Genomic DNA, 65,879 nt, shown 5'->3' on the forward strand with positions numbered 1-65,879 from the left:
GCTGCTTCGTCATCGGCATTTGTGACAAAAAGTAGTAGATAAACAATTGAAAGTAGCTTCACTAAAAGTAGTTAATGAATATCTTTTTTTTAAATAATTAGCTAAAAGTAATGGCTGAACAGTTGAAATGTTAAGCTAAAAGTAGGTTAATGGATAAATGATTGTCCAGCTAAACAACTAGTTCATCTGTTTGGTAAATCACTGGTGCGTATAGAAGACTGGTCGGTAGTGTGAAGCCGAGTTATATGAAAGTTTAGTGTAAAGATGAAGGTAACTTTGCACAAAATACATTGTAGAAATCCTGTAAAATTAAATTAAATACCTTCTCTTGCTCTCAGACAGGACAGTGCCCCCTCTGCTCCAGGTGATGGTGTATTGGGAGGAGATGGCCGCGAACTGACACCACAGGCACAGACTCTGAGGATCCCCGCTCACTGAAACCGCCTGGATAGGCTGCACCACCTTGGGGTCTGCCGACATTGAATGCTTTTATTATGAGGCGTTTACATATCCTGGAGAACAGCTAGAAAAATGTTTATAATCTGTCATAGATTACGAGTTTAATGCATATCCCTTACCTTCCTTTGGTGGGATTTTCTGTTTGACCACTTCACTGTAGGCCTTCTTGCGAGTTGCCCCGGTATCGACTTTGGGCTCCTCTCCCTTTGTCTGGATAGAAACGTCTGGCTTTGGCAGTTTAGACTCCAATACACTGACAATCTTCCCAAACTTATTCTCTGACAGCCGTCGTCTCTTAATAATATCATCGTTCAAAGGACTGGTGAAGTTTTTAGGTTGGTGGTCTTTATGATCTGCACGATGTGGGGGTTGTTCTCCCTGGGAAGCTTTAGCTTTAGCCTCTGGTTTCTGTGACTTTTTCTCATCTGACTGATCACTGTCCTTTTGAGCTTTCCCAGCTTTAGCGCCCAGCTTGGCCTCAAACATGTCAATCCTTCCTTTTGCAGTCTTTGCTTTTGCTCCGTTCTCCACTTCCACCAGTGGCTCCCCAACACTTTTCACTCCTGTTGCATTCGGAGTGTGTTTCTTTTTCTTCTTGCCATGTGTCTTGCTCGGAGCCTTCTCATTTGCCACATCAGTCTCAATCACCAATTTAGCCTCCTTGACCTCAAGCCCGACTTGAGTGTTCTCGCTGGTGTGATTTTCCCCGGCAGGAGGATGAGTTTCTTGCTGTTTGCAGACCTGCTGGGCTGAAACATGATGAGACAAAGTCTCCTGTTTTTTGCAAGCTTGTATACCATGTTGTTGACCAGCTGTTTTGTCCTTTTTAGAGCGTGCTTTGCTCTCTGAGGTGGATTTGTGTGTTTTGTGCGGCATCTTTTCAGCTGTTTTCTGATTCAGCTCAGATTGTATGCCTGTGGCGATGGGTTTTGCAGCCCTGGAGGCAAATGGGTCATTTAAATCTAAAACGATGACTGCAACGCGGTGGCTCTCCGAGACGATGAAATGATCTGCAGGGACATCGGCCAAGTTTGATAGTTCTCTGCTGAGGTCATGAATCTCCTCAATTGTTGTCTTTCTTGCAGTGATCCAGTCCAGTTGTCTCTCTGGTGAAGACTTCTCAGCAGACTTTATTGTATTTCCCTTTTTATGAATCAACTCATCACCTTCCAAAGATTTTATGTCAGTAATCCTCTCCGCGGTTGGCCATAGATCGCAGGTTTGTATGTGATCACAACTGGGGTCTCTGTTGTCATTGAGAGACCTTTTGGCACACGTTTGATCTCCTTCCAAACTTCTGCTTGTCCGACAGGCGAGGGAGCTCAGGGCTATAATACCGAGAGGGGCTAAGGGCATAATATACTTAGGACTTCCCCACTGTGGCTCCACCTGGCATGCTCCGTCAAGGTCTAGTAAAGTGTCAGACGACACTTGTGTTTGAACATTAATATGTAAGCCAGGTTGCGTGTGCACACCTGGCACGTGTGAGTTTGTCAGAGCGTGTGTGGTGTGAAAATGAAGATCCGTTGGAGGTTCAGTTCCTTCACGATTGAGCTCAGCTGGCCCACGGCTCCTTTTGACTTCCCGCTCAGTCAACCAGCGCAGCTGGGAGACACTGTGTTCTTTTGTCACTTCACACACTTCATCTCCAAAGGGCTGGAAATGAAAATGGACAAATAACAATGAAGATGTGAGATGGTTTTACATTGCTGAGAGATATTCATTCAAACCACATACGCTTAAATATAAGACTGCCAGATAGTGTAATAATAAGTAATATGACCACATGTAGTAATACTGTTAAAGTGCTGACATCAATAGACTTAAACAGGTAATTCTTTTAAAGGCAGATACTGCAGACAGTACGTTACAAAAACACAACATTCAGATTGGTTCAAAACATACCTTTCTATAGAGCCACAAAGCAGACGTTTATGAAACCCCATGCTTCTATATCCAATGCCACAGTCCATATGTCCTGAATACAACTGAAACCTACACAGTCGCTGTTATAGACAGGAGCTCCAGCTATGCCCTGCGCACCTTAGCCAATCAAAAGCAGTCTCCTAGACCCACGGACCTGTTGGTGTCCTGATCCTGGGTTTTTAAAGGAGATGTGGTGGTAATCGGTGTGTTAAAGGGTGTATACGTAAAGAGAGAGAGAGAGAGAGAAAGCGAGGGAGGGTCATGTTTCATTCCTCAGCTGTGCTCTCCTCTCACCTCTCCCCCCTGACATGCCAGGGATGCATGCTATTATCATTGAACTGCCCGCTATTATTAGATGCCATTTCTGTCCATCTGAAGTTTTCCTCTCATGCACTCCCGTTTCCTTCAGCACACACAGCTGTCGGTCTTTGAGATGGGAGCCAAAGGACTTATCCACTAATACAGAATCAAGACTGGGTCAGAGACCTTCATGGGTGCAAAATGAGTGGCTCCAATCCAAAGTAAGGCGACAATACTCGTGAGTCTTATACGTGGCTTTCTCTCTCAAGTACCTGCTGGCCGTCCATCAATACTGTAGGTATGGCAACACTGACAAGGGCAGGAGCGGGAATGTCTCTTAATGTTCTGGCCATGTTTCCAAAGCGCATGACTGATTTATCTGTTGGCCAGCTCAACTGATGTGAAGGTGATTGCTTGTTATTCTCTCTAGCATAAAGGGGGAATCTTTCCACAGCTCAATCTGTCCGTCTGCCACATACTTGAGAGTGTGTGGAGATGCTCATGTCTGTGTCTGAGCCGACACACAGGAAAACAAACCTACCGTCCCCAAGCACTCATATTTCATGCTTTTCACATAAAGCAGAGCGCAAGTTTTCCACCCGTCACTTATTTAATTGATTCCGATTATGACTATATATTTACACAGTATATAAGTAAGTCATCTTACCTTCTCAATCATCAGCTCTCCAGGTGTATTTTGTGCCTCCAAATCTGTATCCTCTATTATATTCAGTATGATTAGATCTTCTTCATTGTCTGACTCGACAAATCCGTCAAAGGGAGAAGGGTTCGGATCAGCAGAAGAAGTAGATCCAGGGAACACATCTCCACCGTGTTCTCCAGGAGAGGCCACCGTATCCCCGGATGATCCCATGGATGAGTGTTGGCGTGTGGAGCACTCAGCCTGGCTGCTCTGGATTTCTTCCGACTCTTTTTCTTCTTGTGCGGTGGCTGTTGAATCGCACAACGATTCGACGCTTTGGGATCCCTCTCTGTCTTGGAGCTCAGGTCCTTCGAGGCACAAAGAGGGACAGCTCTGCCCAGAGAAGACAAAGCTCTCTGAGAGGTTTTGCGCCTCTAAAGGCTGATCCTGGACACCCATGGGTGGCTTCGATTGTGCCCGCACTGCTGGCTCCTGACCCTTTCCCTCTTTGGGCGTCTCTGTTTCTAAATGAGTATTTACCTCTGCTAGTGCCTGTGTCAGAGCATCTATCCCTGCCCCTATCTCTGTGAAGGCAGCCGTAAAGTCCTGTGGTGGAGCCGCGATAATCCCAGTCCAGTCTGAGAGTGCACTTGCCCAGCTGTCCACAGATGACCACCTCTCAACCGGTGGCCCCCAACCTCTGGTGTCATCGCAGGACCAGCCAATCCCCTCGCAACCATCAAGGTTGTAACCTGACACTCGTGTCTCTCCTGGGGAAAAAGACAAGTCACTGGAGAGCCCTACTTGCATCACAGAATATCTTGTCTTGTCCAAAAGGTTCCAGTCTTCTGTATCCTCACCTGCCAGATACTGGCATGCATCCAGCCACAGCTCGATAGGGCTGTGGCTTTGCTGTGGTTGGGGGGTTAAATCAATGGTCTCTGCATTCTCTCGCCTCGCATCATTTACCAGCATCAAGCCTGCCTCACAGGCATCCACAGCAGGTGGTCTCGCATGTTTGCTCACATCTGACTCATAGTCCAGCATAGCTCGTTCCTCACTGGAGCCGCGATGACATTGTGTCACCACGTTGTCTGAATCACACATCAGGAAATGTGTATCGCAGTCAGGTTTTTTTTCCCCTGTTTCCCCCGGCTGGTATTCAGGACATTGAAACTCCTGGGGATCTACGTGGGGGCTTGGGATGAAGTCCTGTGTCTCACTTTCAGAGATGTAAAGGTCTGACACAGGGGCTGTAGCTGTATCACTCTCTAGACTATCCGACTGATGGGAAAACGACCTTAATAGATACGTGTCTCGACTGTGTTCAGAGCTGGAGAGAGGCTCAGTGACAAATGGCTCCATCGAACCCTCTGAAGTAGATGGCATGGCCCCAAAATGATGTGTACTATCTCCTTGTATGACAGAAAAGGAGAGCACTGGTTCTTGCTTAACGTGAAACTCTGAAAAAGATTCAGATAGAGTGGAAATAAGGCCATGAGAGAAGTGAGGTAAACGAGGTAATACAGGTGCTGATGAGCCAAAATGGCTACGAACCCTGAAACCATCATTCTTTGGTGCAGGCTCGGAGCAAAGTGACAAACACTCCGACATATTATAGCTGGATGATGATGATGATGATGAAGGCTTCAGACAGTCTGATTGGGTACTTCTCTCCTGAGCGAGGCATTTGGAAACGTTTGATAGAGGCCCAGTGGATTTGTCTTTGGGGTCTGAGACATCTGACTCTGCTCCTGTCTCGTATGCAGACAGCATGTTTTCTGTGGGACTTCGGGACTTCTAGTTGTGCTGCTGAAGGAGGTTGTCAGCAGAAAGACTCGGCCCAAGTTTTGGGAAGAATTGCATTAAGTTCTGCGCACAGATTGTTTGTGCCTGCTTTTCTGGTGTCATTTCCTCCCCTCGGTCCAACTATATCCTTAGATCCACAGATTCAGTACCTGCAAAGTAAAGACAGAGAGTTAGATAATCTCTGACCTGAGCCTCTTGTGTATATAAACCTCCCTGATTTGAAGTCTGTGAAGTAAAGTGCACTATCTCACTCTAATCTTAGTTGCGGGAGATGCCACTTTAAATGACTATTTTGGAAGCTTTTAAAGGACACTTGACATACCTTATCAACATGAAACCTTATTGTTGTTGTTACTTTATAGCTGATAAAACGTCTGGTGTGTGGTGGCTTGTGTTGTTACCAGCTGCATACTACACTCTCTAATTTCTATCGTCTTGCACAAGTAAAACATGCGCTGTCTTTACCATCAATATATAATTATATGCACTAGTATGTGGGTTGTGCAATAGACAGTGAGGGAATTATTGAAAAGTGATATTGATCTTTTACACAATCCTGTTCACTCACTATTTGCTATTTACAAGATTAAAAAACACAAGAATATTGAGTCACAAGCCCGTAGAGCTGCAAGTAGTTACATACTCAGGGAATTGTTAAGAATCGCTGGTATCACTCATTAGTTCAAAGGTCGTACATTTCGGTAAGAAATGTGGTCAAGAAGGTGTTTTAAAGTTGTCAAATTGGAAGAATTTCCATCTTAAAATGTTGACACACTTGATGAATAATGATTTTTAATTTGTTATTTTTCAGATTAAAGTTGCATTTATTTTTTAAACTTAAGGTGGCTGTAAAAGCATAGCTGTGTCTTTAAAGTCTTAAAATCACCCGTGTTGCCCACTACTGGCCACCTGACATAGAGGCCTGCTGTGAAGTGTTGAAGGGGGAATCTTCAAAACACGCTCCCTGATACACAAGATTGCAGGAGGGAGAACTAGTGGCACAGACGCTGGAAAAATACCAGCACATCTTCACCCATGACCTGCATTTGTGACATTCCTGAACCCAAGCCTGAGATGTTAACTATGCTATACACACCCTAACTTTAGATAGTCTATTGACAAACAACCTTCAATATAAAAATAATTCACACATTTCAGGCAGAAAAACACAAGAAAGCAGTAACAAAATCCTAATCTTAAAGATTGCTTTCCTTAAATTATTGCAATCAGTTTGATACACCACAAACACATTTAATGCACTGACTCCATATTTAAATTGAATTATGGCATGCATATTAATAGTCCCATGTATCTTAGTCGAATCAGAAATCAGTATTGTTGGTGTGGTTGACTAGTGGATTAGATAGGACTTGATCTGTACCGACATTAAAAAAACAATAAAGCTGTCGGCACCTGCGTGACTGAGAGCAGGAAAGTATAATCCACTTTCATCTTGACTGCTGGTGCCAAAATAGATTCATCCTCGGTCACACAACACCCCCAAGAGCCCGCTGCAGCTTTAAAGCTTCTGTATGTGAGCGACTTCCATGAAAGACCTCGAGCTCGAGTGAATTAGGAACGCAGTTTTGAAAATATTAATAACACGTGCCGCCTCAAAACATCACACCGACGGCTACAAAGGAGCAGAGGACTGACCAAATATTCAACACACTTGTAAATCACTTCATGGATTTAATTCTGATGCTTGACAAAGTGGATCGTGTGAATCGTGCAGCACAGCAGAGTGTGTCAGCCTGTCAGCAGTGTGAGACGAAGCAGTTGTAATTGACGTTGACTTTTCCCAAAGGAAACCACAAACTAATGTCGAACATGTTGTTACCTCGCAGCTGAGTCACACGTGATAAAAGTAAGATCATTCCTTGAGGCATTAAAACAGTTGTCTCAGCCTGTGAGGGGGGATTTTCAGCCATGCATGCAGTACGTACCCTTGTCATAGCCCTGTGCTTGAGGATATAGACCTGTGATGTAGGACTTGAGCATGAGCTAGAGCTGGAGGTCTCGGGGTATGAGTCTATTTTTAACTGTTGTCCCCCACAAGTACAAAGTCAGTTACCTGATATTGGGGACATGTGCCGATCTTAAACATTTACCCTCAATATCTATATTTACAGGCTGTTTCAGTGCTGGCTTACTTTAGTTTGTAGACGAAAAGTTGTGGGTGTTATTGAAATTTAATTACAGGACGTTTTTTGACTCATGGCAAGTGAGATAAATAATGGGAAACTTTAAGAAGCACATACTGGGGTAATAATGGTAAAGTAGACATCCTGTTTGTTTGTCCAACTCAAACCAGTATATGGAAGAGAAAAAATAAAATGGAAACGAACCGCTAATACAACATTAAACATAAGGTTGTTTGTTTTTTAATAAAAGGTTTCTTTTTTTTCAATGAAACATAAAAGAAAACACTCTCACAACTCGTTTTCTGACGGTTACTATCGCCTTGTAGAAACGTTTGACATCAAGGGTCACATTTCTGGTGACATCAATGCCTCTCTAACTGCTTTGGCAAAGCAACAATGTGCTGTTGTCAGTGGCCAAAACAACCTAATGAGGACAGACTTTTTTTGGCTCTTCAATTACCTCACAGTGGTGTGACGGTAATTAAATGTGACTTTGCCTCTCATTCAGCCAAATTACTCATCTCATAGTGGACAGAAACGAATCCCTAATGACACAAATGGCAGGTCAGTTTTTAATCATTTGAACAGTTAAATGATTCTAATTTATTGGAAAATTATAATCTGTTGTTTGTACTTAAAGGCAAGAAAACAATAATGCTGGTTTCCAAGTTTCCAGACTCCATAGATACTTTATTTAAAAAGGGTTTACTTTCAGTGGAGTCATGTGATGATGCTTTGATTCTGACGTTTAAAGGAATAGTTGGACATTTCGCTTTCTTGCCGAGAGTTAGATGAGAGAATTGACACCACCGTCATGTCTGTATGCTACTTTTGAAGCTACAGCCAAAAGACTGTTAGCTAGCTTAGCATATTATTATTAGCATATTTCACAAAATGTTCTCTTTTGAAAACTTCATGGCAGCTTTATTACTTAATAAATAAAATAAAGAATACAAAATAAATAAATAAAGGAGAGCAATGTGATCAAAACCATTAAAATGAAGCTTTGCTCATAATGTGTCACATCACCTGACAGACTATCACACCAGTAATCACCCAGCAGCACTTAGACAGGTCTTTTATAAGGTACAGACTTGATATAATGAAGCTATTATGAGATAAGTGCAAGTGTGTGCATGGATGTGCTTCTCAGAAGAAACACATTTACGCTCTCAAACAGCTGATAGGTTGAGATGGCGGATGGACTTTTGGGTAACAAATCATTGAACAAAATTAAAAAAGAACCACTTCCTGTATTCTGCGGCTGGGTGCAACAGTATGTTATATCTTTTAAAAACAGGTAAATATGAAATAACACAATGTAAAACATATCTGGCCATATATCATGTATATACAGCAGTATCTCAGCCATGCTGAGTATTTCTTGAACTATTAGCATACTCGTTTTTTCCTTCTTCAAAACAGTGTTGTTAATCATTTGAAACAGTCTCAGACATCTTGAGCATGTTGTTTTGGGGATTTGGATTGGACGTGGCCCCGTGGACTCTTGTAGTCATGGTGAGAGAAGTGTCATCTTACCAAAGCAAGGTATATTTTTACACCGTGTTGTTGCACAGTCTGCCTCAGCCTGGCGTCTGCCCTCCTTCCCTGAACTTCCTGCAAGGACCAGGTGGAGAACGGTGTGCATCACAACCACGTTTTGTTTGTCTGGCTGCGTGAGAGAGTCAGCTAAAGCGTGCTTTTCCAGTACCAATTAGGGCAGGAGTGCCAGAGCAGGCAAATTATAGATATGATACACATCTTCACAGCCAAAGCATTATGAGAGAAATAACAAACCATGTTTGGCTTTTATCTTTAGTCTCTTAGAACATAGTAGTCTTGACTTAACTAGTAAATTAAACATGATTGAAATAAGTACAAGCTGAAACTGAGGCTGTACACGACGCATTACTCAACTTAATGCAATGCACATCAGAGTACATGCCCTGCATAACTCAAGTGCTACGATGGAAACGTAGCGGCGCGTTAATGCGTCATAAGAAACTGAAAACCTTTGTTATGAGCTCATCGGCTGAGTCAGTGTCACTTGTAAATTCTGACTCACTGCCATGGAAAGTGCAGTGAAATATGTCCCATGTTATTGTGACGTCTTCTTCCAACAGATTGAGGGACAGGATGAAAGGGAATACGATGAACTTTGGGTCACAAGGAAGCCAGTCACACTAGTCTTATCCTGGCAAGAGGTAGTACTGAACCTTAGACCTCTATACTCTTTTAATAACTTTAAAGATTGCAATTAGCCCAATCGGAGAAACAATAAATCATAGGTATCATGCTATTTTAGTTTTTTCCCCTCTCTAACTCCTGATTACTGATTTGTTGATGTGAATGGTTCTGGAGAGGAAAACTCAAATACATTTTAAATAATTTTCAAGGATATGTAAACTGTAAACAATACTGCCTACACCGTCAAATTATAAACACTCAGCAATCACCATAAAAACCTTCTGACATTTTTTTTTTTCTTGGCTTCTTTTTTTTTGAGAAACAAACCAGTTTATTATCTACAAAAGCGGAATGGAGCAGGAGCACTGGCATAGCTTACAAGGCACAAGCAAACAGAATATAAGATAATGGGTGATAGCTGGATAAGGACTTTGTCTTGTTATGTGCTGCTCCATTTTAGGAGGAGGTATGGCTTCTCAACCAGCACGGTAAACACATAGCCGACCACCAGCGTGAGCAGCAGGTGGCCGAGGAACAGGTACATCTATAGAAGACAGGAGACATACAAGACGTTAGAAGCACAAGCAAGTAATGGCCAAAACTGAAAGAATCTCAACATCAAGCTTGATGAAACTGAATGCAATGTGCTGACTCACAAAGTTGATGTCTGTGTAGTGAATTGGGGTCTCTTGCAAGCCGATGTAGAGGATGATGAAGACGGGATGTGTTAAATAGCAGGCAAAACTAATGTTGGAAAGAGGGACCCAGAAACCCAAAGACAAGAGGCGCTTGATAAAACCTGGAAACACATAAGAAAATGTAGCTCAGATGTTTAAATATATATTTCTGCTTTCATGTAGAAAGGTCGAACTTTTACTCTAGCATTTACAGACATGCTAATACTGTATTTTATCCATATTTGTTTAATCAAATCATTGCACTCATAGCCCATCTATTTCAATCTGCTTTAAATAATGTATTATTATTATGTCTTTAATGAGGACTATTATTATGATTGCTGTGCATATTATTATTAATAATAATAATAATAACGATCAAACAAAAGGCAATCATTTAGGTCTTGAATAATGTAAAGTGGCAGGTGAGGGTTAAACATTTATTGTTTTAAGTATTGCTTATGGCAAAGGGTACAAATTGCCCAAATTGTACAGTATATTTTTCTCATACTACATGGTTATATGGTTATTCAATGTCTTTATGCAGCAGGTCTGTGCAATGAAATGCAGTTTGTTGTCCCATTTTGCTACAGAAGAAAAAATGCTATGAAGTAAGAAATCATTAAACAGTTACTGTCCAAGTGTAATCAATCATTAATCCACATGATCAAAAGTTACAGAATGTAGAATAAACAAATACTTGAATATTTGTTAAGATGCATATAAATGGTATTTCATGGAATTTGGACTCTTGTTCTTGGTTCACCTCCGTAGCCCTCCTCACAGGCCAGAATGATCCAGGTCACAGCCAGAGCCCACAGCGGCCGGTGCAGTCCCTGGTAGAGGGCATGTGGCACAGATGGATGGGTCGGAGTCTCCCCGAGGATGTAGGCCAATCCAACCACCGAAGCCATGAGTGACAGACAGCAGAACCAACCAAGTGCGGCTTGCCACTGGATTAACAGCAAGACAGGGTAAAGCACACGAGTGTGATGGCAGCTTAGCCGCTTGTACTGAATCTGTTCGACTTGATGATGCACATTTTTTTACAAAAGGAATAAGATGTGTGTAGCGATTCTGGCAGCGATGTTCTCACCTTTTGCTTGAGCAGCTGATCTTTCTTTGTTGTTAAATATATTCCAGTCAAGATTCCTATTAAAAATGGCCCATATCTTGTGTGCGGTCTCACGTAGTAAGACAAAACATAATTCTCAGATGTTCTGCAAAATAAAGGAAAAAACAAACAGTCAGAGTGGCTGGTCAGCCCTTCCTCTCCTTTACACTGGATTTCGCTGTATTAAAGTAAAACATTGATATCTCATGTCCCATGCATTCGGTTCCTCGGCTGTTTGCATTAATACTATCACATAAATCTTACAGTGTAGATGGCTGAAAGACTGGAAGGTGCAGGAGTGCAGTTATAACAGCACTGGCCACAGTGGTCATCAGCAGAAGGCCTCCAGCAACAACCACAAACACACCTCTGTTTCTAAAAGACAGAATAACCATAGTTGTTATAGTGAGCTGTGGCCACGATTCATCAATTAAGTTCGTCCAAGGTAGAAATAAAGAACATACAGTCTGTAGAAATAGACCAACAGAGGAGTGGTAGCATAACATTGGAAGTCCAGAGACAGGTACCATGTCCAGGGAATACACTGAGGAAAGATTATGAAATAAAATGTTCAGAAATAAGTCAAAAATAGAATTGGAGCCACTGAATTATTCTTTAGACTTACGATCTCATGGACTGGGAGGAGATTGCTTATCAACAGTAAGTTAGCCCACCAGTACGTCTTACAGTCCATCATAGTATCTATAAATGGGAACCAGTAGGGTCCCCACTGGACCAGCGAGATGAGGCCAATGGTTAGACACATAATGAACAGATGCAGTGGTTGAATCCTGCAGCAATGGGAAGACAAAGACAATTCTTACTTATGTTTTTTTATTACCAAGAGAAATAAAAAAAAAACGATTTAAAATGACACGGATAGATTATCAGACAGCACCTTTTAATCCTCCTGAAGAGGTAGCTGGCCACCAAACTGGGGCTCAGTTTGTCTTCAGCCCTGTCGATGGAGCCCAGCAGAGACCTTGCACTAAGCAGACCCCTACAACGCAGAGAAGCTGCTATAACTGACAACTTAATACTCGCTTTTTCTTTCTTTTACAGACACGTATGCTTTTAAACTTTGTGTTGTTTCAGTCTCACCCGAGCAGTAAAAATGTGTCCACAGCCAGAAAAACAGGCCCGCTGATGGTGAGCACGTGCAGAGGGTTGCTTTCAACTGTTTTCTTCCAGTCTTTGTAGTTATCTGCAAGAGAGATAACACAGTATATGTAAAAGTATTACGTAAATGTGTCACTTGCAGACTGGATTAGCAAGTGGCAGTGAGTCTTGTCGTACCCAGGTTGTTTATTACGGGGAACTGTGCCGAGTGTCCGCATATGATCCACAACAGGCTGAGGACACGGATGCCATTGAGGGAGGAGTAGCCTCCTCCTGGGATGGATGAGGAGGTGCTAAAGACGCCCTGGCTGGTGGTCTGGAGAGAGAACGCCTGAAGGCACCGGTGCACACAGCTTCGAGGAAAACAGAGGGGAGTGGGCCTGCTGCTGTCTACGAAAGACGATGCTCAATCAACTTTTCGGTGTTCAATTTGTATTCATCGTCTATCTTATAGTTCAAATACAGAACAGCATTATGCTTGTGATGCATCATCTGGTACACATTTGTAGGCAAATCTTGTGGAACATGGTACTCACACACAAACAGATAATACACAACTTACTATTGCTATTGTCCTCTGAGGTGCCACTATTAATATCGCTACTGGAGGAGCCATTTGTCTTCAGAGTCCCATAAAGGTTGAGGCCCGTGTTTAGACAGGCAGAGTCCGCTGTGGGCCTGACCTCTCTGTTCCTTTGCCATCTTAATATAGCTGTAAACAGCGTAGCCGCAAGAGGAATCGCTACCATTACACAACACACAAACCTGCAGGAGAAAAGGTTTCTGTTGTAGGGGAAGACTCACCAATGTTAAAGACAAAAAAATGCACTTCTCCTGTGTAGTTTAAATGTACGCATGCATATAAGACAGTAAAAAAAAAAAAAGGCACATCCAATCATATACTGACAGACAGGTGACATCTGATGCATCAGGGGTACTGCTGTTGGACAAACAGTGGGTCATGATCATCTCCTGAGTGGAATTATTGACCAGGATGGGAGGTAAAGGAGGAATGAGGGAATTCTGGCCAAACTGAAGTCTCCCTGTTAAAAAGGGGAAACAAGTCACAAGTAACACAAAACAAGTATTGGATTGAATGATAATGTCCAGAGAAAACTGCTTTTAAAATCACTGACCGCACAGCACCAGCATTTGTACATCGTCTTCTCCACAGGAGTCGGGAACGCAAATACCCACAAAGTACTGCACTGTTTCCTGCGATGGTAAAAACACTTTGTTCAAAATCTAAGCTAACTGTCAGGATGACGTTTGATCCATAATATAATTATGTTGTTTGTTTTACCTGCCTGAGGAACACCTGGCAGTACTGTCCAGAGAAGGCAGGGCCGCGTGCAGAGCGACACTGCTGCAGCAGACCAGGCTGGTTGGCATTACCTCCTTTGACATTGCTACCCATCTTTCCAAATGCATCATACACTGACAATGCACACACACGCACCACCACAAACAACACACACACACACACACACACACACACACACACAAAAGCAACTTAGTGAAAAGAACAAAACAGTGATCCTCCACAGTCCTTTTGGATAAAAAGAGAGACTGAATTCATAAAATAAAACATGTCAAATGTCATATTGATGATTGATTATGATTGCACAAATCATCTGCTTCCTTGAATATCCAAAAACCTCATTTAAAGCTCTAACAGATTTTAACAGACTAAATAATTGACCATATAATTGTGTGACTATAATCAATATAATGAAGTGCAAGAAGATGTGATTCAACACAAATTTAGTTTTCAGTGCCAGTTGCACAACTTTGCAATACAATGTAAAAGAAAATAGTTTAAATGAAAATAAATCTAAAAAAGGGAAATAAGTTTGTCGTGTTTTTACTGAGTACAAATTTTAAATAATACAAGTAATTGTACAAATAAATATTATTTTCCCTGTAGTTTCACTGAGTTTTTTTCCTGAGGAAAAGGGCAAGCAAGGACTTCTTTTATGGCTCAATCTCGTCATTTAAATAAAAAGATATGGCACGTTTTTTCGTTGTCTTTTCCCATTTTTTCATCTGGTTGCTTTAAAGGAGTGAAACAGCGCCCCTCTGTGTGGTGACGGTCAGAACTGGCGTTGCACCCTCACATGTGGTGAGGAGGACAAGACGCGTGAAGTTTGTTAACTTTGATTACAAAGTATCAAACAATCAGACGCGGTCACTATGTTGCAACTATAACACTGTGAATGGACAAGTGTTTGGAAAAGAAAATCAAACGTAACATTTAAAGCCAGTCATACTCAAAACAAACAGTTAATATAGCGTTAAATGAAGCAAGAGTTTCGGGGTTGCAAGCTAATCTAGCTGTGCTGTTGTGAGACTAGCAGCTCGTTTTGTTTGCAAAAAAACAAACAAACAAACGGAGCAACAAGGACATTACGTGACTTCATCCCCTTGAATGAAAGAAGGCTTCAACGGTGAGTCAAATCTGTCTTGTGTGTATTCAACTAACGTTACCTGACTGCGTAATTTAGTTATTATGGAGATCATACTATGCCTGTTTGCCTGCATGGACACTGAAGCTGTTGTGTTGTTATAGTGCGCAGGGATATAGCTTTGTAATTTCTCCAATTATCCATCCACAGGTTGTTCATTCACCTGTCGGTTGTTTGACCTTTCATATACAAATTGCAAAGTGCTTTATAAATATTAAACAATTTAATAGGAGACCATTTAAGAACAATTACATGTTTTAAAAGGATGAAGAATGTAAAATAAACAATCAAAACAATGAAATTATCAAAACCATTAGCAATTTCACCATAATAATAATAACTGTAGTTCTTTGAATATCTAGATGAGACTGTAAGTCATGTATTCGATACATGCGTTGATGCTTTTTGATGTGAACATTAACTCTTATATCTTGATTTAAGATTTATAGTACAGTATATATTTCTGGTTCACGTGCTTTCCTAGAAATGAACACTTAAGTTTTAAAGCTAATGTAACTGTCCCCGCTCAAAGAACAGCTGGCATGTTTTAAATGGACCTGACCCTCCACTGACACATTGCAAATGCACAAGTGACTCTACAATTTAAAATACAGAAAGAAAAAGCCTTTTAAAAGTCAGCAACACTTACTGAGAACAGCATATTCCTTCGGCCTGTCCTGGTTAATTTCCCAGAGGAAAGTGTTGGTATCCTCCGAACATTTTTGAGACACAGTAAAGGCCTGCTTATTGTCCAGCGCTACACTACACCCTGCAAACAGAAGCAACACCACCCAACCCGGGGCCATTTTTAGGACTGAGTGCACCTTTTTTTTCGTAGAGAATGTGTTTAAATAACATAGGAGGGGACACATCATCACGAAGAAGGTAGCGTGAAATTCATCTTCCATGGAGGTGATTGAAAAACCGCTGTGGCAACTGCAGAGCATCCTCACCTGGTTTTCTGCATCAGGTGTGAACAGGATTTGGTTACGTGAGGATGAAAGGTGAAGAAAAAAAAGGAGACAGGATGTGATTATGGTCACCACACAGGATCAACATAATTACAGTTCAAGTACAATAATGATGGCAGTGTAGGGTAGTCCCATCATTACTACTGGAACAACAGATGTTTTACAAAAGTATCTGCTTTTATTTCCTCTAAACGTTGTTGTTTCCCAGTCTGAGTTTGTTTTTACTGGAACCATTTGTCTCAAGCTCAAATGTTGGAGAAGCAGCACCACACAGTCTAGTTCTTGAAATATATCAACAATGGCCACTAGAGGGTGGCCTTGTTCTAAAGACCGATGCCATGACTCTACCAGACAACAGTGAGGGAAACCACCTCTACACATTCACTATATTGAAAATAATAAGAAATAATAATTTAGTTATGCAGCACCTCTTAACCGCAATCACTTTGGTGACTTTTGGACCTGAACACAAGTTATTAGACCTTCGTGAATCATTTTACAACACAGCATGAACTCAATTTTGTGTCTCTTGTCAGCTTTTTTTTTTTTTTTGCATTCCAGGAAGTGTTATACCTTAACATTCAACACCTTAAACCTTCATATATTGATTTTTGGGCCTTGTGGGAAACAAGCTGTAATCTCAACCTTATCCTTCATTTGGTGACTCGACGAATGTGTGTTGAACTGTCTTCATCCACACAAAGGGTTTTCAAAGTTCCCTGACTTCAGGCAAAATCAAGACATTTTTTACATTTTGCAAATTGGCACTGTTAAAAGTATGCCGAATCAGCCATTAGCACCTCCTGTTTGCAATGTACCCATTGGTGTACAGACAGCTACCACTGGATTACTCTGATACTGAAGAAAGCCTAAAAATGTGATGATTCTCAAGCAAGTTGTGGAGTTATAATGCTCATCTTTAGGTTCAGTGATATATTTCCATCGAGAAGAGCTGATGTATCATGTGCAGTCGACATCAGATTTGACTTCTGGCAGGTTTCATCATTTATTGACATAGAGAACAGCTTTGTACACAAGCATCAGAAAAGTCTAAAAACAGCAGCAGCAGCAGCAGCAGCAAGATACATTCTAATCAACAAACAATTCACAGACTGCTTCTCACATGCAGTTCTACAGCGCCAGACAGTTTAAGTTTCATTGTCAGAGTAGAAAAACTTGATGGGAAACAATGTTGTGGTTCTCACAACATTCAGTTATTGTTAATTTGATTTAACTGGTTGTCTTGCCTACATAACTCAGTTTCACAGCCATGTTTTATCTTTAAGATGTTCTTCTCAGTGTTATTCCTGTCAATGAACACACGGTATGATTTAACATCAAAACGAAAGAAGCAAGAACTGAATAACAAGACAGGAATGTCATAGTTATGACAAGCAAGTGCTTTTTTAAAAGTCAGTTTTTTAGATATTCAGGTAAATACACCTTTTTTTTTCTGAGACCTATAATCATAAATAGCTGCCATAATTATATTAAGTCAGAAATGAAACAAGTAAGACAATCTTTTACAAAATATACTTTTAAAAGCGTATTGAAATTTGGCCCATATTTTAAATCTTCCTGTATCTGATGTTGATATGTAAATTATCATAATTTCACACGGTGTGATCTCTGTCTATCTTCTGATGTTTTGTGTGATTTCAATTGAATGTCGAGATTTTTTTTTTTAGGATCAAAAGTTTCAGAGCCAGAGTTTATTGTAGAAGTTGAGGAGTGCTCAGAGAGAGAGAAATATTAGTTTTCCTTGAAACACAAAGAATGTTTGAAGCTGATCTTCTTCTCAAATCTAAGTGGAAGTGAAGACTTCAGCTGAACTGGGGAACCTGAAGCTGCCAAAGGTTTTATATACCGGTATGTATGTTTTGTTTTTTAGACATCTGTTTGAAGCGAGCAGCCTAGAACATTCAGAACACTGCCGACTGCATGAGGATTAAACCCATTACAACAATTATCCATACGTTATCTAGCCCTATGAGAACAATGGAAACTCTTTTTAAAATAAAAAGGTCTATTCAAAGCCTATAGAAAACATCTATCTATTCAGTTTACTTAAAGACGCATGAAGTGACTTCATGTATGTATATTGTATACATATTGTAGTACCCTACATGTACATAATATATACAGCATAATGTACTGAAGGTTGTCTCCAACGCTTTAACAATCTGCATACGTTTAAAACAACAGTGCTTTAGATGCAATGGTTTAAAAGTGTCACTTGTCAGCCGTGCTCAGTCTCTTGGACTTTATGAACGCCATCCCGTGTGTCCTCATGTGAGTATTCAGGTTTCCCTCTGTTTCAAACATCCTCCCGCACACTTTGCATTTGGTGTTCGGCGTCCCGTCCCCAACGTCCAGCTGGTTCTCTCGCTGACTCTCATCGTCGTCCTTGCCCCTTCCGTTGCATCGGGCGAGACCCTGCGGCTCCTTCAGCCGATGGACGATGAAGAGGTGTCGGGCCAGCGAGCGGTGGGAGGTGTAGCACAGGCCGCACTCCTGACACTGGTGTGATGAGCCGTCGGACTTGTGCTGGGGAATGTGCTCATGGAACGCTGCGATGTCCTCGGTGGTAATGCCGCAGACGGCACACTTGTGAACTTTAAGGATGTTCACCTTGAGCCTCTTCAACGGCTGTGAGTCGGTGCCCCTGGAGTTCAGGCCTGGTGACCCCTCATCCTCTTCTTGCTTCCTTTTGGGGCTGAGAGTCTGTAGAGGAGGTTAAAGTCATCGGTTAGGAATGAAACATCCATGAAAAAAAGGATTAACCTCCTCCTAATAAATGCGTGTCTGCAAATGTGTGCCACAGTACCGTCTCCTTGTCAGGTAGAGCCTCCTTGTAATCAGAGTTTACAGTTTTCCCATCTGGGTCTTTGACTCCATGCATCAAATGGATGTGCTGATCCAGCAGCACTCTTTTAGTGAACGGCTGACTGAGAGCTGGACAGTGCCTATCAAAAGCACGAGAAAATAACAATTATAACCCCTTTGCAAGCAGATTTTTGCCTTTTTATTATTGGTATTTTCTCCGCCAGGAGAATCATGTGATCGTTGTTTGTATGCGTGTGTCCGTGAGTGAGTGACTGAGTTAGTGTGCACCGCTGTGTCTGTCCACGGCTAATCTTGTGTTCTGCTGCAGTAAACTGAATAATATTTAGTCTGTTCAATAGACCGTGTGTGTATGGGGTAATCAGTTTGCTCACTTTTATTGTTTTGGACGGTGTGTTCAGCTAACAGCTGACAGAACTATTCACAACTGACTGTGCTGCCACCGCTCAGCGCAAACTCATACTTGACCAAGTCGTTTTTATGCCTAAACCTAAACAAACCTTAACGATAGTGCCGTCAGATAAGGAAACTTGTATATGTGTCGTTCTGGAGGGCATGAACCAACATGTATTTGTGTCGTTGAATTTGGAGGACTCTGGAGGAAAGCCACAGTGGATGTGTGTACTCACGGGCTGGTGTAGACCTTCCGCTGTCCCTTGTGTTTGAGACGGTTGTGTCTGCAAAGACTGTGGGAGGAGCTGAAGGACTTATCGCACTGCCGACATGGGTGTTTCTTCAGTATCTGCAATGGAAGGAGAATGCATAATACCTTTTAAAATATAGACAGTTATGGATTTTACTCTAGTGTGACTTGTGGAGGAACGCAACTATGGACATTTACTCAAGTTCTATTCTTTTACTTTTGATCCTTTAAGTACATTTTCCTAATACTTATGCTTTTACTTCAGTAACATCATTAATGGAGGACTTTAACTTGTAATAGAGTATTTTTACAGCGTGGTGTTAGTCATTTAAAATAATTATAGAATAGATGTTTGTTCTATTTCTTAACTCTACGCAGAATCTCAAAAAGGACCATGTCATGATCATAAACTTCCCAATGAGAATGGTTGTTGACATTCACCTTGCCATGTTCGTGCCTCATGTGAGCCACAAAGACCTCCCTGGAACTGAAGAGACTACTGCAGTCTCCACACGTGTATCCTGCGCTGGGCGGGTTCTTGAGGTCCACTGAGCAGTTACTGTTTGTTTTCTTTAGAGGTGAAGGTGAAGGCTTCTTTACTCCCTTGGCTCGGCCTTTGTCATTTCCTCCGTCTTTGTTGGTATTGTTACTGGGGCTGTTGGTACTGTTGGAGTTAGTGGGCTTGGTGCTGAGCGGAAGGTTGATGCCCAAGTTTGGTGGACCCTCGATGGTCTTCAGGGTCCCATGGATGGCCTGGAAAGGATCCACAGATGCAGATTGAATTATATAAAAAAAATCTATATACCACTGGTATGTGAAACATTTCTTAACTAAACGTTTTAGTAGTACTCGTATGGTGCCACACGTTTTTAAGTCACAGCGTGAGGTTTGATTATAGAGTGGATTAAAAGTTAAAAACAGACTCATGCATTCATAAAAAGGAAATGTTATTGTCAAGCATCACCAGAATAACTGCTTTTCATGCCCACCTTGATGTGGTCCAACATGAGCTGTTTCTGTGCGTAGTGCATGGAGCAGTCGGGGCATTTGAACACTGAAACTTTATGATTGACGATATGCTGCTCAAAATGCGAGTGGAGCAGGGACTGCAAAGTGAACACGGTATCACACATGGAACACTTATAGATCAACCTGAAAGACATTAAAAAAAACGTCCTTATTAAAGATGCACTGCAAAATGCACAAATTTATAATCAAAGACATTTTTTTTTACAAACGTTGTCTTATTTTCACATATATTTCACATGAAGCTGTTAAACATTCAGTTGCGGTTGTATTCTTGTACCTAATGTATCTCCAAACAAACCTTCTAGATAGTTTTATATAGTGATGAGATAAAATAATGAAACATTCTGAAATAGGTGGTTTAGTACTTTGAATATTGTTCCACGTCAGATATGTTTTCTTTAGCTTTAAGCTTGGGGCAAAATTAGGGCCAATCCCAAACAATGATGCAAGAACACCTGCTACTGAGCACCTGTATCACCAGTAGGGCTGATGATGGACTGTATGTGAGTCAGTGAAAGGTTTCCATGTGGAAAAAACAAATCCAAGTTAAGCCACCATGTCTAAAACCCACAAATCCTGCTACTGATGAAGCAGCAAGGATGATTTATCTTTGAAAAATTAATTGGACGTGGGTATTAGGTTATATTGGTGTGTGCCTGTGTGAAAGGAAGAGTGCGTATGTGTGTTGACAGTTCTTTGATAAAAAGGCTGGTGTATTATGTGTGTACTGAGTACTATTTTTATTTAATATAAGATTACATTTTTTAAATTTAATTAAAAGGTGTGTTCTTCAAAATGAACACTAACTGTACAACAACAGGAAAACACTTTTGCCTAATTCTGTCTTTAACGGAATGTAAAACTGAAATACATTTGGTTTGTATTGGCATTCATAAATAATAAGTGCCCACAGTGTTTTTGACCTACTTGGGCTCTCCTGCCTTCATTCCTGGATGTTGTGTTTTCACATGAGAGTGCGTTCCAGGTGCAGACTTGAAGGCCATGGGGCAGAGAGGACATTTATAGAAGATCTCACAGTGAGAACTCTGGATGTGGGATTTTACAGTTGCACCATCAGCAAAGATCACACTACAGTGGATACAGCTGAAGAGGGAAGGAATAAGAGGTTGCAAAAGTCAGATTTATATACGCATTTAACATACAGAAAGTCAGTTTAACTCATTCCTCGGACCGAAGCACTTTTAAAAAGTCTTTGCACAGAGAGCAAGTTGAGATTCAGGCTAGCTGTTATGCTATGCTAAGCTAACAATCTGCTGAGTGTGGTATCAATCCTGTCATCTAACTCTCTGCAAGAAACCAAATAACCAAATGGTTTTGAAAGTATCATCCCCAAACTGCAAAACAAATATAACATTGGAGATTTAAAATTTGAGACAAGAAGTATATTTGTAATATTTTGAAAGACCAAAGTCATTGAACTATAACTGGTCAGATACTGAGTTTTCATTTTTAATGTTTTATATCTTGGATTACTCAACATAGAAATGTTCCAATTTCCCCCACAAGGTCCATTGTGAATTCTATTACTTTCAGCTGAATGGGATTGTCAAGCTGAGGCAAACCTAATGCAGTAGTAATAACTGTAATTAGATATGACATTGTAAGTGGCACTTTAAAAGAAAAGAGCAAGAGACATCAAGTCTGAGTATAGCCACTTTCAAAGGAAGAACATTGCTCAATGGTAAATACCATGAATTTGTTTTCAGATTTGACTACCCCCCCAAAAAAACTAAAATGCAAATGAATAATGTTATGATTGTAGTTAAGGTAAACTGACCGGTAGCCGACTTTACGGGTGTAATGCAGGCAGTTCTTTGTGACATGTGATTGGAAATGGACAGAACGGCAGCTGGTGCCACACTCGGGGCAGATATAAGGAGACTTGTGCTGGTGGATCCGCTGGTGTGACAGAAAGCTGCACTGATTTGGTAGAAGCATTTGGCAGATGGTGCATGTTTTCTGAAAAGAGGAGAGAAAGAAAATCATCAATTGCATTTAATCATGGCACTGGAAACGATTTGCGTTTATTAATTACATGTTTTTGTGGATCCAAGCTGTCGAAGTGCTCCAACTGTGAGTCACGAAACATTGTCAATGTGAAAAATAAATGGGAACCAGAGGCACCCCGATATAGTGGCTACCATCACTAAACCGCTGAAAGGCCGCTGAATACAATTTAACTATATTATCTAGCAGTTAACACATAACATACACACACCTGCCCACTGGACTCTTGTGCCTGTTGGTAGTGCATAGCTAGCGAGCTGTCATCCTGGAACATTTTGTTACACTCCAAGCACTTGAGGCTGTGCCTGCAGAGCTTCGATGCATCATCCTCCAAGGGCATGGCTGCAACAAGAGGAGCACTGCATGGAGCTGAAATCACTGTACTTTGGGATCCTGAACCAGCAACTCTCCCTGGGATTTGGGTGGTCGCTTGTGCGTGGGAGGTGGAGGTGGTGCCTGTGATGTTGGGTGGGCCTGATGAGGGTGATGTTGTTATCATCTGATCTGCAGGGATGGGTTTTAGGATTAGATGTGAGCACTGCATGACAACCCCTTTGTCCTTGTGGCCCCTGGCATGAGACAAGAGGCTGCATTTGTTGTAGAACAGTAGACTTTCAGCACAGTGGTTGCAGGTGACCTCGATCCGCACACTGCGACGCTCGAAGTGATGTGCCAGACTCTTCTCAAGAGCAAATGAATCTCCACACTCCAGGCACTTGTAGCCACGTGAGGGTAGAGAAATACAAGCTGAGGTTGGCGGAGAGAGGTTTGGTACGTACACGGGGACAGGATTTATGCTACTCAGGACTTTGTTGAAGGCGTCCACTACAGAGCTTTGAGAGCTGTTGAACACTTGAATCCTTGAGACTTTCTTTGAGGCCCGGCCAGCGATAATTGTATGCTGTTTGATTTGCTGTGGTTGTTTAGAGGAGGACAGGGCCTTTTTGAGATCACAGACAGCGGAGGATACAGTCTGAGGCAGAAGATTGAGGTTACGTAGATGAACTGTCTTTGGCACAAGTTTGGCATTAGCCAGACTGGAGGCAGGTACCATGACAGTCTGTTGCTTGATGGCATTAGCAGCTTTTAGGATGGCACTGCTGGCACTTTGCACTGATGCAGCAGGGATGACTGTTGCTTTAACTGTGGTATTGTTGGATAGCTTCAGGTTGATGACTTGGGAACCAGCTGTCTTGACTGCTGAGACAGGCAGGAAAGCTGTTGCCACAGGTTTGATAGTAATTTGCTTGGTTATTTCAATTGAAGGGCCTCCAGTGGTAGCTAATACTGTGGTTGGCAGAGGGGGCCTTGTAGAAGATGAGAACTTTGCACTGGTGGTTGCCATGACAGAAACGCTATTCTTTCTTCTTTTCAGACGTTTAGGATCAAACTCTAATACAACTCTGCTGACCATACGCTTGATCTGGCCGGATGACGTCTTGATTGTTTTGATCCTGACTTTTGGGATGACCGGAGTGGTGTCTGTGCTTGAGGCAGGGGAATCTTTGCTGCTACCCTCACTGATGACACTGGAGGGACTGTCTGGCTGTCTTGTTAGCAGCCTCTTTGCAAACTCTAGGGCTGACTCCTGCTCGTGTGGTTTCTCTAGAGCTCTGGGATTTTTATTGGCAGGGGTGGATTCTTTCTGTGTTGTAGGAGAATCCAAAACACCCAAATCTGTAGCGCTAGCCTTTTTGGCACTGAGGGCGGCTATGGCTGCTATACAAGATGAAAGTTTTGCAGAGGACTTGGCTTTGACTTGAGACATACTGGACACATTAACGAGCCCCGTTGGCTCTCCAGTCTCCCTGCACTCCTGATCTTGAGTCCCGAGGACAGTTTTCTTTAGTTCCCCCTCGGGTAAACTTGATCGAGGGAGCTCGTTAGACTTGGAACTGATGTTCTTGTTTTGATCAAGTTTTTGGTCCCTGTTTGTTGTGGGCTTAGAAGCATTGTCTAATGATACTGGAGATTTAGGGTTCTGGTCCTCTGTCTTACTAGTGGATATAAAGGATGACTGGCCTCCCTGCTTGTCCATTGGGTCATCAACCTCAATTTTATCATCGTCATCAAACTCTTCAGCACTGGAGATGGGGCTGAATTGATTGAAGGTTGGTGAATGGTTGTTAACTGACTGTCCTTCCTCCCTGGGAGCTTTCCATCCATTTTTGGTGCAATGAGTACCTTGTTGTATTGCGGCCAAGAAGCTATTATGAAGACCATTGCCAATGTCAACAGAAGGAGGTTGGGGATAGAAATGCCCATCCTTATCTGATATGTTTTCACCATGCTCCCTTGTGTCTGCGTTTCGGATGTTCTTGACAATGACACTAACGCCAACGTCAAGTCCTGTTAAGGGGTTGTGGGACTCGTCTTCACCACTAATCACCCCACTATTGGGATGCTTGAGCTGTCCGTCATGGTCATCATGGGGGCCAGATTCAATAGCGGCTTTAGGATCCACCATGTCAGGGATATCGAAGGCCGCCAGCAGGTCATCAAAGTCTGGCGTCTTCATATCTCCCATGGTCCTGCTCGTGTTCTGAGGAGATTACCTGGGGAACACAGAGGAAATGGTAGAATAATCAGTAAGTTGATCTGTTGTGATCTGGTGTTGAATGTTCCGTGTCTATTTCATCTGCAATCTGCTCATTAGGTTATGAGATGTCTTGTGTGTGAAGCTGATATTTTGGTTTTAGGTAAAATAACAGCCAATAATATCCATGGATCATAGTTTCCATAATGACAATGTTCATATTCTTGTAGACATGACTTTTCTCGATAAACGTCATGAACGACTATCATGACTAACATCATCCTAAATCCATCTTGGGTCCCAAATGAGGCCTTTTCTCATGATGATGGCAGGTTCATATTGATAGTAGAATTTGTTTAGTAATGAGACATTTATATTTTACAGGGCAATTATTGTAATTCTCTCCAAATTTGGAAGACTAAGGCCACTGTAATATGATCATGTTCATATTTAGTTGGGACATGAAGGCAGCAATGTAAAGCTGTGGAGAAAATCCTGACTTGTAGATGAAAAAAGTTTGAATAATCTTGTATTACCCAGTAAAGAAAATGAAACAGACGTACAAAGTTCTTCAAAAGTAAATGTTTATTCAAATTTCTGGGGTTATATGGTGAAAAGGGGTGGATGTACATTCGAGTGAGTAATACGAACAGTGTAGATTGTTAACTGTAATGGAAACAGCTGCTTAAAACATTTCTTAAGGCGAGACACCCCAGGCAAAACATTTTTTTTCTATTTGCATAACATAACATTTTAGAAAACTTTTTATAAAATGATTAATTGTCTTAGTGTAAGTAATCAACTAGGAAGGTTTCATGGTAATATATATTAGTTAAAATGTTCTCAAATTCATATTTGATTAATAGTGTTATACAATACAGATTTCCAGCTTTGGAAGATGCTTCTTATGTTTGACTAAAATGAGGTGGTAAGCAGAGGATTCGTTCATTTTCAGCCCTCCTGGAAAGCCTCTTTTTAAAGGATGATGACAGATCAAAAAAAAAAGTATAGCTGTTTTTGTTATTTAGGAAGAAGCCACGACATTCACTATATTAAATAGTCAAAAAATGTTCCTATATTCTAAATTACAGTATGTCTTGTGGATTTGGGTCTAAGCACATACACATTATTCAGCTTTTGGTTTGGGGTTTCATTTGTTGCCACATGGTCACCGGTGTCCACAGCCCATGAACAACACAACTTGGTCGCTGCTTTCTTGTGTTTGATGTTTAATGTATAGCAGACTGAGTTCAGGACTCTCTCCTGCTACATCTTTAAATCAATCTGTGCATCACACTTATGCAAAGCTCCTCTGACAAAAATAGTCCAGCTGACGTACAATTAGTTCTATTTATGCCTCGTTCGTCTTTACATTGGGCAACTTCGTTGAACTGTTTCTGAGCGAAACACCGGGGAACCACTTGGGGGGCCACAAGTGATGTGATGTGACATTTTCATGACATTAATTGTGGGTACATTTTCCTCTCCAATCACTACATCGTCAGCATTGCTATAATCAAACTAATTAAATGTGAAGAAAACCAATATATTCCAGTGTGCTAATGTAATCTATTTGACTTTTCTTGAAAAGCTGCTGACGAGCAAGACAGGCATCAGAGAGTTCCTCTTTTTTATATTTATTTACGGATATATAATCAGGATGATGATTGATTTGGTCCAAATCATAAATACATTATCTAACATTAGCATACTTTTAGTTATTGTCTTATCAGTGGACTTGCAGTCAGCTGGTTTTGTGGTTGAATAAAACATAAACAAATACTGAAATATGAAGTGTAGATATGAACATGACAGGTGAAGACTTTTGATAAGGTAAAATGGAAGGATGTTCCCTCGAACAAACACAACAAATGTATTAATAAAAAACAACCAATGTTCATAGATCATGTTTTTGTTAGGTTGTAACTCTTCAAAAACAAACCAGTCTTTATTTTTTTTTTATATTGAGCACTGCAAAAGAGACATGATGGGACTGAAATGTACTGTCTCTCTTTGTGTTGTGGGTGTTGGGGACAAAAGGCACAGCCATGGAGCTGCTCTGCTTGTACATGCAGTTAAACCAGTGCTGCTCTTTGATCCAAATTCCTTATTCAAACACATCTGCACACACACACACAGACCCGTATCTTGTCGCCTCGTCTTTGGTTTCTAAAAGCAACAATTCTCAGTTCAATCCAGGTGACGGGATAGTTGTAATAATTGAGGCTAACATAAACAAAATGACAGAGAGAAATGTTATGGAGGGAAAGAGCAGGCAAGAATTGCAGTGAGGGGGAAAAAAAAAAATGGCTGCTGAGCTGTGCGAGGCTGCAGCAGAGAGAAAGGCCCGGTGGAAAGAACAGCTAGTCACAGCCATGACAGCCTGACGTAGAAAGTAAATGAAGATTAAATACAGACAAATGTGAAAAATATACAACTCAGAACCTCTCTCAACAACAGCAGTTTAATACATGTTCCATTACCACCTGAAATCCTGTGTAAAACTGCAATCTCAGTAAATTGAATGTAAAACAACAATGGTGGAAACATGCAAGTGAATCAGCCACTCCTCACCCTCTTGCCTCCGTCCCTCTCCAGCCACTAGCCAAACCTTCTTTCCTTCCTTCCTTCCATCCTGCAACAAACACACTCACAACACTACTAACCCACAAAAAGAGCCACCCACCCCACCCTGCCGGGAGGGGGGGAAAAAAAGCCTGCTTCTTCGCAGCCATGCAAAGGCCTAGAATACAGGGTCAGGTTACATCCAGTGATCTGGTGAGTGGTGGTGTGTAAGGATCCTCCTTAGTCATTCTCTGCAGCACACAGACATGCGAACAGACGGATAGATCATGCTCTTGCATGAGTGTGTGTATGTGAAGCTCCTGGCTGCAGATTCACAAACTCCCAGCCGGCCACGTCCCCGTCCCCCCCTTCCCTCATCCCTTCCCAAATCTCCCTGCCCCCCCTCGCTATGAGCCGCGCTGCGTAGCACGCCGACATCCAGCGAGCAGCAGCAGTAGCAGGGTCTCTGCCTGTACCATGGTCGCCAGTGGCAGAGCTGTGAAGGGCTGCAGTGGAGTAGTCTGGGCTATCTCTATCCCTCATTCGAGCACAGAGACGGCATTGTTCCCGACAGCCCTCGGTCTCCCTCAAACCGGTTTCATCTGGTTCCGGTCACCCAACAAAAAGCAATACGGCCTCAGAAACACACAGGTGGAAACACTGCAACATCTTTCACCAAACTACATGTATCTTATAGATTTAGTGATACAAGAACACAGTATTTTATAGACATGTGGCGACATATTTGAATGAGATTCACTATACTCTGGTTGCTTGCACTGCTGTAAAATTAGACCAGAAAAATACAACAATGCACAAAAAGGTGCTGTTTGGGTGAGCACAGTTAAACATACAGCACAACAGGAAAGAAGATGAGAAAAATCACACACATAACACGTTGAAAGGAAGAAGCAAAATGAGGTAACCATGATGGTAGTAGAAGTCTGTTTCTCCCCCAGTGCTTTCACCCCAGACACACTGGTTGTTTTCAAACTTTCATGCAGCCCGCAGCAGCATTACACCCAGGACAGACAATCTGCAATGGGGAAACACAGGTCATTCATGCACCCCTCTGCAGATTTCCATCAAACACATGCCACCCCGGCCCACATATGTCACCACAGAGACACACATAAACATGCACGTTCATGCATATAGAGAGGTAAATGTGGCATACCCTTGTCAGATTTTTTCCACTCTGTAAGATATTCAGGAAAAAATAAAAATCTTCCTGTAGAGGCCTCAGCACCTGCCTTTACTCAGCCCATCCTCCTCCTCCCCTCCCCCTCTTCCCACTTTCCTTCACTTGGTCACTCCTAGATTTTAGTCCCAGTCCAGGCCTTGCTTTTTTCCTGAAGCCACCACCACCACCACGGCCGTGCATGAAGGGACGGATAGAGAAAGGGGGCAGTGTTCAGCAGGCGAATCAGGCCTTTTGTCTCTGTCTGTGCAGGGGGGCGAGGGGACTCTCCACTCTAGCTCTGGAGCAGCAGCTGGTGCAGAGAAAGAAGAGAGAGAGAGAGAGAGGGAAGTGAAGACAGAAGGAGGTGGGGGAGATGGAAAGGAAGAAAAGGAAATGAGCAGGAGAAGAGTATAATAAGGGCTTGAATATGTACACTATGTTCATATTTCAGGCCTCTGCCATAGCTTAGCCATATGAGCTAGTGAGGTGGGATTGTGGGGATGAACTTGAATAAATCCTGCATATTTTTCTTAAGGGATTGATAACATTATGCATTTATAACATAATGTATAAATAGCCAAATCCTGTTTAATCCTAACTTCTCATTTGCATTTTTTTGTATGCCAAGGTCAACCAGTCGTGTGTCTATTTTATTTGATGAAAGTGTTGTAAACTTATTCAGCAAGACAAAACATGTCCATATAAAGCACGAATCAATATGAGAGAAGATATTTTTAACCTAAAGGATTATGATGGAACACACAATCATGACAACATTTTATCCTACACATGAGGAATTATAACTCATAACCATAGTATTTCACAAACGCAAACATGAACATGATTCGCTTATTCGTGTCGCCCACACAGCTATGTACACAGAAAAAACAATAACAATAACAAGTCGATTCAAAACGTTAAATATGTCATCACATTAAAGTACGTGTGATAAAAGAAATTGGTCATCAATAACCTACCTGGGAGACTGCAGAGGGAGGCTTTCAGCTGAATAAGGCTGTCTCTCTTTGGCCTGCTACCAGTCCTTCATACACCTGGCAGACGTGTCAAAGACAGCCATGCATGCTGCAGCATAACTATCCTTCATCATGCAAAGGATCCTGCCAGATTTATTCATCAGACAACACTAATGCATTTTATACACTGCAAGGCAGCTGGATTTGTGCATCTGTATATATCATAAAAGGCCCTCATGGCGCCTCCTGCCTCTCTACAGTGTGACTGATTCAGTGCAGGAGAGGAGGCTGAGGTTGCTGTGCTCCTCCACCCCTAACAGAGGCACAGTCACATGACGCCATGTTGTCTCCGTTCACGTCGACTAGAAGCAGCAAAGAGGAGCTGCTTGAAGACTTGCAAGGGAAGCAAAGATGTATAATGATATAGATAGTCCTGTTCTGCCATACAGGGTATTTTTACATATGATATACGTATATATGATTATAGAATATCAGGGTATATGTAGCTTATATCGATAGTATAATTTGTCCAGATCTAAAATGTTAAGCTAGATAAAAAGTTCATGATCCTAATATTGAATCCATAATATCCCGTATAACAGAGGTAACAAATAGAAGATAGCTTTGATAGGAATCTTCCTAATTGCCTTTAGGCTCCTTTTAACCTAGCGTTTCACAAGCTTTTTGACGTTTTGAATATATTTATATACACTTATGGGTGTGTGATACTGTCAGACATTGTGGAATAAGATTCTAACCTTAATGGGAATATAAAAATGTAAGTGGAAAAACCTGTTTGAATGTATAAAGCAGGGTAATTTGTTTCTTGACTAGCTGTACATTCTGTATAAAACCACAGGAAGTAAGAATAATAATGATAATTTTAAACTTAAACAGCTATTTTTAAAACAATAAGAGTTATATGTTTGAAATGGGAATAAAAACATTTCAGAACGGCAATGAAATCAAACCACACCAATACAAATTAATATATATAAATAAATAAAAAGCAATAACATCAAAAAGATAAGAAATGTTGGAGATGAAATGATGTCCTCGGATAAATAAAAATCATAGTTGTAAGCTGGGAGTCATATTCTCTCTTTGTCTGTTGTGTAACAAAATCAAAGCGAAGCAATATGTTTCCTAAAAGCCCAGCGCGACCTTCAAGCTCTCTGATTGGACAGACGGGGGATTTAGTTGAAAATGTGACGAACAGCAAAGACCTCATAATGGTAAACTGTCTTTTTTTTAATGACACTTGATAAAAGGCCTTCCTTAAATGGCTCACTTCTACTTGACAGCACCATCAGAACACTTAATGTGTCATATGACATTTAAAAGAATGAATAGTCTGAATAGAAACTAGAAAGGGCATTATTATTTTCACAGCTCAATATATTGATTTTAAGAGCGAGATCACTTATTTCAAATATATCAAATTAGACTGAACAATCATGTAACATTACAATAATTGTATTATTGTTTAGTAAAACTTATAATAAGGCAGAATAGATTGTAATGATAGATTTAATATTTAAAACCAGTAGTTTCATGCTTTAAACAACATGTAATGATACATACAAAACTTCAGTTATTGGCACATGACATGCAGGATTTCTCCTAAATTCACCCCCACAGTGCCATCTGCTGTTTAAATTAGGTTACGGGTAAACCAGGGTTTTAGTTGCCATGCAAGGGCAAACAAATGTATGGAGAACTATAGCTTTTCAAATTGAATCAATCACAGCTTATAATTACCAGCTTACACAGCATGACGCAGTCAGTAACGGTTATTCAAACGTTCTAACTAATCATTTTATCTGATTGGGTGGTCAAGGACACGCAGTCAGACATGAGCGATTGTTAGTGAACTCATGAATCAGAGGTTGGATAATTAAAAACTCCTCGGCCTCTCAGTATGCGGTATTCTACCCTTTTAATGTGCAGTATTTGACATGTTTGATGTCTTAAGCATTAGGTTTTGTAAAATAAACCGTGCACGATGGAAAGTCACTTTCATAATATTCCCCAATATCATTGTTTCAGGTGTTTAATAAAGTTTTTAATTTAGCATAAAATAAGTCTTTATCATTATGGTAATTAGTGATTTAAAACAAAAACTCAAAACGCTATTTTAGTGGTACATTTAATATTCCTGTGATTTTGTGATTTTGCGGTACACGATCATATTCAGGATGTTAGTGTCTCACATAGGATATAAACCAACAAATATTTCAGATGGCACTACATGGCACTGCCCTTTTGCCATAAGTGACTCATCCTGTTTTGTTAAGGTCAACCTTGGACGAAGATACGACACATAACGAGCCAGAGGTAACTCTCTAACATCTAATATGGGATGTGTGTTGGGCTTTTTGACCTAACAATACCCAGAGGAAGCCTACAACCTTTTCAACGCAAAATGTTACTTACCTGTGTGGACTCCTTATCTGTCCTCATCTGTTCTCTACCTCCTACAATCTGTCTGTCAATACAATCATGAAAGCGTTCAGTCAAGTATGAGAATTTCACACAACTGTGTTTGACGATTGTTTCATTCACGCTGTTGACCTTTCCAGGGGGATAAATACACTAATAAACTGTACCGATAAATGATGCGAACTACACACGACAAGCCAGCATATGCTGCATTGTCAGATTGTTGTAAGTGAACACAGGACAGGTGTTGTCCGCAGCATAAATATGCATCATCGTCGCCCATGCCCTGGTGTTCCTTCGCGATCGCTGTTGATTTTCTAAACTAGTGCGTCATTTCCTCCCCTCTGAAAACAAGGCAAAGTTTATGAAACTGTGAATCTTGTTTGTGAACACAATAAACACATTCAAATGTCGGTAACATGTCAATACATCAGTATTATAATCCCATAACAATATATACAGTATAATGTTATAACATTCGGAGAGGGGGACATTCTGCATGATGGGTACTTTTTGATACTTTAGTTGCTGTACTTATGTGAAATGGACTGAAAAGGCTTTCACTGGCAGAGTATTTATATCTACACTGTGGCATTGACAATGGTGGAAAGCAAGTAAATACTCTACTGAAAGGGGTAAATTCAAAGCGACCTGATGAAATCAAAGCACAAGGCCCGAGATCCAACATTACCCATAGTGCTGTTTATCATCAGGGTGGATTCTCAGACTTGACAAAACTAAACCAGGACACCAAAGATATTAAGACATCTTAATATGTATATGTATGTATGTACGCAGTGTGTGTATGTGCCGAATATATATATATATATATATATATATATATATATATATATATATATATATATATATATATATATATATAAACATGGGCATCATTTTAAATGATTGTTACGTTCTTCTTTTAACTTGGTTTGTATGAACAATAGCAACATGTTTTATTTTATTTACTGCTAAACCCTGCCTGTGAGCTTTGAAGCTGTGTGTATTGAATGGGTAAAGCTGCAAAATAATTATTCTTGTGATTGATATAGTTGCCTGAATCTGAATTAGCCTCTTCTAGCATAACACACCAGAATCTCAGACAGAACCGTCGAAGGTTGAGTGCATTGTGGGTAATGTAGGCGCCTCATGTTTTAAGAATCAAGAAGAATGAGTGGATTAAAAAGGACAATATCTCTGCTTCTGCTGCATCATTATTATTTTTAAGCTAATTTACTGATGGACTCTTATGTGCAATGTATAGGTACTTGTTCTTCCATTCATACCTGGTACTTTTCCTCCACAACATTACATAATGAAATATTGAACTATTATCTAACAGCTATACTACTTCCAACTACTTTTTACATTAAGATTTAGCATTCAAAAACATATAACTTTATGAACTATGATGTATTGCTGCCCAACAGTTATAGCTATATAAAGTAGCAGGAATTTGCTCCACCTCAACCTTCAACATTGAAATGGCTCTTGTGCTATTTAAGTAATTATGATTCAATTATAATCCCCAGTCTGAAAGAGGCCACTCTGCGTGATTAGTACTTTTATGTAGGCTACATTTAAGTGGTTTACTTGTACTGTATACGCACTGTGATATCAATACTTTTTCTCACTTAATTAAAGAATCTGAATGCTTCCTATTTCTCCCCCACATTCTGAAACGGAAGCAGTTACGCAGGAGTCCGGTCCATCATCGTGAAATGACGTTGACACCTCCCGCTATCACTCTGAACAAACAATGGCGAGCAATAATAATAATAATTGCAGGCTATAGATGATAATTTGTCATCACGACTTCCCCGTGGTACTTTTCAAAAACAGCCACTGACGTGCGGGCTCGTGTCAGGAGGGGCATTTAAGTTTCCCCATTACGCATTTCTATCCAAGGCATCGGTGTGTAACTTCATCAAGACCTGCAACCGGAGCACTTTTCACCCCGCTGCGGTATCGGATAACTTATTCTAGACTATGGTGGATATTTTCCAAAGTTAGATCGAGCTGAATAACTGCAACTAGGGATTGAAACGCCGCTGTTTCGATCTGACATTGTGTCTGGTAACATGGGCGGAGTGTGCGAATGCTGTTCATGGTCTTGCAGACCGCTGTGGCCACTTTTGGTTATTCTGGCTGCGATACCGTGCATGTTGCACTGCTCAGAGAGTCCTGCAGCAGTTGTTGGCAAAATGTATCCACGCGGCAACCACTGGGCAGTAGGTAAGAGAAACTTCATATACAATGGGTTTTTTTTTGTAAAGAATATTTGTTTTCATGTGTAGCCTAATATTGTCTTTGCTTGATTGATTTGGTTAATTTGCACCATTTGGCGAAAATATTCAGAGTAAATCATATAATACCTCGTAGGATCAGCAAATATTTTTACATATTTAGAGCGTATTACCTTATTTGTCCTGCTTTATCATCGTTTGAACAAATATTTCTTCACTAATAACAATCATGTTAGTTTATTGATTTACTCATGATATTGCAGGGACTTGAATGTCTAAACTCTGTGTCAGTTACCTTTTCATGTAATAGATTTTTTTCTTCTTCTGCTGGACAGGTTCACAAAAGGAATACATTACAGTGAATTGAACTAAAGTAACCTATTTAAATACCTCTTTTAGTTAATAAAGCTGTTTCATGCGACTGTTTGACATACAGTGTGTTTGATCCAGGCTTGCAACGTTGTGAACGTGAGGATTTTCATTTCCAGCTTAATGACAGATCATGGTGTTGTTTAAACCAAATTGGACCAACAGATTTATTCCAGAACAGTTAATGCATCCGGTTACGTCCAACTCCCCAGGTCACTTGATGGGAAAGAAGAGCATCGAGAGCCTGCCTGTACTGCAGGAGACAAACCATGACAGTGACTACCTCCCACCCTCAGAAACATCCGGGGTCACAGAGCGACTGATGGAGGCTGCGATGCAGCAGAAGAACCAGAAACAGACGATGCCCCAGACTGCAGACAGGCTGCTTCGGCTGCACAGCGGCTGGAGAGGAGAGGACAGAGACAAATATCTCAGAGAGGTCAGTTTGTGGATTATCAGTTTATCAGTGGTTCTTCAAATGTTGAGAGTTTGGAAATAAGATGTTATCGTTGCATGTTTTTCTCCATTGTAGATGTCAGACCTGCTTCTTCTGGCTTTGAAACTGCGAGACAATGACTCCACCTGAATGCAAGCCGAATTTAAAGAAGGGTCTTCATCACCGACTGAACATGTGCCCTGTAATCACACATTCACATTGTATATTTTTTCTGCTGTAAGAGTACGCTGGAGACCCAATAAAAATGTATTTTATCAGTAATTTAAAATGTCTAATATGCACGTCATGCAGTTTGATTACAGACAGACGTGATAAAGTTATGTTTCCTAAACTGAGAAGTTTGAATAAATTTAACGTTGTGATAACTGCATTGTGGATGTCTAATCATGCTTTGCACACCACAAGTAACCTTTTGTTTATTTTCATTTTTCTACCACACAGTCAGTGTTTTTGTTCTAAAACATGTAATGCTCTTAAAGCTTACTCCACCTGTACAGTAACCAGTCTGTACCACCAGATGGTGCTCAACATCCATTCTGGGAGCACCTGTAGTTAACATTAAACACACCCCAGTGTGTATTTAGGACAGTAGTATAGATGACACAAACTATTATTAGCCCTCACCGGGTTGCAGACGATTGGAAATGCTAATTGTAACAATTTGATTGCGCACATCTTTTTACTTAAAGCCAAAAGGAAAGTGTTGTCTTCTGTCCTCTTCTCTCATTTGTCGCGGATGATTAGCGAACAATAGAGGTACAAGCCACTTTCACCCCGTCGTTATGAGCCTAATCCCAGGAGCCAATGGGATAAAGTTTTAAAGTTAATGAGGAGCAAATAAGTGGATTAACAAACCTGTGAAACAGAAGGAGGAAGTCTCGGAGTTTAAGCTGCTCCGTTCTTGTCGTTTAAGTGAAATGATTAAATGTTAAGTTGGCGTGAAGTGATACCATGAAAAGGTTCAATGTATATTTTTTTATCTAGTTGATATGATTATGATCTTTGGCCCTATTTGAGTGTTTCAGATAAATTCACTTCATTATGAATAACATCATTAAATAGCTGAAAATGTCATTCATCTTACCTGCATTTAGTGTTAAATGGACCTTATCAACAGGTCACAGCTATTCTGCTATATATTTACTTTTGCATCACAGTCATTCCTGATCTACACACATTTATTTTTGATCCTGTCAGACATTTCTGACAAATCTCAATGTCTCAAATGTGAAACAATTGTTTGGGAAAAACACAATTAGCCACAATGTTGTTTATGAATTTTACATATAAAGTTTATTGTGAGAAATATTCACATGTGTTAAATGTTTCATGGAGAAGATCAAAAAGCAGCAGGGAAGGATGAATCAAAAATGAGGAGTGCTCCATTTACAAAAGTAGAATAAATATGGGTACTAATGGACTCGTTGTATTGGCAACAGAACACTGGATAAGAATGATACCAGGTTGAACAAATGTAAAACTTAACAGTAAGCACAACTTTCAGCAAAGATAAAGGAAAAGAAAAACACCAGATCATCAGTGTTCATTCATTTCATATTTTCACAGGAATTTGACAGTCAGTGTCACAGATTTAGATCGATGCTTATAAGGGTGACACTTTACTTTAAGTCCCTTTGTTTTGCATTTATAAGCACTACAAACTTTTAACAAATGGTTTCTAACACTTTATAATGAAGCCGTGAGCATCTTAGGATATTTTTGAAGTGTTAATTAATGTACAGTCTTTGTCAATTAGAACTTCTCCTATGAAGACATATTACAACAACGCACTATCATGTTATTTATTATCTATTAATACCTCCGCCTCTTACAAACACTTATATCTACTTAATTATAGTGTGTAATAAACCATTTATTCAATGTTCACATACTGCTTTATGTTCTACTTAATGGGAGAGGAAAAGGGTTACCCTTATAAGTGACGACGATGTCTCTTTATCCTGGATGTCGACTGTAGATTTCACTCTTTCAAAATAACAATCCCGTCTGCATGACGATGAAGTCTGTTTCTCAAAAGATCCAGGACGATGCATTCTGGGTTTCAATTGTCCATTTTTAACCTCCACTCGGCATCACCACGTCTTCCCAATAGACTGAATATGTTCCTTGGCCTTCATCCTCAGTGAGGCAATACTAGAGTTCCTTGGGTCAGCTGAGCAGTGGTACGCGGGGGGCGGAGGGCACATGGACCCCATGTGGGGCAGGTGAGGGCTGTGTCCCAGGGCAGGGGAGTTGAGGAAGGAGGCCGACATGGAAGGGGGAGGAGAAGGGGTGTAAGTGCATGGGAGGCCCTGCGAGCCCGTGATGAAGCCCGGGAGGGACTGCAGGGAGGTGGAGGTGGTGATCGGGGTGGAGAGCCAGGGGTCCAGCTGCAGACTGGAGCACAGGGAGCTGGTGGGAGAGCGGCTGAAGGAGAGCAAGGAGGAAGAGGTGTCCTGGAGCTTGATGGAGCTCACCTCCAGCTTCTCCTGCCGACGCCACTTTGCCCGCCGGTTTTGAAACCAAACCTGGAAAGAAAGAGGATGATGTCAATTTTCAATTCATTTTAACTCGATACACCTTCATTAACCCCTGACAGGCAACTGAACAGATACACACAATAGAGAAGAGAGAGAAAACACCTTTAAAGCTAAAAACAATCAAAGCCTTAAAAAAAACTATAGCTATTATCTAAAATATAATATTATGTGAAAGTATTAAAATATTTAAAAATATGGAGCATCACAATATGAGATTTATGAGTGATAATAACATAGCACTTTGCATTCAATTGTAAAGCTATAATTAATAATTAGTGATTGTTACAAAATAAATGAATTGAACTGACGGTTTTTCAGTTTCTTTTCATTTTGAATCGATGATAAAAAGCCATAACTAAAGTTTCACATTTTGTAAATAAACTTGAATTAAAAATCTCTTCCAAAATAAATAAAATAGCTTCTGCAGTTAGACACTAAAACATGGACTGTCTTAACTGATCCAAACAATGTGAGTTCTATCAGTTTTATTTTCGCGATTCCTTAGCAAGTTAAATAAACCTGCAAATCAAATTAATTTGATCAAATTAAATGAAAATGTTACAAGTTGTTTCACTAAATGTCTAATGTATCTCTTAAATTGAATGTAATAATGGTAGATCTACCCAAAAATAAACTTTTTATGTTAACATTACAACTATATGGATGACATTTTTGGAAATATTATTTGTTTTTCTTCTTTAAACTATTACTGATATGCATATGTGCATATATATATATTTACGCAGCCACCATGCAGGCCGAGAATATGCGCGTAAAGTGAGAAGAACAGGCGATGGAAGTGGTTGTTTTTGGGTACATACCTGCACTCGGACCTCTGGCAGGTTGACCTTCAGCGCCAGCTCCTCTCTGCTGTACACGTCCGGGTAGTGGGACTTTTCGAAAGCTCTCTCCAGTTCGTGAAGCTGGAAGGTGGTGAACGTTGTCCGGTTCCGACGGTGTTTCTTCTTGGGGTTTTCATCGTCGGACAGTTTGCCGTCCCCGTCCGGGGAGTCCGGGCAGACCGAAGCTTCGACGGCGCCGTTTGCGCAACAAACACCTGCGGAGAAACGAGAGTGTGAGGACCGAGACAAAAACGCTTGGACATGTCAAGTTTGAGCCCAGTTTAAATAGGCTATGTGTCCTAAAATCTAATTCTGAAAACTACAAGTACAACTCTATTTTCCTCAAGTATCGTATTAATGTTTTTATTTATTAAGTCATATTTTTAGCACTTTTATTGCAAGTCAACCTACTGAAAGACAAGACTGTTTGCGCACTATCAAGACAATGATTGAGAAAAAAATAATTAAATGTTCTTTAGAAACTTGTAGACTCAAAACAAGATACCACATGGCATATTAAGTGTGTATTTGCACTTAAATTGACTTTTTGAATTTTGCACTTAAATTGACATTTTAAATTTAGAATAAAACGAAACATAGGCTACTTACTGTCAAAACTTTCCGAGGAGTGGCCTTTTTTTAGAGGGGTCATCATTACATTCCGTTCAGCATCTTTGCCCAGGGCTTTCTCTGTCATGCTGTAGCAGGCCGATTTGTGGAAGATGGTGTCCTCTTTAAATCCCAGGATCGCCTCTATGCTGTGGACTGTGGACGGATTGTCCCCCGGGCTCTGGACGCAGCGTGCGGAGGGAGACAGGCGCTCATCCATCATCATCATCACTTGGGGAGTTGATCCAAGAAGCCACATTGGTCGGTGAGGTCCAAAAAATGGTCACAATTACACAACTTCTTTACAAATGTATCGCTGCTCTTTGTGTTTTGGCAAAGTTGTAAATTGCAAACCAGAGCGGAGTGGAACACTTGAGCAGAAGACGCACACCAGGAAGCCTGTCTTGCTCAGTGGATATGGAGCATCTTCAGAGGTGGCTTTTAAAGTGGTGGCTGCGGTAAGACTGCTCACGAGGCACCCCCGCTGCACGTCAGAAAGGGGACGTCCTGTTGGATTTGGTCCTGGATTTAGGGGTAACTTTGCGCACATGCAGGCACCAGCGCGCACACCCTCCCTTAATAAACTCCTCCCCATCTCAAGTGCATCCGTCAGTGCTGGCTCTAAACCTACTTACATAAATCTTAAAACCATCTTTCCACTCCTCCAGATGTCATGTTCATGTCAGTCTGTGGAGAAAAAAAAGAGTAAGATTAGGCCCACAGATTAAGGTTCAACAAAATCATAATTACACGATTTCTGGTCAGGACACAGATTGCAAGATGACAGCTTAATATTTAATCAAGGCGTCAAGATATTGTTGCCAAACCGAATAGACATTTTATGTCGTTGAAGTGAATTATTTTTTTATTGACCTTATAAATCATACACTTCTTGACACATGTTGAATGAAAAAAATACGTTTATAAGCTCATTAAAAATCAATTAACTATTCATAAATAAGAATGAAACTATGAGGACTTTCTTTAACCAGTTCCGTATAGGTGTTGAGTCAAAGAGGGTAAAAAGCCCAAACAATAACAACTGTGGGCAATAACCACTTAACAGCAAACAAAGATTGACAGCAGTGTGGTAATCCTTCTTAAGGGGATTACATCATTTTACTCAAAAGAGTTAAAACCCCTGAAACTATTTAGCCTTTCCTAATTACAGTAGGTGACCTTATCCTTTGTTTGCCCGAGGGGGGTCAGAGGCTAACTGAGCACTGATTTAATGAACAGCAAAAAGTTGTGACTTGAGCACATGCAAAAGTTCATTTATACAGCAAAACTTTTTTTCAAAGATGCTCTCTTGTTTTGTGAGGAGCTCACGGCACACATACAAAGCATGAATCATGGTAATAGGTTCTTAAACTGTATGTTGTCTGAAAAGTTTTACTGTTCAAATTTGGAAAAAGCTGAATATTAAGTTTCTATGTCATGAGCTCTATGCTCAGCTGCTGGTTAGCCTTGACGGCTGCATGCACACAGGCTGGATGGATCTTCTGCATCAGTGTAATAACCTTCAGTGTTCACAATATCAGCAATGAAGAGAGGACAGAAAACGTCATTGTTCATCAATCCAAACAACTTTACCAAATAGACATATCATGGCAATGACCAACTAACTACTAAATATACCACTGAAGTTTTAAAAGAATAGGCTAGTTCAACATTTTGGGAACTTCGCTGTTTTGTTTCCATGCTAAGAGTCGGATGAGAAGATTATTGCCACTCTCTGCATGGCAGCTGGTTAGTTTAGCTTGGCACAAAGACTGGAAATAGAGAGAAACGGCTAGCCTTGCTATATCCAAAGATTAAAAAATAAATATATAAATGTTTTCACCCCTCAAGCTCATTAATTAACACAACATACGTTATTAGTTTAATCCACACAAAAAGCAAAGTGTAAAAACAGCAATTTGTTGCTTTTCTTGGTGGACTATTTCTTGGCCGGGAGCAGTAACTCAGGTTTTGTAAAAGTAAAACAAACAAGATATAAAGTGTTAATTAATGAGCTTTAGAAGTGCTGGTAGGCACATTTTTGTAGCCTTCAGACCGAGCCAGGCAGGTTCCCTGTATTTCCAGTCTTATGCTGAGAGAGAGAGAGAGAGAGAGAGAGAGAGAGAGAGAGAGAGAGAGAGAGAGAGAGAGAGAGAGAGAGAGATGCATTAGAGTCAACCAAATGATAACACATCAGAAACAACAAAATCACAAAGCACAATTGTTGGGTGCGTCGTGGTGACTGTGCTTCCCATGCTTGTACCACCTTGTACAGTACAATGTGCTTATGCGATATTGTGTAACATTATGGTCATTCCAATAAAATATAATTGAATAGAGAGAGAGAGAGAGAGAGAGAGAGAGAGAGCAGGCTGACAGCCTTGGCTCTGCTGATCCTATTAGATGGTAATCTCTAGACTTCACAAATCCTCAGCCGTTTAAACGTGGGTTCATGTGAAACTCTAAATGTTGAGGATTCCTTCCTACCCCCCCCCCCCCCCCATTCTGTCTAATCATCCGTAACAAGTATTTGGATAATGCCCAATTAAATTAAGACCTATTTCTTTATTCACTGCTTCAGCTCTGATTCAGGTAGATAGGATTAATTGAAGTTGAGTTTTAATGTGTGATGGTTGTACGACAGGATTTCTGCGTGAATCACTGAGTATTTGAATGACAAGCTTAAAGCCCCATACAGCAACATTACAGTTACTACGCATAAAAAGCTGTAGCTTACAAAATTCAGGATCCTTGAAAGTTTAAAAAAATAATAAGATATGAGGTTTGAACATTTGTATTCGTGAAAAAGCTGAATATGACTGTTGATATGATGTTTCTTTGACATACTTTTATTAAACTATGACTTTTTTCGACATACTACACCATTACTTTTTTGCCATTGTATACGATGAATTCTTTTGACATACTATGACTTTTGTAACACTTTTTGACATGCTGTATAATGACGTTAACTTTTTTTTTTATTATACTGTGGCTTTTTAATGACTTTTTTGATATGCTAAATGATGTCTTCATTATAACTTTTTTTAACACTTCATTGTAACTTTTTTCGACATGCACTACTATGACTTTTTTATGACTTTTGTTGACATACAACACTTTTTATGTTAAACAGGTGTTTCAAAGAGATTTCGAACCCCGGATTCTGAGCCAGTATCTGATTATGAGGCATATGTTCTACTAGGTGAGCTAATCACCTGAGTGAATTGGAGGATGAATAACTTTAGTCTCACTATCATAGTATGACTATATTTGACACAGAATATTATGATTTCAGGCTCAACAGCTTTTATTACACTTAAAATGTGTATATGAGGAAAATCAAAGTAAATTGACATGTCTGCTTTGTAACAACAACCAAAAGAAAAAAAAATCTAAATGTCATAGCTAATTCAAAGATCACATACCAACCACATAACCAACAGAACAAAAGGAACGTTTGAACACTCACACAGGATGGAATGTTTAACTTACATACGTTTTTTGGGGATCGTGTATAACTGAGTCTTGGTACATTGTTATTCATTTCACTGAAAATCACGCTTTTAGAGACTTAGCTGATTCAATTAACAACAAACAAAGTGAATGAACATAATATCACAGATAATCCTTGTTTTTTAAATGTATTGTGGCTTGTGACTGGGAACAATCCCTTGACTACACTGATCTTAAGGAAACGGTCATGAGGGCAGATGGGGTATCATGGTTGTAATTTAAAGTATCTTCAGCTTATTGCAAAGATAAGTTTTAAATTACTATCAATTTAGTAACAAGCTAGCAGGGAAACGTGTACAGTACATCCTTCAGTAGATGCAGAGTGGTAGCCGAAGTGAAATAACACGCCTTTTTATATTACACAGAGATGCTTTGCCTTTCTAGTGAATACTTCGTAGGCGGTTGTAACTGAATCCCAGACTTATTAACACAGCTCAGTCTGCAAATTCCCAGAAAGTGTTGAAATTTATTTTCTTGTGTTCTTCTCTTCCTCTTCTTCATCATTTAAACACAGAAGATCCGCTCCGACTGTTCACATGACGGAGCACTTCTCCTCTGCTTTGGTCTTCAGCTCGGTGACGGTGGCCGAGGCCTTTTCCTTCAGCTGGTCCATGTCCATGTTCTGCAAGTTTTGAAACTGGCCCATGATGGAGTCCTTGCCCTCCTCCTCCGTGGCGTCCTCGTCCACCATCTTGAGCAGCTCCTCAGGCACGTCCACGTCGTCCCCGGCTATCTCGATCATGTTCTCATCCTGCTCACTCTGCAGACGACAACATCGGGGAGAAAACACGGTCAGGACCCGGAAACGCAGACATTTCACCGATTTTACTCTCGGGGTGATTTTTGATATTGAGGATAAGAAAGTCTGTTTTGTCACCAATAAAGTACCACAGTGGTCCTCATTGGGAATGCAATTGAAAGCTCTCTCTCTCTATCCTCCAAATATAGTTGTTCATTCCAAAATATTGAAATGAAACAAGTCAATTATATTGTCCTCCTGTGAATTGACTTTAGTTCGAATGTAACACATTTTAAAATACAATACATTGGTCTGTATTTGAATACAAATGCAGACCAAGAATATCAGCGAGCAATCAGGCCAGACAAACTGTAGGCTCTGTTTTAATCCACATTCAAGTACCTGCACTCGAGGATATTCTGCTGTCTGTGTTTTCTACATCCTGTGATGAAGATTCAAGTCTCCTTTGACTTCACTTACAAGTGGCTTTTGCGTCATAGAAATGCTATATTTAAAGCCTTTCCAACAAACTCAATCTAATCACTTAATATCTGGAAGAGTCATGCAATAGGCAGGGTACTGGGACTACTCTAAACATCAATCTGTGGGATTATCTCAGTCCTGCTTTAGCCTTTCCTCCCGAATCCCAACGATAGTCTAAAGATATCTTCGATAGTGTTGCACGTTAAATGAAAAGAATCAACCGAACAGGATCCCTTTAGGTGCCTTATTGTTGATGAAAATCCATTTAGAATGCATATTCCAGTTCCATTAAAGACCCTTTGTCATTTGTTCTTTCAAACTGGCATGTAATGTAAACATTATTGAGAAATAATTAGATGTATGTGTGTGACCTCCGGCAATTGTCCCCATAAGAAATGTGTGGTTTCAATTTAAAAGACAAAGAATAAAAAGAAATGCACTCATTGTTTAAACCAGAAAGCTGAACAATAGCGTCTGGTGCGTTGCACTATAAGAGACGTGCCTCCAGCAGCCAAGGTCATCACTGCATTCAGATGAATAAAAATCATCAGTATTAGAAAAGCTGTATTGGAAATTGATTTTGCTCTTTTGCCAAAAAGACGTACAGTTCTTCACAATCAAGTTTTCACCTCTCGATTAGTTTACAAGATTAGAAGACACTCTACCGGTATTTACCTTTTTAGATGGCTTAAAAAATCCCCACATACCTTATTTGCTCCTTCCATCACCGCTTATTTTTCTTTAATAGTCCTTTAAAATTGCGCAGTTGTGCAGTTTACATCCACTAAAGTAGGTGTTATTCTTTCTTAAAGCCAGTTCCCACTGCCCAGCGCTCCCTAATGAGCCTGGGACACCTGCTCAGCAGCATTTAGCTTTGTAAGACTCAAGGTGCAACATGGGACACATAGGCTAACGTCTTCCAGGACGTGAGTTGAACGTCTTTCCCACTAATCTACTGGCATGGCTTCCACCTCCTGTCATCCAAGCTGCAGCTGCCAAGGGGCTGCTGTTAGATAAAGATAACCTCAACCACAAAGCATCTATTTCTTGCTCTACCTGCGCAGGCAGGACACCTAGCTCAGTCACCAAATCATGCTTTTTCACACGACCGCTGGACAGTAGGAATAAAAAGTATTTACCTTCGGCAGCCTGTATTTTTCTCTGAGGCACACCCTCAATGTTGCCCTTTCTGCCTTCTTGTGTAAGAAATCTGCATCTCTCTCCATCCTGACATGAAAAAATACAAATATTATTAACACAGTAACCTTTATTGTTGGCCTCGAGAACATCCCAGGTTGGTTTAATGTACGAATATTATTTATTTCATTTACAATATTTAATTTTTTTTTCCTGGAAAACACAAAGGAGGGAAGCTGCAAGAAAGTACCAGCCAGGTGGAATTGTATGACCTTGTGCCGTCATCAGCGTGCCAATGGATCAAGAGCAGCACAATAAGCATTTTGATTTTCATGAAAAATATTTTCCTTCAGTCTGTTTTTGTTCATGCACACACATCGGCTCAATCACATAAATAACAGAGACAATTCAGCTCAACACAAAGGCCATGTTTTGTTTGGCAACACGGTTATTTGCAGTTTTGGAAAGAGAATAACAAAATATGACATCGGTAATGTGTGCACGTTAATTTTTCCTTAGTAATTGAATTAGTTGCTCTAAGTTAACTTCCTTTAGATTCGTAGAACAAAAGATCAACTCTGTTATGTTACCCGTTGAATTAAATGTTGTTGTGACATCAGTGTTAGCAACGTTTATAGAAAATATCAGTGATTCTATTTTTAATCTTTGAATCAATTTATCAAAGCAAATATCTTCTATCTTAAGTCTTGAACCTATTTCTGTATTTTCAAGGCGAGACTTGCGTACTTTCCCTCAGCTAATTAAAGATGAGGATTATTAGGCCAGACTGACACAAGCAGATTTGAAATCAAGCCAAGACGCCACAACTTGAACTGTAGTGAAACAAAAACACAGCGGACAGGGGTTTCTAACCAACTATACGTTTGATGAAACGCTTGTTCTCTTCGACACATTGTACAGATATTTATACAATATTTTAGAAGAGCTTTCATGTTCTGCCATTTTCATTCCTATCAAACATTTGTATGGTTCAAAATGTGGTCGTTTTCCAAACATAAGAGCGGTGAGGCTGGATTAATCTGGTTATGTAACACAGGATCTGCTTGATGCTGCAAAATTGACTCCGTCTCACAAAAGTCCAAATTTTAAAAGAAAATATTACTAACCCTATTTCTTCAAAATTTAATTAAGTACGGATTAATCATAATGTTGCTGAGCGTATATTCGTACACACAGGAGAGCAACGTGGTGGTGAACAAAACCAAACTACCGGCTCAAATTTACTCTTAAAAGTCTGTCAAAATAAATTTGAAAGATAATCTAAAAGGAATAACATAAGAGTGATGGGAAAATGCTTTTAAAAACAGCTTTTGATGTGAACAACCTGGACCACCTCCAATGAAGATCCAAATAAAATAGATAAATAAATATAATTTTGCAGGACTGTGATTGCTTTCCCTTGCTGCACCACCACAGAATCTCCTCAATTAAAGGATTTTTAGTTTTATATATTATACCAATTTTCTTTTGCCCATAACTTCATGTTTACGAGCTGCAAAACTGACATTTTACAATTGCTTACTTTTTTAAAACTAGAAAGAACCTCAAACCCCCCCGCCCCCCAACTGTTTCATGATGCAGAAACAGATGACAGATTATGGGAGATTATTGATCCAGGCACGACCATTGGCCTCAGTGGGTTATTATGTAGAACAAAAAAAATCCACTATGCTGGTACCTCTGCTGTGACCTTCAGCAACAGATGCATCGCTCAAAAATACAGCTTGCTCATTGTAAACATAGATGAGTGTTTACATTTAGTTAGGGTTTGGCTAAAAAAATATGGAAGTGCAAACGAGCGGAAAGTGGAGGGGAGTAGGAAACAGCTCGTCAAGGTCAGATTGTACATTCTGCAGCCATGCTGCTTTCTTTGGCATCAATTCAAAATGGAGCACTGTCCAAGTTACTACTTACTTCTCCTCCACCACTTGTTTTTGGTACTCTTCATACTCCTCGCGTGTCATCCCTGCTGCCTTGGCTGGATCTGTGGGGGCGGCCTCCTCTTCCTTGTCACCTCCACCACCGAGACCGATCCCCGACAGGGGGTTCCCAATCATGCTCTTGATCAAGAAAGCCATCTTGAGTTGTTGTTGTCGTCGTGTGACTGTTCACTCTGCGAGGGTGTGCGAATATTTTTAAAAGGTGAAAGTGATGCTGCTCCCCTTATGGCGCCCACCGGTTCGGCTTCCTATAGCTGTCAAAATCCAGTGGTAGCTCTCGAGCTAACCTGCTGCTTGTCTATGGAACCAAGGACACACTGACGACAAGCAACAGACACACACACACACACACAACGGCCATAATCTGGATTTAATCCTCCCTGCTCCACTATGCTAAGAGGCAGATGGCCTGTTTTCTCTCTATTTTTAAATCAAGCGGACCTTTGTAGATCTTTCTTTTTATTAATTCTGACATTTTGTACATTCTTTTGAAGGTGCAGCGCTCATCATGAAAATGATTTTTGGCGATGGCCGTCCTCAGTTTGGTACCACACATATTCTGCTTCCGCCCACTAGTGCTTAATCATATTAGTAAAGTACTGACTGGCCCGTGTGCAGATTATGCTGCTGAGACCAAGCAGGGTATAGAGAGAGAGAGAGAGAGAGAGCAGCAGGATTACAGCCTTGTTTATCCCCCCACTGGGGCCATCGTTAATGCCGTGCTATTGTTCAGTGGGAGAATGATTGACAGGAGGATGAGAGATGGGAGGAGACATTTCACCTTATCGTCGCATCGCTATCTGCGAGCTCTGGTGAAGAACTTGTAGGTTAACCTGATATTTTTGAGCACTCAAACATTTCAGAAATGCTCATCTGCAGCCAAATATGTCATGTAATATCTTTAGCCCCAGACATTCTTTTTGCCACTTGTCGGCCTCTTTGACAGTGAAATGCATGATTTCATTAAACATATACTCCATTGACTATACTGACTCAAACACTATTAGATTGGATTTTCAAAACATATCGTAGGCTACAAACATTTCCTTTACCCTCGGGATACATCATAAGTTTGGTGATCAATATTTGAATGTGTCCAATTTTTGGGGTTTATCAACAAATACCTGCAAAACTAACGACTCATCAGCCTCAGCTGTACTTTGTGTTTACTGCTAATTAGTACATGTTCGCATGCCAACACTCTACATTAAGATGGTGATCATGGTTAACATTATATCCCCGAAACATTGGCAAGTTAACAGTCAGTGCCGGAATGCACAATGTACATTGTACTTAGGTACTTTACGTATTTTCTTTTCATGCCGCATTCTACTTCTACCCCACAACATTTCAGAGGGAACTTTTTAACATTTCTTACTTCATTACAACTATTGGACAGCTTTAGTTAGTAAGAAAATTGCATACAAAATGAGCAAAATTAAGAACTTCTAAATTACGATGTTTTGTTATAAATTATACTACGAAACAGTCTTACAAATGAGTTGAGTGACAGACAACCATTTTAATAATAGTTTGTCATTTTTCATGGAAAAAATCTTTCTGCAATCCAGTATCTTTATTTTGAATACTTTAAAGTACATTTACCGAATTATACTTACTTTTCTTCAGTAACATTTTCAATGCAGGACTTTTACTGATAACAGAGTATTCTTACAGTGTAGTATTAGTAGTGAATACTTCCTCCACCACCGTTAGCAGTTAGCACCACTATGTGCCTTTGCTCAGCTTCAGAGCTGTAAGTATGGCTGTAGACTCTTGGACTTTTGTGTATAGATACAGCGGACGTGGAAGTGGCACAGAGAGAGCTGTGTGTCGATAGACGGTAGCTTTAGTGTCAATGTGACAGCAACACTCTAAAAACTGTTTATAAATGCTTCATAATCATAAGTGGTTTATAATACACCATAAAACAGTAAAATGTAGTTGTAAGCAGATATAAGGGAATTTAAGTGCATGTATTTATCAACAATCTTTAACTGTTGTATAAACTGTTAATGAATGTGATATACTGCAACACACTGCAATTACACAATTGAAGAAATGTTTGCAAACTGTTTATTCAGGAATACCAATTAAAAATGTATGTAATGAAAAAATATGAGGTTACAAATGTCCCTGTAACTACATAGTGTTTTAAGTTAGGTGTTTATATTCAGCTTATAAAAATCAGTAGGCGGTACAAAGTTCTACTGATAACGTGTTGCTTGTTACATGTCTTTTGACTTTACTCTGAGATATACGGTTACACATCTATGTCCTGAAGGTGCTAACTGGAATAAACTGTTATGAGAGATCAACAGCTGAGATTTAATGCAGATGAAAAGTATCTGACGTGATGAAATAAGCAGACACCACAGAGTGATTTGGGTTTTCTGTTTATGTAAATTGTTCATGTCGAGTATACGTCAGATTCTGACACGTTTGACTCGATCAAAGCAGGTAAACGGAAGCAGCGATCTGCTCTGAGTTTTCGTCACTAATAGTTCAATATTTTATACAAAATTGCACATTTCAAAACACAGGTTTTTTTTAGTTTTCATCAGCTCAGTTTCATGAAATGGGATGATTTTGACTTTTGAAAACAAACTCAAAAAGGATCCGACCATCCAAAAATACTGCAAGGAAAATGTTACATCTTGTTGGAAATCCACAGGTCTCACAAGAGAATTCATACGCAACAATTGACTGATCAAATTAAAACAAATTATTTTCAAGTACAATAACTTACAATCTGAAAACAAATTACCAAAATGGACATTTCCTCATTTACACGCTTTCTTTTCATAAATGTATTTCATCAAAAGAACTTCTTTGCTGCTGCTTCTTGTTGACTTCTGCAAGAGAAAAGAAGGAGAGACACACAGAGCGTTACAGACAGTGGAGGAAGAAGTACTCAGAGCTTTGATTTTAAAGCTTCTTCAGCAACACCACAATGTAGAAATACTCTCTAGAAGTATTAGCATCAAAATATACTTAAAGTACCAAAGTAAAATAACCTGACTCCACAAAGTTACAAGTAACTAAAGTTGTTAAATAAATGTAGTGTAATAAAAAGTACAATATTCAAGTTAATACAATACACACGTTAAGTACAAGTACCTCAAATTTGTACTTTAAGGGGAAATTTGCAGATTTCCAACCACATCTCTATCTATCGGAGTTAAGGAGATAGTGTGAGAAACTTGTCCTTCCTGCATCCAGGGACGAGGCGGCGACATGCTTGGTGGCAACAAAGAACTACGAGCTATTTCAGTAAATGACGTCTTACTTGTACATGACGTAGCAGAAGAACAGGACCGACTGGACGACGATGAAGATCACAAAATGAAGAGTTGATAAGCAGGTCGGCATGGGCGGCACATCGGGGCACTTCATGATCTTCTCAGCTGGATTCTGTGGGTGAAAACATACAAATAACAACATGGCTCTATTCTACACACCGCTCCATGCGAGGCGCCGCACTGTGCTCCATACCTGAGCATTACGCTGCACCAGGTGCTCCACGTCCCTTTTGACCAAGTGCAGGTGTTCCTTGATGTCGTTGAAGTGCTGAATGGTCTCGTAGGTTCCTATTCCGCCTGCGTTACCCTGGTGTTGGGTCGAGCCGATCTGTTTCAGTGACTCAGTAAAGGAGTTTCTGCAGGGACAAAGAAAAGACGCGCTAAGTCTCCGCAAAAGCCAAAAACATTAATACTGCAGCTGCTTCCCCCCAAAGGACAGAAATGATAGAATCTTTAGTGCCGCAGCCTTTTTAATACCAAATAAATATCTCTGAAATATAGGCAAAATGTTTACTTTTGTCAATTTCAGTCTATGTTGGTGAAACATGATGCCCAGTAAATACGCTGTGTGGTATCATTTATTTACAGTGATACAAATTGTCCAAAATTAATCTCTTAATCCCCATTCACTGGAGGCTACATATTGTCAAAGTTTGAAAAACAGAAAATTACCATCTGATAAAAGAGGTCATGATTGCTGAATTAATCCCTTATCACAACATGTTCTTACAACAGATTACAAGTACGGGAGGTTAAGAAACAGCCTGGAATCCAGAGTCTAGTCATCATGCTAAAGAAATGAAAAAAAATAGTGATTGAAAAAAAAAGGAAAATGAAGTGGAAAGAAACAAATGACGTCATCGGAAGCGTATTGTCCCGTTTCTTTGGGAAGAAGCTGGAAGTCTTTCCAAACTGAGAAAGGCAGAGAAAATGTTTTGAATAACAAAATAATAATAAATAAATAAATAACAATAAAATGTTTGGTTTCCTCGAGTGAGACAACCACAGTCTGTGTCTAAATTAGACAAAGTTACAGTATTTGTGTCTCTGTGATAAAACCTACTGATGCATTTAACTCAAAGTATCTGCAACTTCCACACACCAACGCTGAAGCATCACCAGTATTAGTAACCCTAATATAAATACATCTTAGTATACGTTTCTCAAATTTTGGCTAGTCGGCTCTGACAAAAGGTAAAAGAAAAATCCCACCAGCATCTCTAAAATGCACATATTAATATTTAATATATAAAGTGTTTAAAAGTGCAAAAACCTGCGTAATAAATATTACGTGCCATTTCTTGGTCGGGCAACAACCGGAAATTCATAATTCAATAACTCAGAGGGTTAAAAGTCAACACTAATGTCTGCTAATGGTGTTATGTGTCTAATATTTGGTGATGTCAGTCACCTCAAAACTAGATCAGATAAAATACACACATTTTAAAAACCATTACTCTCATGGCTCACCAATTATAAAATGTAAAATCTGTATCCTTCACTTTCAATTCCCTCAGTGAATGAAATAGAGTCAAGACATCTTAAGCCTGGATCATATTTCTCCCAAAATGAAATTTCTTAAAGTTGATTACTTACAGGGAGAAAGCAATAAGTTTCCCTTATCATCTTAAACACATCCAAGACGATTATGAAGGAAATAAAAAAGTGACAAATGAAAGTAAGTCCGAAGGCCCCCGAGGGGAGGATTGTGACAAGAAATCAATTGGCGGTAAAAGCGTGTTTTGCTCGTGTACGACAGATGTATTTAAAGACGACTTAATCTGATAAGGACAAAACGGTGCTAAGACGGTGGCCTTTTCTTGCTCGGCCACATGGCTGCGGTCTGAAAGGATGGATGGGGATGACACACAAACAAAATCTAATTTGCTTCACAGAGAGGGCAAAACAAAAATCTCCCTTGAGAAAGCAAGTGAGCATTTATTAAAGCCTAACATCTAATCTTCATCTGCCACAAGTGACCCATTTATGAGCAGAAAGCCCTCCTTGGGAGTCTGAGATGAAGTCCTATCATAAACTCTGTGTTTAAAAGATGGGCCAGGATAAACTGAGAGCTTAATCTACAAAGTAATACAGATCAGTTGCTCACATTAGCACATTAGAGGGAGCAGCTGCAGCCTTTTGCCAGCGTCTCAATTTATATTCAGTGTCAATCATCTTAATCCCGTGCACCTCCGATCGTGTGCTTTCTTTAAATGGAACCACGACAGAAACTCTGTCTTTTCCTGCTGTTTAAACAACATAATTCACTTGGGTGTGATTCGCAAAATGAGACACGTTGGGAGTGAGAGTCTGGGTGCCATGTGAGTTATGGGTCAACAATATAATAAAGAAAAGCATGTATTTGAGGATGAATGCCCTGTTGGATTTAGGGCATATAAACAGCTTGGTTCTTTTATGATACACGGGACTAAGAGATTAATGTTACATAAAATTAAATCTTTAATATCTTGCGATTCTGATTAATTCTTAATGCAGATGGTGTGTCGAAATTAAGACACACTATGAAACTGCAGCCACAGGACAAACGTGTCCTTTTTGAATAAATAAAACAACATTTCTTTGTTGAAGAACTAAAGACAATTAACAGCTGAACATCCAAAAGGTTGACTAGAAATAAGCAGACTAGTTGGAGCATTCATAAACTTAATTATTGGTGAAAAAAACATATTTATGAGAAGGGTTTTGAAGAGGATATTGTTTTTAAATCTGTTGTGTGCTCACAATGACTAAGCCTACAAGCACCTTAGGCAAGCAATACAAAAGCACAAGATACAAGCTCCAAACATCAATACATCACATTCTGAACACCTAATCAGGCTTACTTACTATAAGTACCAAAATCAAACGGTCAAGGAAGGCACACCATCATAAAATCTATTCTAAGCTGCATTATCCTGGCATTAAAAACCTGTTCAGGCTCTCATCCGAGAGTGGGAAGACGACTGTCCATATAATTAATAACGGAGAAGATTACAGCTGGATATTACTAGATCATGCTGTACGTCTCGGCAATGATATTGTTATTCACGGTGATGATGTCAAAAATTAATTTTCTTTACTTACTTTCTTTATTATGTATACTTTTTTTGTTTTAAGGGTAGAGTAGCAACACTAACGCGCTTGTCGGTCCTCATTATTGTGTATTTTCGTTGCGTTCCAGTTTGCTTGTTTCACCGCTGGTTTGTGCGTAACGTGTGTTTTTGTTCCGGGTCAAGCGGGGCTGGTGTAAAAATACATGTCCTTGTACCTTGATGGCGCATTATAAAAGGTATTTGTATTTGATACAAATGTTGTATAATCCTGCAAAACCCAAGAAAAAAAGGTTTTAAAAGAAAAAAAGAAACTGACCAAAATCTTGAGGCAAGTCCTGTTTTTAAAACAGGTGTAAATTATGCAACTTCTTAACTATGCAATTAATGTTTTTTTTTTTTTTACTATACCACAACAAATGAGTAAAACGGTTTAGAGCCAAGACCAAGGCAGTGTGATGATTATCCCATTCAGCACTGAAGCTTCTAGCGCGTCTTTGTGTGGGAACGTGCATGCGACTGATTTACTGCACTTGGATTACCCGGCTGGAAGACACCTGTGATGTTGCAACCACTGCATCCTGAGATTAAATATGATTTATGGGACTTAACTGCCAGGATTTCCCTTGTTTTTCATGCTCGTACAACAGATCTCTCTTCCTGTTTGTTGCAAAAACAACAGCTAGATTTCAGGCTGACCGACCGTCAACAACAATGACACTGTTGTTACTTACCTCAGCTCGTTCAGATTTTTGAGAACCTCATGCTGGGTGGTTATGACGGAGCCCAACTGTTGTTGGCCTGCAGTATCCGGCTAGAAGAGAAAGACAACACAAAGAAAACACAGGTTAAACAAAAACAGGTTATTCGTCTTGATAACCTGTTAACAGTTAAATAAACAGGTTTCTTTACGTGTTGATAATCAGTTTGAGCACGCATTTTAGAATCAATTAACTGACTCTAAGCCACCAACTATCATTCAGACGGCTACGTTAACAATAAAAAGTGAAACTCTAAATCATTCATAAATCCTGTTCACTTTGTTAACTAAAACTATGACAAAATATGTTCATCAGCCACCTTTTCTTCCATGACTGAGACGAGGCGATGACGAGACGGCATTAACTTTCTTTAAACACGAAGGATGTCAAATAAATATAATCTGATGTAAAAGGACATGGGCACTTCAAAAAACACCGGACAGAATGAAGAGAGAAAACTCTGACTAAAAGTATTGACTGAAACATTTTGACTTGTTGCTGACTAAAACTAGAATAAAACTATGATGGATAAAAATGACCTAGCCTCCAATGGTACCACTGCTGCGTATTGTGTGAACTCACCTGTGCCGACTCGGCGTTCGTCCCCTTCTTGGCGACCTCGTCGGTGAGGACGTTGACGTATCGGCGCTGCTCGTCCAGGATCATAGCGAGCTGCCGGTTGAGCTGTTTGATCTCCAGGTGGATCCGGTTCTGGCCCTCAAACACCTGACGGATCTCCCGGTCATTCACGGTCTCGTACATGTCCTCAACTGAAGAGGACGCAAAGATTTAAACCAATTAAAGTCAAATCTACAAACATTTATTCAGGTAACTTATGTCTCTATGAGTGTTTCATGATTTATATCTTCCAAACTATTTAACTTGGCTTGTTCAGATTATATAAAACAGATAAAGAGTTAAAAATAACAACTTTGTGTTTATGATCACTTTAGGATTTGATTTCGGAGAACTAACTTGGCTCTCCTTGGACGTCTGGGTGCTCTTTCTGAAACTCCTCTTTCTTTTTGTCGAGCTCTTGCTGGAAGTTCTGAAATTCCTCCTGGTACTTGTCCTTCTCTTCTTTAGGAATCTCAGATTCAGGTGGGGGCTTCAGTGGGAGAGACAAAAAAAAAACCTCAATAGAGGCTGTGCTTAGGCTACTTGTGCACATACAAGCATGCGCACACATAGACACACAGCTACAGAAAAGCACACACAGGATTGTGAAAGTATTAGGAGCTCTAGGAAAATGTAGTTACCGGTTGCTGGCCCGGCTCCGAGAGTCTGAACAACAAGAAGGACAAAACATCGTGGTCATCTAATGGAGGAAAGAAATTCTGAATTACAAAAATCACAACTGAAACGAACACATTTTAAATCATGGTAGCACTTTACATCAGTGCACGGTAATAACAGGGTTACAAAGGGGTTATAATTGAGGGTAAAAAGAGTGAAACTGGGGTCATAGCATGGCAATCACAGAGTAACTTAATATCTTGATTATAACAATAGTAATATATTTTGTAATAGGGGAATGGCAGGTCAGAAACATGACAGTAATAGTAGGAAGAACATCTCAGTAGGATACAAATTCTCATAAATAAAATTAATAACAGCGCATTTGTTTTATAAAAACATCAATAAAGGGGGAATACAAATTTGAAATCTTTTTAGAGAGTAATATTGGTGGTAGTGTTAAAATATACTGATGGAAAAGAAGATAAGAGAGGTAATAACAGAGTAATTAGCTCATAATAAAACTTATGGAACTAGAATCAGAAAATATAAATAAATATAAAAATATCCAAGAAATCATATTGAAAGTTCTCTCTATTCAACAAAATGAGAATGCATAACTGCCTGTTTGTATGTATTTTAAATCTTACTGTAAACACATCACATCAGCCTCTCCACCTCTGTTCATTTAAGGTTTCTAAGTGTCTCAGAGGGGCAGTAGTTTCAATTAGGACTCAGAAACACTCAAAACTCTCATTTCACTCACAACTTTAAGGATTTTCAACACGGAGGTTTGAACAATACCTGCTAAACCACCGGTGGCAGCTGAAATGCCAAAGAAGCCTTCACCGGGGAGGACCATGTTGTCCACCTTTGTGCAGAACTCGTAGTCGTCTCTGTCAGGAGTGAAACCATTGTTGATCATCACCTGAGGAGGAAGACGGAACAATGACTACCACGGACTGTGCTGATCATCCGACATGTGCGATATAATAAGATCAGCGCCACTGGCTGAAAGGGGCTTTTATTCTCTTCATTTACACAGGAGATAACCAGCGCTCCGTGTGTTCCCCTACCGTCAGCGTCTTCTGGTAGTACGTTATTTTGGATCGGACAGGATACGGTTTGTTGCGGAAGTCTCGTAAACATGTGCCGAGGGCTTGTGTGGTGCCGTCACTGGATCAAAACAACATTTTAAAAGACAAATTATATCGATTGCATTGGAGCACAGTAATCCACACAGAGACACGAGGGAGGTGGAGGTTATTAAATAAGTGAATGACATGAATGTATGTTTTTGTAAACAGTGTGAATTCTAAGATAAACTGAAATGGCATTGAAAAAGTGATTTAAAGCTTTCACTGGCCCGGGGGAGATTAGGAAAAGATAGAGGATTATTTACTTTCCAAGCAAATATAATCATATTTCCTAATCTTCTTTAAGTTGTTAAAATTTGAGTTGGTGAGGACATCTGAGGGAAAGCAAAATAAAAAAGTGTTTACTTACTTTTGATGGTCATAAACAAGTTTGCCATTGTTTCCCACAACAACTATAGCTGGGTTATTTTTCTGGAATGAAGATGGAAGAAAACAAGGAAACACATTAATCCTTTTTGTTCATCTGAAGACCAGACCTTTGCTTTTATGTAATCCTATCTTAAAATATTAATCCCATACCTGAAATTTATCATATTCATACATAAACAATAAACACTGACCTTTCCATCGTTGTCGAAGGAGTCAAAGAAGATTCCGACTCCATTCCACTGGTCGGCGCCGCCGTACACCGGACCGTCGAGGCCTTGCTCCGAGGTGAACCACACAGCCTGACGGACAAAGAAAACGTGGTACAAATGTTAGTTTTAGCTTCTTTTACAAAACTAAAGTCAGAGACGGTCTTTTGATTTGTGTCTTTGAGGTTTCTCTCCTAAATAAATTACGTCAGGTGAATGTTGGAGTATATATTACAGGTATATACATGTGTCTTAGTGCGGCTAAGGACTGATCTGACACACTGATCTGCAAGTTCTTCCATATCGGATACACAAAGTGTGACAGGCAAACAGTATGTTATTTGAATGTTAAGGTAAAATCTCAGCTCTCACTACAGGTGATCTTAACTCCTCACATCAACGCGTTGTAATGGTTGGATTATTCATCAATTATGAGGTGGAGTGAGGTTGTGGATTAAGTGTAAACTGCAGGGTAGTGCAGATTAGGATTGCGTCATTAAACCAGAAGCTCAACCAACACTTCCTCCGTTTGGGGAATATGTTTTTTAACTACTTTTCATTCATTGCTCATGCTGCATAAAACACAACAGTCAAAGCTAACTTTAGATTCATGGCGCTCGATGCTACAAATACAGTTTGGTCGGTAGTGTAAAAGTATTAATACGCAGCCCTAGTATAGAGGATAAGAGTATGTCAGGTGTGTCGCCCCTCCTCACCAAACCGTCCGCTCCCATCCGGCCTCTTCCAGATACTCTGAACGTCACCTCGGCCTCCCAGTTGTCAAAGTTGACTTTGTTTTTTGTCCACACGGAGCCCTTCTGACTCCTGAGGGACGGCGTGATGCGCACCTGGTCTGCACTGGGAATAGCATCTTGGATGGAGAGGAGAGAGGGACAGAATAAACAGAGATATTAGTAACATATGTTGGATGATTTCTATAGAAAACAATAAAGAAGTCATGTTCCGCGTGTGATGTGACGACACTCATACCGTTATCATGAGTCAGCATTATCAGTGTATACTATACTCTCTATTTGTTTAACTAAGTGTGGAAGATTGTTCTCAGATTTGTTTGAACAATCTTACACCCATGCTACTCAAACATTTGCATACTTGTGCTGAAACAACAATGACTAGATTAATTGTCAATGTCACTACTAATCACTTGCTGCTTTTCATTGTAACTTGGCCAATGTTGGGTTTTGGAAACATCTTGAAGACCTAAGACTACAGGTAAACTCTGCAAACTTACAATAGCCATTATATATATATATATATATATATATATATATATATATATATATATATATATATATATATATATATATATATACACACACACACACACATACATATATATATAGCCTCAAACGTCCCTGGTTTGAGGCTAGTCGCACACATTCTAGGCCACGTCTATCTGTCAATATAGGGGTGCTTCCTTGTCCCCACTATATTGTCCTATGAGAGACAATATCTCCAAATCTTCATGTCGTCATCTTTGACTGTGGAAAATGGTGGTGGAGCCAAAATCATGAATCAGCAGACTGATAATGTCACGGCCTGATATCAATGCTGATTTAGGGGGAATGCAGTGGAATCTCATGCTGCTGCTTATTGCGTGCTCATATCAGCAAGTGGACAACTCAGCTGAGGTGATGCAAGAATCCAAAGGCCCATTTTGACAGAGGAAAGTTCAACACTTTCTAGTTGCATGTGTCTGTGCACGGACTCTAATAGACAGCCAGCGCCTTTAACGTGCTGCCAGGACACAGTTTGAAACCGACATAAAAGCTAGGGGTGCTTAAATGAATGAATTCCCTGCTGCAGTTTTGAATGGACAAAGCAAACCCGCTGTCATTTCTGAAACATCCTCCGCGGAAACACGTCAGTTATAAACCAGCCAAACGTCACCGACCTCGAGTCATCTTCATACACGAGTGTTTTAAACTCAAACAGCTAGACGACCAAGCGAGCTCTGTGGATGTTGACAGCTGGAAACTTACTTCCAGTGTGGATCCAAAACGGGACCCCGCCGTCGGGCTGAGACAGGTGCGGTCCTTTGAAGCTGTATTTGTACTCGAATCGGCGGTGAAGAAGCTCCTCTGACGTCGAGGCACCGGCGGCGACGTCAGCGACACTGCAGTGAAATATTATCGTTGTGAGAAAAGTTATTAACAACACACGACCGTCGGCAGTCGGGCGCTGTGCTATGGACACCGCCATGTTTCTGTATCACTGCTGACGTAGCGCAGAGACCACGAGCATGATGGGATGTCTGTAGAGCCAACAGGGCGGTTTCTGATTGGTTGAAAACATGTCTTTTTTTCCTCTCTTTTTCTTCTTCTTCTTTTTTTTTTAAGGTTACAACTGAGGTCGACAAGGTGGGCCTTCTGAACATATGTCATGTTTGCAGCAAAAATAAATAACAATAGATAAATAAAATATAAATCCATGTTTATATAAATTAGGGCTGCAACATGATTAATCTGCCAATTATTTTTTGTCTGTAATATATAATTATAGACAAAAAATATATATAATATATATATATAATGGCAGACATTATATAAAATGCCAGACATTGTCCATCAAAATATCCCAAATTGCATTAGCATTTTTGTACATTGTCAAAAATGCTAATGCTAATGTGAATGCTGATACTAGCTAATGTTATTGTGAATAGACTGACACTACTGCTAATGCTAATGCTGATGCTAATACTAGTAACCTTGTAAGACTGATGGTAATATGCTATTGCTAACTGTAGTACAAAAATATCTTAATAATAATACAAATGCTATTGTAACACTAATACTTTACTAATATTAATGCTAACACTAATGTTAATGCTAATGTGAATGCCAATATTAGCTAATGTTATTGTGAATAGACTGACACTACTGCTAATGCTAATGCTGATGCTAATACTAGTAGCCTTGTAAGACTGATGGTAAGCTATTGCTAACGGTAATACAAAAATATAATACGAATACAAATGCTATTGTAACACTAATACTTTGCTAATACTAATATTAATGCTAACACTAATGTTAATGCTATGTCAGAAAATAGTGAAAAAGGCTCATCACAATTTCCCAAAGTCTAAGGTGATACTATTACATTTCTTGTTTTATTTGACCAACCCTCCAAAGAAGAAAAGAACAGAGCCGCTTTTCCTACAATGACAAGTGAAAATGTCTGTTGTGAAAAAGGCCTGTTGCAGAATTTGTGTGATGATTTTCACCACTAAAGTTAAATATCAACTTATGTTGGCTGTCCTACTTAGTTCTGTAGCCCAACATGTCTTAATCTAGTTTTAAAAGTTTAATCGGTTTAGTTTATACTGTGCTCACATGTTGCGTATTCCTGACTGAAGTTGTGTTTAATCAAATAAACGAGTGGACACATGAAAAACCAAGGGGCCAGGCAGCAGCAAATGAATCTAGCCATAGTATACATAAATGTCACCCCAATTGCCCACAAATCTATGCTCTTGCAGTGATGATTGTGTGTAGGCTACATTATCAAAGAAACATAAAGTATCCAAAAGTGTGCTTTCAAATGATGTAATTTACATTGAAATATGTTTAGTCCTGTATAGTACATGTGTATTTAAAAAACACACACGCAACAAACTTCTCCGTTATGTCAAAATCCTAATAGAGGTTTTAGTCCTTTCAGCTGCAGGCTCGTCAGCCTGCATGAGGTCAGTGAAAGGTTAAGTGACCTAGCCGTGCTGGCTGCTGCTGGAGCTTTCACTGGTGTCTGAAAGCCTCAGTGGGAGACGGGAGATGACACAATTATGTGTCACTCGCTTTCTATGTACTTTCAGCCCGCTTCTTCCTATTGCTTCTGGAGGTGCAGCATCACTTTCTGTGAGGGCCTGTGATTACGGGTTCAGGAACGAACCCCAGAACAAAACAGGCCATTGTGGGGACACTAATCTAGAGACTTTGACTATTCTGGCAAATGATCAGTAAATGGCAAGGACTGATTTTCATCAGGTTCTATGCTGCAGTAATTACACGCAAAGAATACATTTTCTTTATAGTCATGCAACACAGGGATGTATTACTATTTGCTTTTCACTAGTTAACCATTGAATCAGTTCTTCACCTTTTCAAAACCACTATTTTCACAAGTAGACAACAAATGTGGTTTCCAAACAGAAAGATTTTTACATAAATATTGCCAATCCTCGTCTTATTGGTGGACAAAACTCACGGGACCAGTCTTGTTTTTGGTTTGTGTCTTTGCTGAAACAGCATAAAATACATAATTTTCATAAATGTGTTGCCCTATAAAGAATGAAACACCTAACTATGGAACAAATATTTCCTCTTGAAGGAGTTATTGTCAAAGTTTAGTTGAAAGAAGTGAAATATTAAAATTCATTGCATGACAGAAAGGTTTAATCGCTGCTTCTTGTCAAGCTGTTTCCATGTAGTGTTTTAAATTGAATGATTACGCATACAGTGACTGTACAGACATATTTATATATCAGAGGAACTTTGAGGTATGCAACTCTGAAAAGTAATATATAAGAAAAAGATTACCCGTAATTATCTCTATGAGAAGATCTGAATAAAGATGCAGTAAACAATGACAGCATGTATAGGAACATACAAAACAAATCTAATTGTAGTACATTAAATCATAAATAGGATGATTACTCTAATGTAAAATTTCAAAATTATGAAAAGTAACAGTTTTCAGTGGATTTAGAGAGCAGAGAAAATAGAGGCCTCTGTCCTTTGTCTGAGGAAGTCCTCATTAGAGAGTTAAACCACACTCTTTGTCAGAAAATGTAGGATTTAAATAACAATAGCAATGCTAATGTTCCATTTAGGGGTGGACAATGGGAACCTGTAGGATGTTAATGGGTCACTGAGACTGTGAATAGCCTATCACATGAGTCAGCACAAATATTTGGCCAGTGAATTATAGGATGCTGTAGTAAACGTATGTTGGGTTAAGAGTTTTCTGGAGCGTGGACGTTTAATGTTTCATTCATATTTGAAACATATACTGGATCTGCATTTGATCAATCCATGGCCGCAATTAATGTAGTTTGATGTGGATGATTATTTATTTTCTTTCATTTTGACCACAATAGCTCATATCCTAACATTTTCTTACCTCCTCTTGCTGTGTGTATTTTAAGCCATCGTTTGGATGAGTCATAATCTAGAGATCCTAAACTGGCCTAATCAGATAAAACAAATAACAGTTGTGTTGTGCATGGGGCTGCTTGTTCCTAGAGGATCTAAAGATGTTTGTGTTACCCATGTCACATTAGGGGGAAAGGGAGAGTGGCTCGTCCCCTCCTGGTGTGACACCACGGCTTAGTTAAATGAAGCCTGTTGCCTCATGGTGTTTATTCATACCTGAAAAGCACAAAGCAATCAATTATCACACGACAGCATGTTAAGGAAACGTCCTGTGGTTGAACGCGCTGTGCTCTTAAATTTACCACCGTGATGCAAATCTGTACCTGGCCCTACAGGAGGACCTGGAGATCGTGATCTTTATGTTCAAATTACCATCTGCTTGAGCTTGATTTTCTTTCAGCATTCCTACAATGTCACATGTGTGCATCCAACAGGAGACACACGCCACATTTATTATAGATAAAACCAGATTGTGATCAGTATCCTTTCAAACTGATTTAATGATTACTCCTAATATAGACTGTGTTATTTGCTGGCTCAATTCTGCGCACATAGGCTACATACTCCCCCTCAACAATGCAGAAGGACTAAACCTTTATTTCAGATTGCTTCAACACGGTCCAGTGTGGTCCAGCCTAGAGAGGGCACTTATTGTCCACTAAGGACTTTGGCACATTCATTTGAAGAGCAGCCCTTTCTCATTATTAACAGACACACTAAACGATGGGCCCCAAACAATACAGAACAGATCCCTTTATGCGCACAAGTGCTCACCGTTTCGGCAACCACTGTGTGCCCTCCACCACTCCCTCTTCTTTTCAGATACCTGCACATAAGTGAAAGATGTAAAGGACACAAAAGATATTCTCAACTTTCCTTTTCTCCCATTCTGTGAAACAGGCCCATGTTAAAGGTTTTATTTGTGCAAAGCCTCTCATTAACTCTGCTCATGCTGCCTCCCTCGGCTTGCTGTTGCTTAAGTACTGGGTGTTGTAAAAAAGCTACCAATTAGTCTCTCATCAGCTCCAATTAGAGGAGACAAAGCCTGAGTAAAGATAACTCAATGAGCGGGAGAGGTGGAAGGGTGAGGGCTGTCTACGGTGCGTTTCATGTTCGTGTACATTTGTGTAGTCCGGGCCGGCATAACATAGTTTGTAATCATTGAAGAACTTGTGGCCATTCAGTTTGACCCGCTGCAGCACAGGTCCATTCACTCTGCAGGCTCCTCAGTGGACCCTTTTCTCAGGGCCAAGTGTTGTTGTGCTGGGAAGACCGGCCCCCCAGGAGTCCCAGAAAGAGAGCCATTCAATCCTCTCTACCTGCTTGCAGCACATAAAGCACTTCAGGCCTGGCCGATCTCTCATTATTGTCTCCTTCACTCTCAATACTTCCTTAAACTTAGGCCCCAACAAGCGCAAGCCCTTTTAGAGGGGGAAATAGGGGATGTATGTTAAGGGGGTGCCTTTCACCTCATTAGAATTGAATTTGCACTGTCTTGTAATTACGTCGGAGGGCAACAATGTATTTTTCTCATCATAATCTTCGCTGAATGGGGGATTTTTGGGGCAGTTAATTTGCTGTGCACACTAACGCATTAATTAATGAATTGGGTAGCACTAATTTTCTCTATGCTGCCTCTCTCTGTTTGTTTCCTCTGTCGGTTTCCAACAGTTCTGGGCAGCCGCTACTAATAAAATTACCTCATTAAGGCCTTTATCGCAGCACAGTAACTCACTCATTCATTTGCTATCAAACATTTTCTTTGGAAAGGGGACCGAGGGTGTTCCCATTCAGTGTTGAATCTTTTTGCGGGTAGTTCTAAATAATGAGGGGGACAAGCAGGGAGATATAATTAGGAACAAGGGGGCACTTCAGCAAATATTGGAAATCTTTTAAGGCTTGCCCTTGTAGGATGGCGATTAATTACTTCCAGAAGGGACTTTGGAGAAATATATTGCCAAGTTTTTTTCCCGATCGAGACGCCTCAAGCTTGTTAAAAGGATGTGCACAGGACGTTCATTTCGGCTCCTCTTTAATCAAATGTGAATCATGACATGTACTGTTCTCTGAAAATGGGCTCATTGTGAAACAAATACACGTAAACAATGACGCAGAGTTTAATGAAGGTGGCATCTGACTGTTTTGAAAGATTCCTTGGCGTGCACTGAGAGAAATGAACAAATGTGTTTTTGTTTGGGATATTGATAAAATGATGATAGGAATTGTACTACTATTGATAATTATGTTGAACTATTGTTCATTTTTGGTTAACAACGAACAGCAGTGATGTTTGAATGTCACGTTCAAATGTAATTCAACAGGTTACTCAGGCCAAGTCTATCAAATTGGTCTTTTTCAGTTGATGTCATAACTGGTGGCTGCCCATATTGTTGTCAAACTTTGAGAGGAATGATGCAAGTATTGTTGCATAACATCTAATTTCAGGCATCGAGTCCAAAAATAAACAAGAACACACACGTTACCTCCACAGAGTGAACATCTCCACAAAGCTTTATTCATAATTGTGTTTTGATTATCTTCATGTGCTTCTCCGTTAACTACACTGCAGTTTAATGAGTTCACTGAACACTGAGTGCTCTGCACCACACAAACGGGTGTAATCACACAGAGTCAATGATATACTTAGAAAAGACTGGCACCTGGTGGACTTAGAGGGGTACTGAATGACTGTCGGGACAGTGTATTGTGGGCAGTGGTGGAAGAAGTATTCAGATCATTTACTTAAGTAAAATTATCAAAAGTAAATGAACATGTAAGCATTGTTTTAATATTGTAGGCTGTAGCACTCTGACATGTTGCCTGCATACTGAAGGATGAGACACTGCAAAAGGCATTATATGAAAAGAAAATTGGGTGGATAGAGAGAACATTTTAAGGGGAATTATTGATGAGGAAAAAGCCCACAACTAGTTAATATTCTTGAGGTATGTTATGTCTTTGTTACACATATGTCTACTCTAGTTACCTGGCTAATACATCAATGTCCCATTGAAACATCTTGTGTATTTATATCTAAATAAATCTGCTGTATTTATATCTAAATACCAATACACTATTGATTGAATGAGTGGAGCCCAAAAACTTTGCAAAATGACAACATACCTTAAGTTTCCCGGTAAACCCAGACAGCCTCCACATCTATGGGAGTCACAGGAGCAGCACCATGGACAGCAGAGGACGCCACAGACTGTGCTGCTCTATTGACATTTGGCTAAACATATTATCAGTGGTTGAAGAAGTTTTCAGATATTCCACTTAGAAAAAGTAGCAAAGAATACTCCTTTACAAGTTCAAGTCCTGCATTCAAATTCTTACTTAAGTTAAAGGATTATCAGCAAAGTGTACTTAATTAAAGTAGGCAATGAAAAGATAAAAAAAATGCTTATTATGCAGTAGATAATGGGTTTATAAAACACTTACATGAAACAACGGTAATAAATAATAAGAATAAATGAGCTTTAGATGTTGAAATGTTTTAATTAAAAGACACGTGTAAAATAAAAATGATCATATACTCACTTGACAGATGTAGTAAACCACTTTATATTTTTGATGTACTTGGAAAGCAAGTAACATAAACGCTTTAGACCAGCGCTGTCAAGCAGGACTGAAGGTTTCTTGAGCGTGTTTTGAATAGTGTTGCATGTTC

General features: G+C 40.0%; 6 protein-coding genes across 6 annotated transcripts; 1 reads left to right on the top strand and 5 right to left on the bottom strand.

Annotated features, from left to right (window-relative positions):
* Window positions 1-9,907: 9,907 nt before the first annotated feature.
* Window positions 9,908-15,649, bottom strand: oacyl (O-acyltransferase like). Its single transcript, XM_076101207.1, has 15 exons — window positions 15,493-15,649; window positions 13,682-13,815; window positions 13,515-13,593; window positions 13,286-13,421; window positions 12,941-13,143; window positions 12,556-12,768; window positions 12,361-12,463; window positions 12,158-12,259; window positions 11,885-12,050; window positions 11,724-11,803; window positions 11,524-11,634; window positions 11,242-11,365; window positions 10,912-11,098; window positions 10,125-10,267; window positions 9,908-10,012 (listed from the first exon to the last, which is right to left on the bottom strand). The coding sequence occupies exons 1-15, from the start codon at window positions 15,647-15,649 to the stop codon at window positions 9,908-9,910; spliced, it is 2,043 nt and encodes a 680-aa protein (XP_075957322.1).
* Window positions 15,650-18,046: 2,397 nt separating this feature from the next.
* znf532 (zinc finger protein 532) lies at window positions 18,047-24,885 on the bottom strand. The gene is made up of 8 exons (XM_076101330.1): window positions 22,570-24,885; window positions 22,129-22,310; window positions 21,258-21,434; window positions 20,291-20,453; window positions 19,743-20,054; window positions 19,288-19,400; window positions 18,637-18,780; window positions 18,047-18,530 (listed from the first exon to the last, which is right to left on the bottom strand). The coding sequence occupies exons 1-8, from the start codon at window positions 24,883-24,885 to the stop codon at window positions 18,047-18,049; spliced, it is 3,891 nt and encodes a 1,296-aa protein (XP_075957445.1).
* A 9,254-nt stretch (window positions 24,886-34,139) lies between these two features.
* Window positions 34,140-35,259, top strand: grp (gastrin-releasing peptide). The gene is made up of 3 exons (XM_076105416.1): window positions 34,140-34,293; window positions 34,886-35,112; window positions 35,206-35,259. Exons 1-3 carry the CDS (start codon window positions 34,140-34,142, stop codon window positions 35,257-35,259), a joined length of 435 nt encoding a protein of 144 aa, XP_075961531.1.
* A 1,964-nt stretch (window positions 35,260-37,223) lies between these two features.
* rx3 (retinal homeobox gene 3) lies at window positions 37,224-39,380 on the bottom strand. The gene is made up of 3 exons (XM_076101445.1): window positions 39,122-39,380; window positions 38,492-38,727; window positions 37,224-37,658 (listed from the first exon to the last, which is right to left on the bottom strand). Exons 1-3 carry the CDS (start codon window positions 39,378-39,380, stop codon window positions 37,224-37,226), a joined length of 930 nt encoding a protein of 309 aa, XP_075957560.1.
* Window positions 39,381-42,795: 3,415 nt separating this feature from the next.
* cplx4a (complexin 4a) lies at window positions 42,796-47,095 on the bottom strand. Its single transcript, XM_076101560.1, has 3 exons — window positions 46,932-47,095; window positions 44,999-45,086; window positions 42,796-43,397 (listed from the first exon to the last, which is right to left on the bottom strand). Exons 1-3 carry the CDS (start codon window positions 47,093-47,095, stop codon window positions 43,170-43,172), a joined length of 480 nt encoding a protein of 159 aa, XP_075957675.1. The 3' UTR covers window positions 42,796-43,169.
* Window positions 47,096-49,016: 1,921 nt separating this feature from the next.
* On the bottom strand, window positions 49,017-59,278 carry lman1 (lectin, mannose-binding, 1). The gene is made up of 13 exons (XM_076087604.1): window positions 59,042-59,278; window positions 57,755-57,909; window positions 57,024-57,131; window positions 56,813-56,874; window positions 56,383-56,482; window positions 56,111-56,234; window positions 55,330-55,388; window positions 55,046-55,178; window positions 54,653-54,840; window positions 54,044-54,123; window positions 50,453-50,615; window positions 50,247-50,371; window positions 49,017-49,812 (listed from the first exon to the last, which is right to left on the bottom strand). Exons 1-13 carry the CDS (start codon window positions 59,259-59,261, stop codon window positions 49,776-49,778), a joined length of 1,554 nt encoding a protein of 517 aa, XP_075943719.1. The 5' UTR covers window positions 59,262-59,278; the 3' UTR covers window positions 49,017-49,775.
* Between the last annotated feature and the right edge of the window lie 6,601 nt (window positions 59,279-65,879).

This window comes from Anarhichas minor, unplaced genomic scaffold (assembly GCF_050575085.1).
Source record: "Anarhichas minor isolate MPS153535 unplaced genomic scaffold, ASM5057508v1 ptg000002l, whole genome shotgun sequence".
Classification (NCBI taxonomy): Eukaryota; Metazoa; Chordata; class Actinopteri; order Perciformes; family Anarhichadidae; genus Anarhichas; species Anarhichas minor.

What these genes read in the sequence shown, in the direction of transcription:
- oacyl (XM_076101207.1), bottom strand. Translation starts at nt 15,649, where the DNA reads ATGGCCCCGGGTTGGGTGGTGTTGCTTCTGTTTGCAGGGTGTAGTGTA. An exon ending in CTCTTCAGGAGGATTAAAAG is followed by an intron (nt 12,051 to 12,157) that starts GTGCTGTCTGAT and finishes CCATTGCTGCAG; the next exon opens with GATTCAACCACTGCATCTGT. An exon ending in ATCAGCTGCTCAAGCAAAAG is followed by an intron (nt 11,099 to 11,241) that starts GTGAGAACATCG and finishes CTGTTAATCCAG; the next exon opens with TGGCAAGCCGCACTTGGTTG.
- znf532 (XM_076101330.1), bottom strand. Translation starts at nt 24,885, where the DNA reads ATGGGAGATATGAAGACGCCAGACTTTGATGACCTGCTGGCGGCCTTC. An exon ending in CACAAGAGTCCAGTGGGCAG is followed by an intron (nt 22,311 to 22,569) that starts GTGTGTGTATGT and finishes TCCTCTTTTCAG; the next exon opens with AAAACATGCACCATCTGCCA. An exon ending in CCTGACAAGGAGACGGTACT is followed by an intron (nt 18,531 to 18,636) that starts GTGGCACACATT and finishes ACAGACTCTCAG; the next exon opens with CCCCAAAAGGAAGCAAGAAG.
- grp (XM_076105416.1), top strand. Translation starts at nt 34,140, where the DNA reads ATGGGCGGAGTGTGCGAATGCTGTTCATGGTCTTGCAGACCGCTGTGG. An exon ending in CGGCAACCACTGGGCAGTAG is followed by an intron (nt 34,294 to 34,885) that starts GTAAGAGAAACT and finishes CCAACTCCCCAG; the next exon opens with GTCACTTGATGGGAAAGAAG. An exon ending in GAGACAAATATCTCAGAGAG is followed by an intron (nt 35,113 to 35,205) that starts GTCAGTTTGTGG and finishes TCTCCATTGTAG; the next exon opens with ATGTCAGACCTGCTTCTTCT.
- rx3 (XM_076101445.1), bottom strand. Translation starts at nt 39,380, where the DNA reads ATGTGGCTTCTTGGATCAACTCCCCAAGTGATGATGATGATGGATGAG. An exon ending in CTCCTCGGAAAGTTTTGACA is followed by an intron (nt 38,728 to 39,121) that starts GTAAGTAGCCTA and finishes GTTTCTCCGCAG; the next exon opens with GTGTTTGTTGCGCAAACGGC. An exon ending in TGCCAGAGGTCCGAGTGCAG is followed by an intron (nt 37,659 to 38,491) that starts GTATGTACCCAA and finishes CTTTCTTTCCAG; the next exon opens with GTTTGGTTTCAAAACCGGCG.
- cplx4a (XM_076101560.1), bottom strand. Translation starts at nt 47,095, where the DNA reads ATGGCTTTCTTGATCAAGAGCATGATTGGGAACCCCCTGTCGGGGATC. An exon ending in AAACAAGTGGTGGAGGAGAA is followed by an intron (nt 45,087 to 46,931) that starts GTAAGTAGTAAC and finishes TTTTCATGTCAG; the next exon opens with GATGGAGAGAGATGCAGATT. An exon ending in AAAAATACAGGCTGCCGAAG is followed by an intron (nt 43,398 to 44,998) that starts GTAAATACTTTT and finishes TGTCGTCTGCAG; the next exon opens with AGTGAGCAGGATGAGAACAT.
- lman1 (XM_076087604.1), bottom strand. Translation starts at nt 59,261, where the DNA reads ATGGCGGTGTCCATAGCACAGCGCCCGACTGCCGACGGTCGTGTGTTG. An exon ending in GGATGGGAGCGGACGGTTTG is followed by an intron (nt 57,132 to 57,754) that starts GTGAGGAGGGGC and finishes TTTGTCCGTCAG; the next exon opens with GCTGTGTGGTTCACCTCGGA. An exon ending in CCTTCGACAACGATGGAAAG is followed by an intron (nt 56,875 to 57,023) that starts GTCAGTGTTTAT and finishes TCTTCATTCCAG; the next exon opens with AAAAATAACCCAGCTATAGT.